The 71,035-nt window shown below is 42.1% G+C and overlaps 5 protein-coding genes across 8 annotated transcripts in view; 4 read left to right on the top strand and 1 right to left on the bottom strand.

Annotated features, from left to right (window-relative positions):
• The window catches only part of bmt2 (base methyltransferase of 25S rRNA 2 homolog), a 9,199-nt gene extending 1,051 nt beyond the window's left edge, over positions 1-8,148 (top strand). The window contains exons 2-5 of one of the 2 annotated variants that reach the window (XM_060060335.1): positions 2,936-3,077; positions 3,695-3,823; positions 4,524-4,638; positions 5,674-8,148. In XM_060060335.1, the coding sequence (XP_059916318.1) occupies positions 2,936-3,077; positions 3,695-3,823; positions 4,524-4,638; positions 5,674-6,288 (1,001 nt within the window). In that variant the 3' untranslated portion in view covers positions 6,289-8,148. Of the gene's footprint in view, positions 1-2,935; positions 3,078-3,694; positions 3,824-4,523; positions 4,639-5,640 lie in introns of both variants that reach the window. The other variant, XM_060060334.1, reaches the window with a different exon arrangement.
• A 1,411-nt stretch (positions 8,149-9,559) lies between these two features.
• Positions 9,560-16,552, top strand: LOC132464132 (transmembrane protein 168-like). 2 transcript variants are annotated; one of them, XM_060060333.1, is made up of 5 exons: positions 9,560-11,054; positions 11,357-11,499; positions 11,888-12,162; positions 14,483-15,076; positions 15,654-16,552. In XM_060060333.1, the coding sequence occupies exons 1-4, from the start codon at positions 9,924-9,926 to the stop codon at positions 15,046-15,048; spliced, it is 2,115 nt and encodes a 704-aa protein (XP_059916316.1). In that variant the 5' UTR covers positions 9,560-9,923; the 3' UTR covers positions 15,049-15,076; positions 15,654-16,552. The 2 variants fall into 2 exon arrangements, with proteins under 2 accessions (XP_059916316.1, XP_059916315.1); XM_060060332.1 differs by having other exon boundaries at positions 14,483-16,552.
• Positions 16,553-42,867: 26,315 nt separating this feature from the next.
• LOC132464129 (transmembrane protein 168-like) lies at positions 42,868-47,289 on the top strand. Its single transcript, XM_060060328.1, has 4 exons — positions 42,868-44,081; positions 44,385-44,527; positions 45,163-45,437; positions 46,110-47,289. Exons 1-4 carry the CDS (start codon positions 42,987-42,989, stop codon positions 46,649-46,651), a joined length of 2,055 nt encoding a protein of 684 aa, XP_059916311.1. The 5' UTR covers positions 42,868-42,986; the 3' UTR covers positions 46,652-47,289.
• ptdss2 (phosphatidylserine synthase 2) lies at positions 47,097-65,737 on the bottom strand. Of its 2 annotated transcripts, none has more exons than XM_060060329.1 (13): positions 65,508-65,737; positions 64,680-65,030; positions 61,737-61,838; positions 60,493-60,575; positions 58,241-58,308; positions 56,720-56,854; positions 56,195-56,245; positions 55,635-55,748; positions 54,371-54,489; positions 53,946-54,060; positions 53,152-53,297; positions 51,816-52,001; positions 47,097-50,263 (listed from the first exon to the last, which is right to left on the bottom strand). In XM_060060329.1, the coding sequence occupies exons 2-13, from the start codon at positions 64,919-64,921 to the stop codon at positions 50,125-50,127; spliced, it is 1,500 nt and encodes a 499-aa protein (XP_059916312.1). In that variant the 5' UTR covers positions 64,922-65,030; positions 65,508-65,737; the 3' UTR covers positions 47,097-50,124. The 2 variants fall into 2 exon arrangements, with proteins under 2 accessions (XP_059916312.1, XP_059916313.1); XM_060060330.1 differs by lacking the exon at positions 65,508-65,737 and adding an exon at positions 62,702-62,834 and having other exon boundaries at positions 64,680-64,844.
• A 3,901-nt stretch (positions 65,738-69,638) lies between these two features.
• The window catches only part of LOC132464128 (cyclin-dependent kinase inhibitor 1C-like), a 2,296-nt gene continuing 899 nt past the window's right edge, over positions 69,639-71,035 (top strand). Inside the window, exons 1-2 of the mRNA XM_060060327.1 lie at positions 69,639-70,404; positions 70,547-70,660. Coding sequence (XP_059916310.1) covers positions 69,843-70,404; positions 70,547-70,629 — 645 coding nt within the window. The 5' untranslated portion in view covers positions 69,639-69,842 and the 3' untranslated portion in view covers positions 70,630-70,660. The remainder of the gene's footprint in view (positions 70,405-70,546; positions 70,661-71,035) is intronic.

Here is a 71,035-nt window from a genome sequence, read left to right as displayed (position 1 = left end):
AACAAACGGGGCAGAATAATTTGTTAGCTTTCAGGAAAACAGCCCATGTTATACTCGGAGGGCTGCTTCAAACATTTAATTCATTTAATTGAATGATCTAAAAATTTGCGTATACAGTTGAGCTGGACTGGACCCTATGATGTGTTTTGTTTTGTCCCTATTAGGGCCCGACCGATTTATCGGCCTGCCGATTTAATCGGCCGATTATAGCCTTTTTGAAAAGAATCGGCATCGGCCAAAAAGACGCAGATTACAACCGATTTTTTCTTTTCTTTTTTTTTATAAATGTTATTGCGATTAGTATCCTGCAGATTGCACTCCTACTCGCCTTGCTAACTAACAACTTTAGCTGGAGTAAAGAAGAGGAGATAGAATTTTACCATACAACTTGAAAGCACGCTCGCTCAGGCAGCTGCGCGCTCACCTCACCAATGTACACAAGACGCGTTGTTTGAGCATGTTGTGCCTGTTTTTCTTTAGGTCCCAGGCCATGTTAATTTGTTATACTGTAGACTCTAACGGTGAGACCATACTGCTCAGCACGCACGTGTTAGTCACTGCTCACGAGCGCAGCACATTGGGAGTTAGTTATTTATTTTACATTTTACATTACACTCATTTTTGACTGTAAATGTATTCTAAAACACTCAAAGGTTCTGCATTCAATTCACATATTCGTCAAAAGTGTTTAAAGTATATTTAAGGTATCAAAAACTACGTTTTATATGTGTTTTTTTTTTTTTTTTAATCGGCCGATTAAATCGTAATCGTAATTTTTCTCTGAAAATAATCGGCATCGGCACTCAAAAATCAATATCGGTCGGGCCCTAGTCCCTATGTTAGTGACAACTGTTTACATACATCATGGGAATCTGGGCATTGTAGTTCAATGTTGTAGGATAGGGTACAAGTAGGTAATGTACATAAAAAAAAAGTAGAGGTCTGTCTTTGTCCCTGTGAATGCTTTTTTGAAAAGCTTAGACTACTATGTGTGTACTTTGTATGTGTTTTTTTTTAACCATGACGTTGTTACCAACTGATATTTCTGCGGTGGTGTTTCAGTGTGCTTCCCTGTTGGTAGGCACAGCTGACAGCTTACATTCCTAAACAGATTCAGTGCTCATCCACACGGACGCATTAAGCTTCTGTTAATTGCACACAGACATAATTTCTACAGGGAATGCTCGTTCCTTCCGACTTGGCAGATCAGTGTAGCAGGTTTGAATCACTATTATCTCCTTCACGACGGGGAAAAAGCTAAGGAATGAGGAAAAATACCAAACATCCTTCGCTGATCTTAAGATGGCCATTTTTCGCTGACCTTATTCATTTGAGGGTTTACTTTGTGCTTTGGTAACTGATGAAGTGTGTTATTCATGTCACTATGAAGACAGAATGTCTACCATTGTGCTTACCAACAACACACAATACTTTATTAATCCTTTGGAGGGAAACAAGATTCCACCACATACACTCATATGATGTAACAATCAAGAAAAAACAACCACCACAGCTTTTTTGCACTGCTGCCATGTTTACAGTGCCATTTGCACAGCAGTCTATCACAAATAACTTGAATACAACCCGGCCTTGTCAAAGCTGCAGCCCTCCTTTCGTTTAAATATCATGTGGCTGCCTATGGTGTTAATGGCGATAAAGGTGAATTGAATTGACAGTTGTGAAACAAAAAGCCCCTCAGCATTCAGAGCAGATATTAGAAGAGGCTGAGCTAAAGGGCTTTGGTCTGGCCAGTTGTAAAGAATCTTTGTCCCTCCACTAATCTCATTTTGGTTGTTTACGACCTCGTACAGGGCTGCATACTCAGAGAATAATTTGGTTGTAAGTAAAGGCACTGCCAAGGGGTGAAACGGGGCAAGAGCCGCTTCACCGCACTCTCATTTTTAGATAAAAAGTACGCTCAGCGTCAGGTCGAGGAATGCAGAGAAGATAAAAAGGCCTGTATGTTTTGGACTTGACCCTTATTGCGACTCAAAATACAATTCACGTTTGTTATCCTTCAAACATCCAAGAAGCCAGCAGTGTTGAGCAGAGAGCTAGGTGACTGTACCAGGCAGTTCCTCCTACTCTTGAGGACTGTAACGGCATCTGCTTTGTGGGCCACTATTTTCACGGGCCTTTATTTGTCCCTACCCCTAACCCTAGCCTACACATCCTACTTTTTCACTGAAATGGTCGCGCTACAACAACAAGTCCATGCAGTTTCCTCCCCAGTCAGCCTTAACATCGTGCAGCCCAAGCCTCGGCAGGAGACCTCATGATAGGCTAATGGGTAAAGCGTGATCCAGTAGGCCCATGACCAGATACAGACCTAGTGGTCAGGCTGTAAGGACACTGCCGCCATTGCGCTTCTCGTTGTCCTTTCATTTCTGCAAATCGGCTTGTAATTTCTACGGTCATGAGATGTCGGCCGTCCGTTGCTCAACGCGTTAGGAGCCACTGCCCGACGGGATTCGGTTCACCTTGTTTTTGTTTTTTCTTTATTCACACACGCAGCGTGACTCATTTGTGGATTTGTTTTTGCCCCACGGGGAAACGGTTGCACTTCTGTTGCCCTCGGCTGAAGGAGGAGGGAGGAGGGAGCTGTGGGGGGGGGTGGGGGAATGGTTAAGCAACAGCACGCCGCTGCCTTCCCAGCCTCTGCTCTCCTTTTCTCTTCATACTCAAAAGGACTACTTCCATATTTCTGAAACCCAAAGAGGATCGCGGCCGACGCCAAGCTCAGCTGTTCGGACCTTCAGTACGCAACTTTAGTTTGTTGCCGCCGCCGCCGCCGCCGGTCCCATCACTTGATTGTCTTGTTCACCAGTTATTACAGCATTAGCCGTTGTTGTTATGCACTCGGTAGCACCGGTAGCACTTAAGGTTTTCCTGGCAAACTAATGTCTTCCGTCACCGTCTCTCTTTATGTCGGCAGTGGGGGACTTTGAGAAGATTTGGCGGGAGCACTGCGAGGATGAGCGCACCCTCAGCGAGTACGCACTGGCCATGAAGAACCTGGCGGACCACCACTGGGCCAACAAGTGCGAGGGCGAAGGACGCATCGAGTGGTGTCGCAGGTACGGCTCGCGCCCCGTAAGGGGAACCCCTTGGACCAACGCTAAGAGGCAGGATAGTGTAAAGGGCTGATTATGGTTTCAAGGTTGATGCGACGTAAGGGGGTTACAGACGCGTTACGTCCTTGCGTGACCCTCCTTGCGTCCACCGCAAGGGCCGGACGTGCGCCTTCCAAAAAATGTTAACCTTCCGTCGACGCGACGCAGCAGCGAGGGCTGTGATTGGTCCGCTTACTAAAACCCCGACGCAGAACCAATACCGGTTCACGACTGCGTCGAAGCGTCTGCGTGGTCCTTGGTTGGCGTGAACGTTGGACCATAATCAGCCCTTAAGGGTGGGCCACCGGCTGCTCAACTTCCAGCTGCAAGGTCCTCGGTTCGATTGACTCCCTTTTTTGCAATGTATATTCTTATCCCTTACATGCATCTCAATCGCCTGTATCTGCCTTCCCTGTAAGTCGCTTTTGATCACTAAATGAGTAAATGGTTACAGATTGGGACAGCCCTCCTTGTCCTCATTGTGAAGTTGTGAACACACTCACCTACCACCAGGGGTTCGGGTTCTTCTCCATCGTCACAGTGGAGCGAAGGAGTGAGGCTCTGCTCTGGTTGGTTCTCAGGGTTTGCCAGGAGTATTTCCTGGACGGTGGGATGAAGAGAATGCTTGAGAAGGATGAAAAGAACGCCCGACTGGCTGCGGTGCAGGCCGCAGTGTCTCTCAGTGCCCAGCCTAGCGCCCCTTTACCCAGGTGAGTTGATCCAGCCCAGCCTGCTAATCGTTAGCCCTGGCCGTAGTAACGTCGGCAACGTTAGTCTTCAACTTGTCTACCCTAACACAATGTTTATTATAAAGTATTATGCTCTACTCATCTGTGTTTAATCTAATTTGAAGGTTACCGGTGTTGAATCAAGTGTGAATGTCTTCTCTGCTGATCGGTGTCTCGACGACGGTGTTTAATCCAGTGTGAATGTGTTTTCTGCAGTTCGGTGTTTAATCCAGTGTGAATGTGTTTTCTGCAGTTCGGTGTTTAATCCAGTGTGAAATTTATGTGTTTTCTTCAATTCTGTGTTTAATCCAGTGTGAAAAATGTTTTCTGCAGTTCGGTGTTTAATCCAGTGTGAAATGAATGTGTTTTCTTCAGTTCTGTGTTTAATCCAGTGTGAATGTTTTCTCTTCAATTCTGTGTATCACCGGTGTTTAATCCAGTGTGATGGTGTTCTCTTCAATTCTGTGTTTAATCCAGTGGGAATGTGTTAACTGCAGTTCAGTGTTTAATCCAATGTGAATGTGTTATCTGCAGTTCAGTGTTTAATCCAGTGTGAATGTGTTCCCTTCAATTCAGTGTTTAATCCAGTGTGAATGTGTTATCTGCAGTTCGGCGTTTAATCCAGTGTGAATGTGTTATCTGCAGTTCGGCGTTTAATCCAGTGTGATTGTGTTCCCTTCAGTTCTGTGCCTCACAGGGGGAAGATGCGCCTGCTGGACGTGGGAAGCTGCTTCAACCCCTTCCTGGAGTTTGACGAGTTCCTGACGGTCGGTATAGACATCGTGCCTGCAGTCGAGGTACGAATCACCGCCATGCTGGTCGGGGAATTCACGCATGTTATCGTTAGGCTGGGGTGTTCTAGCACTGGGTCTGCGGTCCTGTGGGTTCACCCCCGAATGTCTCCCGAGGTCTCACCTGTAGGCATCCTTGACCCGGGGATTCCACCGGACGCGTTACGGCAACGTTACGGCTGCGGCACGGAACGGCTGCGACTCTGCCCTGCTTGCATTTCCACCGGGCGCGTTACGGCAGCGCAACGTGCGTTGCGAGCCAGCCGTATTCACGCGAGATCACGAGATCACGCGATAATCCTAAACCTAATGTGCTCAACTTCCACTCCCAAAACGACTGCAATAACAGTAAATGCCACGCTTTGACCTTCCGGCCATTACCCTTATAAAAAGGATGATTTGGTACATAAATGACGTTGTGATAGGCTACATGAGCCGAGTGTGTTGTGTTTTATTTTGAAAATTGACCGGATGCTCTATGGCTTTTACTTTTTCACTTCCTGCCCTGCTCTGTTGAAATTGACGCGGTTCAGCAACGACTCGCGGCAAAAATAGAAATGCTACGGAATGATAGCGCTGCGGCACGGCGAGCCGCTCCTGGGACGCTGCTGAGACGTTCCGCAGCCGCGCCCGGTGGAAATGGTCTCATTGATTAGAGTGGAACCCATCTGCTGCGGTGACCGCGGCCAAGACGTGCCGCAGCCGTAACGCTGCCGTAACGCGTCCGGTGGAATCAGGCCTTTAGAGGCCTACCTTCTCTTTAAAGGGGAACCGTCACGCTTGGCTCTTTTCCAAAATATCAGAGTACTGCTTCTTGGTAAAACACACGTTTAACACTGTGTCCGCAAAGAAAAAAAAGGGAAGTGCTCTCTGATATAAGAAAAATATCAGGTCGTGCCAGTTCCCCTTTAACAGTGTGTCTCTGACGTCACTACAGCAGAAGCCTAACGGTATTCATTTGCACTTGTCCTCCCCCTGACCCGCCCGCTTCTCCCGGCCACGCCCCAGAGTGTGTACAAGTGCGACTTCCTCAACCTGCAGCTCCAGCAGCCCCTGGAGCTGGCGGGCGACGCGGTGGAGGCCTTCCTCCGCCTGCTCCGCAGCCCCATCGACGCCCTGCCGGCGCAGCTGTTCCACGTGGTGGTCTTCTCCCTGCTCCTCTCCTACTTCCCCTCGCCCTACCAGCGCTGGATCTGCTGCAAGAAGGCCCACGAGCTGCTGGCGCTGCACGGCCTGCTGCTGATCATCACGCCCGACTCCTCCCACCAGAACCGCCACGCCCTCATGATGCGCAGCTGGCGCGTGGCGGTGGAGTCGCTGGGCTTCCGGCGCTGCAAGTACGTCAAGTTCGCCCACATGCACCTGCTGGCGTTCCGCAAGGTGTCGCTGGCCACCAGCAGCGACCTGGTGTCGCAGAACTACCCGGAGATGCTCTACATCCCGCAGGACTTCAACGCCGCCGACGAGGACGACGGCGGCGGGGAGGCGGAGCCTCCGCCGCCGCCGCCCCGCTCGGAGCTGGAGGACGACCAGCTGGCGTGGGGCTTCGCCGAGCTGCCCGACGCGCCCTGCGACTCGGACTCCTCGGGGGACAGCCAGAGCGGCTCGGTGCCGGGCTTCCACGAGCTGGAAGACCCCATCCTGCTGCAGAGCTAGGCTGGGTTGAGGTGACCACGACCACCTCCTCCTCCTCCACCACAAGGTGTTGTCGGCGTCGGCGTCGGCGTCGGCGTCGGCGTCCCCCCCCCCCCCCCCCCCCCTTGTCTCTGAAGCGTGTCTTCTACTGCTGCGCTGCCAAATGAAAACTGCTGCATTTTATCTTCTCCCATGTCACCCTCCCCCCTGAAACAATGCAGTTTGCACAGAACGAAAGAAAGAAGTTTACAGATTATTTTGTCATATCAAGACATGAACACAAACACACGCACGTATGCAAACACGCACACACACACATATACATTACATATGATGAGATTGATATATTTTAATAAATAGCTAGGTTTTTTAAGAGCGTCGAGATATTGAACTGCCCCACTCCCATTGTAGTTGCCATTTCTAGTCCTATTGCACATGCGCTTGTTTTAGAAAAAAAAAAAAAAAGTTTAACAAGCTTATAGGGCAGACTTCACTAGTGCAAGAGTCCAACAAAAAAAGCTTTCAGTGTGAGATTGTAATGGAGGCTATAGATGAGTGACTGATGATAGAATCTTTATCACAGTGTCATTCCTGCACCTAGATTTTCTTGAAATTCAAAAAATGTCTTGTGTGCATCGAAAAAACAAAAACAAAAACAAAAGTGCTTTGCTAAAAGTATGAGAATCTCAAAGACCCGACGCATTGCGCGTTGTGCAGTATAAAATGGAACACCGTTTTATTTAATGTGGCATTCATTTTATGTCTGAATTTGTATGTTTTACAATAAAGCTGTGTTTGTAGCATTTTTAAAAGTTTCAGAACCATGCGCTAGGATTGTGTTCTAGATGTACTATTGTGAAACTGCAAATGTATTTTACTCTGTGGCGAAGGTACGAGAATCTCAACTAACCTTCCACCTTCTTGCTGTTATTAGAAATGGTAACAATATAAAATAGTTTCCTAGTAGAATTTAATAACTTTTGTGTAGTCAAGTAAAAGAAGCACATTACTTCAAATCAGTATCTATAGATGTAAACGGTATATTCTTAGAAACTATTTCATAACCTAATGTGGAAATTCTTGCTCATGCCTTAGGTTATAACCTTTTGATCAGAACTTTGTAAATTCAAAGTACTTCATAGTAGTGGTGGGATATGTGCCAATTAGCTTGTTTTGTAATATTTCTTCGTCATAAACAAGCCTTAGAGGCAAATTTATGTTAGCAATAGCCAACAAAATCTAATCTTTGATAGAAAAAAAACACTAGCTTGAAATGTCGTGTGAAGGCCTGTACTGTGTTCCCTTTAACAGGCAACGAGTGGCTGAAGTTGTGTGTGTTAAATAAGAGTGATTGTTGAATTTTGAATACATGCTGTCACAGCTTGCTGATAGCGCTTTACTTTTAATATCTACAAGGGTACTTTGAGGCCGATTCATCTCCGTGTCCTAATCATGACCGTGTTCATTATAGAATATCCAATCTTCTGAGGTGCCTTCTCCATGTTTGTGTTGGGAGACTATTCACACCCCCTTGAAAAGTATTTATGAATATATGAACACCCTTTGTGAAATTCTACGTTGTCCAAAGTTGATTGTTAAAATATATTGTTGGTTTACAGGATAGGTTTTCCGCATTTCATAACTACTACTGCATTCCCTCTGGTCTTTCGCCAGCAAATACGAATTTCTCTGCTGATATCACCTGTATTTTCACTGTACTGACGAGAAAAAAAGTGATCTTATTTTGTGATAAGTGGTTGCATTTGTCTTCCAGTGTTGACATTGGTCCGCTTGCATTACAACAATGCTTTACAAAGTATTTTGACATTGCAGAACAAGGTGTGGTTATGGTTCCATTTTTATAAAGTATTGTACATGTCATGTGTCCGTATCTCATTAGTTGTCTCCTCCATCTACAGAATAACCACTATCCAGGGTTAAATTCACATTGTAGATTGAGTGGTCCAGATACCAGATTCCAATTTGAGACCAGGCTATCAGATAAAAAAATAAATAATACATGATGGTAAATTATTTGGATCATTATTGGTTCCTCATTCGACACTTCTGCAACTAATACCCAACCAACACAGTCAAACTTGAGCGGAGCTTGACCCTTGACCCCCACCCCCAACTCATTCATTCAACTTGGTAGCATAGGTTCGACTGCTGCTGCTATGCACCACCGGAGAACCCGTTTGCGTGTCAAGCATCTGGTATGACTGCAGTAAAGAAGTAATAAATCCGCATGTGTGAATGTCATATTGCCCGAGCCATAGCGGAAAACATGTTCTACCTAAACACAACGCAGCGAGCATATGCCATCTGCTTTCTTTTTCTGCTTTCTTTTTCGTCATGATGACCGTTTTTTTTTTAAAAAAACGGTCATCATGTAGTCGGTGCCCACACATAAGCTGTCCTACACCTTTTAGAAAGCCAGCCAATGACTTCATCTATTAAAGGCACCCAGTGCAACTTTCGAGGCTTAAAAATAAACATTCAATTTCTAGTCTTTTTTACACGTAGTAAGTTTCAATAACTCCATACCATTACATACCGACATTTAAGCAGCAAAGATGAGACGTCGTTGTGTGGTGAGAACTGATACAAAATCGATAACAACAACAATGCCGCCATTTTCTTTATTTTTTGTAACCTACAATAAATAAAGCAGGCTTCCAGTCAATGGAAAAATGGCTTCTCCCCACCGGCGATTGTTGTTGTTTACGATTTTCTATCAGTTCTCACCACACAACGACGTCTCATCTTTGCTCCTTGAATGTCGATATGTAATGGTATGGAGTTATTGAAACTTACTACGTGTAAAAAAGACCAGAAATTGAATGTTTATTTTTAAGCCTCGAAAGTTGCACTGGGTGCCTTTAACAGTATAGGAAAAAAAATAATTAAATTATTTTCCACAACCCTCCATGTGTTCAACAGGTCCATACCTCTGTGCTGATAGAAGTGTTTTCATTCCAGCATTTTGTAATAATAAGCTGTTAAAAGTGCCTTATGCCTCTTTTTTCACCACTCATAATCGACAAGTGTGACCACCGACCAAATATCAACGATCTCTTGGTGTTGCAATGGAAAGGCCAGGGGAGAGCTGTCTCCGTGGGAAGACACTTTCGATAGACGTCAAGGTTCACTTCTGACAACATCATACACGGCCGTCTCGTGAGCGCATCTGAGAAAGTTTGTCGTTATAAATGTAGAGCAGGGTTTGTGTCCAATGAAACCCAATGTGTGCGTTATTACGTTTTGAGCCGAACTAAACTTGACTCTACGCTCTTGCCGTAGTAACTCTGACGGATGTCATCTGACCAAAACTTTCGGCGCACTTAACTTACTTCAGGAAGCGACATTACTTTACGAATGACACTTTGCTAAAATTGATGAAACTGCTTTGGGGCATTACCCATCATGCACGAATATGAAACGGCCACTCGCGTCACACCAGATGGCTCCGTCCTCCGTCAAATACCCAACATTAAAAGTTAGGTTAGCTACTCATGCTAACCGATGACCTGTCAGATCTAACTCCATAAAGGCTGGCCATGGCTCACCTAACAGACGGAGAATCAAGACAATTACTTTAAAATGACACGGTGAGCCGGCGTTTTCTTCGAGGTCGTGTGCTACACGGAGAGGGCATGTGCCGCTTTATGCGCTACGGCGTCACCCACTGCATGCGCGCAGCCATGGCCCGGCTGCAGGAGCTCCGTGGAGAGGCGACCATCCGCTCCTCCATGCGGGCCCTGGACTATCTGTCCCGCATCAGTCTGCTGGTGGCGATCTGCCTCGGGATATATGCACGATGGGAAATCAGCCAAGAGGCCAACATGCTCATCATCTTCGTTTTGGCCCTCGTTGTCCTTGGATTAGCGATGGCACTTCACTGTTACTTCCACATGGAGAAAGTCAGCCAAAGTCTGATCCACCTGTGGCGGGGGTCTCTGTTGGGTCTCCTGTGCTTCGTGGGTAGTCCTGCCCTCGACCACGGCGTGAAGGAGCAGACAACCAACTACTTGCTCTTGACTAGTATGGTTCTCAGAACTCTCTGGGCTCTGCTGGAGCGGATATGCGGATGCGCAAAGTACCGTCCTGCTTTCCTCACCACGGCGGAGCGGATGGAACTGGTCGGCTTTGGCATCGTGTCATTCGTGGTCAGCAGCTCTCCGAGTGTGGCGGTGTTTGTCGGTGCGTTGGCGGTACTGATGGTCGTTCTTCGGGTGAAAGCTGTCCTCACAATTCCCAACCTAGTCGGCTTCGCCTTCTTCGGCGAATTCCTGTTCATCAAGGGCCTGGACGTGTCCACCAACAAGTTTGCCTTGGCGTGTTTCTTGAGCCAACTCATGTGCGACCCTCTACTCGACTACTACTTCAGCGGCTCGTCTGTGACCGAGCGCTGGCAGCCGTTCCTGGCGGCTGGAGGCTGGCGACGGCTGTCCCTCCTTCCCCTACTGCTGGTGGTTGAGGTGACGTTCCTCGTTCTGGCCGCGTCTAAGCTGTCGGACGGGGGCCAGTTGTACCTGATGATTCCAGCCTTCGTGGTCTGCATGCTCTTCTGGGGCATCATCCACCTGGTGTTCTTAATCACCTTATGGGGCTTCCACACCAAAATCAGCGCCTGCCAGAGAGTGTGCTTGGCCCAGGGGTCAGGGTTCAACAGTCTAGACAAGGTCATGGCATCCAAAGGCGTGCGACACTTCTGCCTCATCTCACAACGCCTCGTTCTATTGACGCTGCTGTCCACCCTCATTTTGGCAGCTCTGGCATGGATGGTAGGCTGAATTATTGCATATAATATAATGCATTTTGCCCCCATTTTACAACCAGTTGTGAGGTTAGTCACTGAGTCATTTAAAGCGTCTATGTTTCAAAATGTTGGGGACATCACAAATTGGAGTGTCCAGCGGGATGTGGGATGGGTGGCTCGAATCAACCAGTTGATACAGTCCACAAGGTCCTTAGTCAATACATCTGATATCTCACATTTGGTGGTAAAATAGGGGCCCTTTTTGCACATTTGGTTTCAGCCTGAAGTTGCCCTGACTTGAAAGTGCCTCCCCGTCTTTCTCCCCAGTCGGTCTGCAGCCTCTCCATCAGTGTGTCCCTGCTGGTGCTGCTCTTGGAGTCCCTCTTCCACGGGCTATTCCACGAGTTGGGCAACAGTCTGGGGGGAACCTGCGTGGGCTATGCTGTGGTCATCCCCACTAATTACTGCAGGTAGTCGGTGCCCACACATAAGCTGTCCTACACCTTTTAGAAAGCCAGCCAATGACTTCATCTATGAACGGTATAGGAAAAAGCAGTAAAAAGGTATTTTAGGATTGGTATAATATATAAGATTGGACATTATCTCATTCCTCTAAAAAAACGTAAACACCCCTCTGTAGGCAAACATCTGGAAATTGATTTGCTTAAAATATCTCATCTTAATCACATTTTTTCGAGACTGACACTGAATATTATATACCATTTTGCCGTGCATCATGCGAGAACGCAAGAGCTCAAAACCAAGTGAGCAGCCATGAGTTGAGTAAAGGGATTGCCTCAGCCTCCTCCCTCAGCTCACCGTCTCCCCCCCCCCCCCCGCCCTCCCCCTCCCATCCAGCCTCGACGGCCAGCCCATGCTGCTGCCCCCGGACCAGGTGCAGCAGCTCAACCAGCGTTCCACGGACATGCTGAACAAGGTGCAGCTCTTCTTCGCCCACCACATGATCGAGAACTTCGGCTGCGACTACTCCACCAGCGGGCAGAGCCTGGAGGCCATGCAGGCCAAGCTGCACAGGTTCCTGGAGCAGCGGACGGCCGACGGCCCGCGCCACGACACCTACGTGGTGTACTACAGCGGACACACGCACCGCACCGGGGAGTGGGCTCTGGCAGGTGAGCAGGACTGAAGCCCACACGCATTGGAGGCGCCCTGTGGTGCTGGTGACTCTATAAAGTCTGACATTAATTGCCGAAAGATTATTATTTTTTGGGCGAAATTATTGTAGTGCTGCAACTAGTAACGATTTTTTTTTTGATTGATTACTCGAATGGTTATATTGCACTTAATAATTTTAGACTATAGCAAATGACCTCAAACTTACAGGTCCAAAGTGGTTCATTAAATGTGCTTGCTTTAAGAAAAGGTGAACATTTCCTTTTATAATTATCTATGAAGCAAATATGTAAATTAGTGGTGGGCCGTTATCGGCGTTAACGCAAAACTTTTATCGGGCGATAAAAAAAATATCGCCGTTAATCTATTTTCAAATACTTCCTTGTTCGGACCCATCACGTGACCGAACTAACCAATCAGAAGCTAGAATTTAGACTGAGGTAAACGTGAGGGAATCGGCAGATTCAACCGAATATCCTGACTGTGTTAAATATGTAAACATGTAAATATCTAAGTAATAATTGTGTGACATTAATATGTAAATGATTAACTGACTAAACATTGTAAGTACATTTCTAGCAAATTAACTCCAATATAAATTACATTAATTCATTCTACAACTTTCAAATATTTAACTTCTAAACCTTACATTATTATGGATTATTACACGGCTCTTCTCAATGCTGTAGACTGCTCCATTCACTTGCATGGGCCTTCCCAACGTTCAGCTGTCAACTATTTTTGTTTATGCTCCGTTCACTTGCATGGGCACTTCTATGGAGGTAGATTTGTGTCTTTATTATGCAATCAAAAATAATAGGTTTGAGAGCAAAACTTTCCACACTGCAATCAAAAAATAGATTTGAGAGCAAAACTATCGAGACTGCAATCAAAAAATGTTTTATTGCAAGATAAATTAATGTGATAAAAAAATTATTAATGGGAATCCAAAAGTTTTGTTTGCGAATCCAAAAGTTTTGTTTGAGAATCAAAAAGTTTTGTTTGCGAGTCCTAAAGTTTTGCTTGCGAATCCAAAAGCTTTGCTTGCTGTTGAGCTGAATCTCGTGGGCGGGACCTACACCGAAAGATGTAAGACACGTCTCTATTGGCCAGTCTCGATCGGAGTGACAGCTTGGCAACATCCACAGTTAGTAACGAGCGAGGGAGTTCTATTTCATGTAGGCTACGCCGTCTAGGCTTTGCCTTATGGGCTTGTCCCGTGCGCGCGCTTGCGCGCCCTGAAAATTCCGTAGGCCTCCCTGTCAGCCGACAAGGAGACCATGGCAGAGGAGAGCAGGGCGATGTTGTTGACCGCCGCTGCGGATTGATAGGCACAAACGAACACCCTGTCCGTCAGGCCGACAATCTGCTTCTGGAGGCGGTCGGGGGGCAGCGGCTTTTCGGATGTTGCCAAGCTGTCACTCCGATCGAGACTGGCCAATAGAGACGTGTCTTACATCTTTCGGCGTAGGTCACGCCCACGAGATTCAGCTCAACAGCAAGCAAAACTTTAGGATTCGCAAGCAAAACTTTAGGATTTGCAAACAAAACTTTTGGGTTTGCAAACAAAACTTGGATTCCCATTAATATTTTTTTTATCACATTAATTTATCTTGCAATAAAACATTTTTTGATTGCAGTGTCGATAGTTTTGCTCTCAAATCTATTTTTTGATTGCAGTGTCGATAGTTTTGCTCTCAAACCTATTATTTTTGATTGCATAATAAAGACACAAATCTACCTCCATACACTTCACAACTTACGGCGGTGAATTATATTAGATAATTCACCGTTGCCATATAATTGACCGCTGTCAAGGTAAACAAAAGGATTTTTTGCCGTTTGCCATTTTAATCTAGATTAATTCCAAAATGTATCTCGATTAATCTAGTTAAAAAAAAAAAATCTATGCCCACCACTAATGTAAATCCAACTGCAACATTAACCACCAAATGTTTGATAAATGGCTTAATAGCTTATCAAAATAAATAATTAATTTTCGGTCGATCGACATTGAATCTTACAGTATTCAGCTCTGATAACTTAGTGCTACAGTATCTTAACCTACGAGTAGTATGAGCACTTATTTGTATACGTGCCAGAGCTGAGCTATTCAATTATTTTACATTAGTTTGTAACCCTGACAACCTTTCCTATTTATTTATCAACGATGCACATAATTGATCAATGGCATTTCAAATGACCATGCATGTTATATTCCTTAGCTCTTACACTCACTTGTTGTGTAGTTGTATTTAGGTCGAGGTTCATTAGACCGTAACGGGTCGTCGTCTCCTCCTGTGTCACATGATCCACCAGGCGGTGACACCCTGCAGCTGGACCAGATCGTCAAGTGGTGGCGGGAGAAGAACGCCGGGGCCTGCTCCCGTCTCATCCTGGCTCTTGACGTGGAAAACGCCCTTCCCTGGACCAAGGAGGTGGGCCGCGTCGAGGCGGGCCGCGAGCACTCCGGCCTCTATGTGGCGGTGCAGGGCGCCACGCTCTCGCCCGCCTCCGACCCCGAGGTGCAGGACGCCGGTCAGCTCGGGGACTTCACCCACCGCTGGGTGGAGTTCAACTGCAACCCCGGCGCCGACATTCGCTGGTCGGAGCCAGACCGCCGCGTGTCGGCCGTCTACGGCGTGTCCCACCACTGGGGCGACTACTCGCTGCACCTGCCCACTGAGGGCGACGTCAACAGACACTGGCAGACCTACTTCCCCAGAGTCACCTACCCCGTGGTCCGGCTGGCGCTGTGGGCCTGCGGCCTGGACGTGTTTTGGGGCTGCGGCGTCTTCCAAAGGTACCTGCGGAGGCTCAAGCTGAACTGGTTCCCGCCCGCTATCCTAGACACGGGCCAGGGCTTCAAGCTGGTCAGGTCCTAGCCCCCTGCACTCGGTTAAAGGCATGGATCTTAAGGCTGCACTCACACTAGGCCATCTGGCTGTGGCTGTTGGCCGTTTTCACACCTAACCGTGCTCAAATGGCCCCATTGTTCTCTGGCCTGCACTCACACTAGGACATCTGGCCTTGGCCGTTGGCCGTCGCAACTGTGGCCTGGCCACAGTAGGCTCTTCTTGTACATGCGTCATCACGTCGTAACACGTCATCATCAAGCGTCCGCTGCATGGACCATAATAAAGTCTGCCGCCAGTCAGAGTTTTAACAACAATGGACAACAACCCAGAGAACACACCAACAGTTGAACCGCTTGACGCGATGTTTACCGTTTAATGGGAAAGAAGGCTCGTCGCCTTTATTATGTCCGTGGTCGTCGCATTGACTATACGTCATCCAGCTCAGGTTGCGTAGCTGTGCGTGTGCGCGTGTCGGCTCATTAGCATCTGTACCGTAGCGGCCCGTACCGTAGCAGCAAACCTCTCCCAAGTGGCCAAATTGGCCTGGCCAGACTGGCCACACTCACACTGGCAGATTTTAGCACGATTAGGTGTGAAAACGGCCACGGCCAGATGGCCTAGTGTGAGTGCACCCTAAGAGTCAGGGAGAATAGAGTGTTTGTAAAGAAAACCCAAACAGAATGGATGAGTGTGTTTTATTACTTATAGAGTACAGACCGGTTAAGTCGTTAATTTACAAAGTTACTGATTGGGGTTTTAGTGTGTTCACTTATTTCATTGTTTTGGTTTTATGTTTGCGCACATGCCAGTTAAACGTCATTGTTTGGGATCTTGATGTCGCCACCGACTAAAGAAGAGCATACACATGTTGGTTATAATATGGGCTCTTCAATTGAATTGCAATGTTGTATTCGACATGATCGGTTATCTCCTGGAATTCACTTAGACCAGTGCCTTCTTTTGTACTGTAGTATCACCAAAGAACTAGTAACAAACTTGCTTTGACTAAAGCCAGTCATTCAACGGCCTTATGACGCCATGCTCCTTGCAAACACACTGTTCTGTAACAGTCTATAGCTTCTCCAAAGGCACACCTGCACAGCTTATGCTTATTTAATATGTGTATAATATGTGTATAGATTCCTCTTGGGAATCCAACAAACGATTCTTCTATTTGGAACAAACTTTAAAGTGAATGTATTTTGTAAAGAGTCCAAGAATCCCTGTTACCAGTATATAATAAGTGCAATGGGTTAATGAAAATACACCCAATCTATTTTCTCCAATTAAATACTTCATAAATATATTTTATGCTTTTGGGGATAGCTTTTATAACTATTCCAACTTCAGGGAATTCCAGGAAAACCTTTAATAATTGCACTAGACGTAGTTGTTGTAAGGCTTATATTCACATGAGTCATGAGTGTCGTTTTTTTTTACAAAGGGGTGTTATTTGTAATTGACTTGCATGCTATTCAAAATGACATTTGCTAAATTGAGACCGCTATGCAATAAAGAACCGATTTGAAAACCTGTGCAATTATTTATCCAATCGGCCCCTAATATAGTGGGATACACTGCCACCATGTGGCATAAAAGCGGTAAATACTTATTTTTTCAGTCCAGGCACCACAATTTATCCTAGTTTTTGTTTATTTTATTGAAAACATTATAAAATAAGGTACAGCAGCATTTCATATTTGTATTTCCATCTAGGACAGTCACTTGTAACAAGTCCAAAAAAAAAAAGCTTAAGCTTGTCTGATCATCAAGGAGATGGGACCAGGGATTTTGTTTTGTGTACACGATTGCCATTTCTATATAGTTAGTTGCATTACACGATGTGCAGACAATTGCTGTTTCAAAGTCACTAACAATGCAGAGACAATCAGAGTCAATATTGAGTGCAATTTGGAATATTCCTCAATATTTAATCCCCAGTCCCAAGTCTACTCATTAGAACATTGTCAATTCTCAATTGGACAGAATTACACAGCACAGTAGAACGACCACAGACTGACACTTCAGATATTTAGAAACTGTAGTTATTTAGTTACACATTATTAAAAGAAAAAGGGGGCCAAATATGTAATGAATAAATGGCTATGCAATATATACAGTACAGCTTTTTCTTTGGCCAGTGTAAACTTAAAAAAAAATGCTTAAAAAAATATCCTTCCTCTCAGAATACCTCATGTCAGACTAAAAAGAAAATGGATTCCTTTACCTCGTCCTAAAACGTATTGACGACAAACTCGATAAGCAGAGAAAGACGAGAAAGACTACTTTGATCACAATGGGCCAATTGCTCTGTCAGTTTGCATTGCTGCGCTTTAAAACCGTACTCCTTAAAACAACATAAGGGGTAACACTGTTGTCTTTGTCAAATAAAATATAAGTCGTTTTTTATTGGTCGTCATGAAAAAAAAACATAAGGGGTAACAATGTTGTTTTTTATTGGTCGTCATGAAAAAAAACATAAGGGGTAACACTGTCATTTTTTATTGGTCGTAATGAAAAAAAAAATGAAAAAAAAAATCACTTTTTTATTGGTCGTCATGAAAAAAACCATAAGGGGCAACACTGTTTTTTTATTGGTCGTCATGAAAAAAAACATAAGGGGGTAACACTATTGTTTTCCTGTGGTCGTCATGAAAAAAACCACAAGGGGTAACACTGTCGTTTTTTATTGGTCGTCATGAAAAAAAACATAAGGGGTAACTGTCGTTTTTTATCGGCCGTCATGAAATAAACATAAGGGGTAACACTGTTTTTTTTTTATGTTCGTCATGAAAAAAAACATAATGGGTAACACTGTTGTTACCCATAATGGGTAACACTGTCGATATTTATCAAATAAAACATAGGGGGTAACAATGTTGTTTTTTATTGGTCGTCATGAAAAAAAACATAAGGGGTAACACTGTTGTTTTTTATTGATCGTCATGAAAAAAGCATAGGGGGTAACACTGTTTTTTTTTTATGTTCGTCATGAAAAAAAACATAATGGGTAACTCTGTCGTTTTTTATTGGTCGTCATGAAAAAAAACATAAGGGGTAACACTGTTGTTTTTTTATTGGTCGTCATGAAAAAGAACATAAGGGGTAACACTGTTGTTTTTCTTTGGTCGTCAGGAAAAAAAACATAAGGGGTAACACTGTTGTTTTTGTCAAATAAAATACAAGTCGTTTTTTATGGGTCGTCATGAAAAAGAACATAAGGGGTAACACTGTTGTTTTTCTTTGGTCGTCAGGAAAAAAAACATCAGGGGTAACACTGTTGTTTTTTATTGGTCGTCATGAAAAAAAACATAAGGGGTAACTCTGTTGTTTTTTATTGGTCGTCATGAAAAAAAACATAAGGGGTAAGGTAACACTGTTGTTTTTTATTGGTTGTCATGAAAAAGAACAGAAGGGGGTAACACTATTGTTTTCCTGTGGTCGTCATGAAAAAAACCACAAGGGGTAACACTGTCGTTTTTTATTGGTCGTCATGAAAAAAAACATAAGGGGTAACAATGTTGTTTTTTATTGGTCGTCATGAAAAAAAACATAAGGGGTAACACTGTCATTTTTTATTGGTCGTAATGAAAAAAATAATGAAAAAAAAAATCACTTTTTTATTGGTCGTCATGAAAAAAACCATAAGGGGCAACACTGTTTTTTTATTGGTCGTCATGAAAAAAAACATAAGGGGGTAACACTATTGTTTTCCTGTGGTCGTCATGAAAAAAACCACAAGGGGTAACACTGTCGTTTTTTATTGGTCGTCATGAAAAAAAACATAAGGGGTAACTGTCGTTTTTTATCGGCCGTCATGAAATAAACAAAAGGGGTAACACTGTTTTTTTTTTATGTTCGTCATGAAAAAAAACATAATGGGTAACACTGTTGTTACCCATAATGGGTAACACTGTCGATATTTATCAAATAAAACATAGGGGGTAACAATGTTGTTTTTTATTGGTCGTCATGAAAAAAAACATAAGGGGTAACACTGTTGTTTTTTATTGATCGTCATGAAAAAAGCATAGGGGGTAACACTGTTTTTTTTTTATGTTCGTCATGAAAAAAAACATAATGGGTAACTCTGTCGTTTTTTATTGGTCGTCATGAAAAAAAACATAAGGGGTAACACTGTTGTTTTTTTATTGGTCGTCATGAAAAAGAACATAAGGGGTAACACTGTTGTTTTTCTTTGGTCGTCAGGAAAAAAAACATAAGGGGTAACACTGTTGTTTTTGTCAAATAAAATACAAGTCGTTTTTTATGGGTCGTCATGAAAAAGAACATAAGGGGTAACACTGTTGTTTTTCTTTGGTCGTCAGGAAAAAAAACATCAGGGGTAACACTGTTGTTTTTTATTGGTCGTCATGAAAAAAAACATAAGGGGTAACTCTGTTGTTTTTTATTGGTCGTCATGAAAAAAAACATAAGGGGTAAGGTAACACTGTTGTTTTTTATTGGTTGTCATGAAAAAGAACAGAAGGGGTAACACTTTTATTTTTTTTATTGGTCGTCATGAAAAAGAACATAAGGGGTAACACTGTTTTTTTTTATGTTCGTCATGAAAAAAAACATAAGGGGTAACACTGTTGTTTTTTATTGGTCGTCATGAAAAAAAACATAAGGGGTAACACTGTTGTTTTTTATTGGTCGTCATGAAAAAAAACATAATGGGTAACACTGTTGTTTTTTTATTGGTCGTCATGAATAAAAACATAAGGGGTGTCTCTGTCGTTTTTTATTGATCGTCATGAAAAAAACATAGGGGGTAACACTGTTGTTTTTCTTTGGTCGTCAGGAAAAAAAACATAAGGGGTAACACTGTTGTTTTTTATTGGTCGTCATGAAAAAAAACATGAGGGGTAACACTTGTTTTTTTATTGGTCGTCATGAAAAAGAACATAAGGGGTAACACTGTTGTTTTTTTATGTTCGTCATGAAAAAAAACATAAGGGGTAACACTGTTGTTTTTTATTGGTCGTCATGAAAAAAAACATAATGGGTAACACTGTTGTTTTTCTTTGGTCGTCAGGAAAAAAAACATAGGGTTAACACTGTTGTTTTTTATTGGTCGTCATGAAAAAAACATAGGGGGTAACACTGTTGTTTTTCTTTGGTCGTCAGGAAAAAAAACATAAGGGGTAACACTGTTGTTTTTTATTGGTCGTCATGAAAAAAAACATAAGGGGTAACACTGTTGTTTTTTTATTGGTCGTCATGAAAAAGAACATAAGGGGTAACACTGTTGTTTTTTATTGGTCGTCATGAAATAAACATAAGGGGTAACACTGTCGATATTTATCAAATAAAACATAGGGGGTAACACTTGTTTTTTATTGGTCGTCATGAAAAAAAACATAAGGGGTAACACTGTTGTTTTTTATTGATCGTCATGAAAAAAGCATAGGGGGTAACACTGTTGTTTTTCTTTGGTCGTCAGGAAAAAAAACATCAGGGGTAACACTGTTGTTTTTTATTGGTCGTCATGAAAAAAAACATAAGGGGTAACTCTGTTGTTTTTTATTGGTCGTCATGAAAAAAAACATAAGGGGTAAGGTAACACTGTTGTTTTTTATTGGTTGTCATGAAAAAGAACAGAAGGGGTAACACTTTTTTTTTTTTATTGGTCGTCATGAAAAAGAACATAAGGGGTAACACTGTTTTTTTTTTATGTTCGTCATGAAAAAAAACATAAGGGGTAACACTGTTGTTTTTTATTGGTCGTCATGAAAAAAAACATAAGGGGTAACACTGTTGTTTTTTATTGGTCGTCATGAAAAAAAACATAATGGGTAACACTGTTGTTTTTTTATTGGTCGTCATGAATAAAAACATAAGGGGTAACTCTGTCGTTTTTTATTGGTCGTCATGAAAAAAAACATAAGGGGTAACACTGTTGTTTTTTTATTGGTCGTCATGAAAAAGAACATAAGGGGTAACACTGTTGTTTTTCTTTGGTCGTCAGGAAAAAAAACATAAGGGGTAACACTGTTGTTTTTTATTGGTCGTCATGAAAAAAAACATAAGGGGTAACACTGTTGTTTTTTTATTGGTCGTCATGAAAAAGAACATAATGGTAACACTGTTGTTTTTTTATTGGTCGTCATGAATAAAAACATAAGGGGTAACTCTGTCGTTTTTTATTGATCGTCATGAAAAAAACATAGGGGGTAACACTGTTGTTTTTCTTTGGTCGTCAGGAAAAAAAACATAAGGGGTAACACTGTTGTTTTTTATTGGTTGTCATGAAAAAAACCATAAGGGGTAACTGTTGTTTTTTATTGGTCGTCATGAAAAAAAACATCAGGGGTAACACTGTTGTTTTTTTATTGGTCGTCATGAAGAAAAAACATAAGGGGTAACACTGTTGTTTTTTTATGTTCGTCATGAAAAAAAACATAAGGGGTAACACTGTTGTTTTTTATTGGTCGTCATGAAAAAAAACATAAGGGGTAACACTGTTGTTTTTTATTGGTCGTCATGAAAAAAAACATAATGGGTAACACTGTTGTTTTTTTATTGGTCGTCATGAATAAAAACATAAGGGGTGTCTCTGTCGTTTTTTATTGATCGTCATGAAAAAAACATAGGGGGTAACACTGTTGTTTTTCTTTGGTCGTCAGGAAAAAAAACATAAGGGGTAACACTGTTGTTTTTTATTGGTCGTCATGAAAAAAAACATGAGGGGTAACACTTGTTTTTTTATTGGTCGTCATGAAAAAGAACATAAGGGGTAACACTGTTGTTTTTTTATGTTCGTCATGAAAAAAAACATAAGGGGTAACACTGTTGTTTTTTATTGGTCGTCATGAAAAAAAACATAATGGGTAACACTGTTGTTTTTCTTTGGTCGTCAGGAAAAAAAACATAGGGTTAACACTGTTGTTTTTTATTGGTCGTCATGAAAAAAACATAGGGGGTAACACTGTTGTTTTTCTTTGGTCGTCAGGAAAAAAAACAAAAGGGGTAACACTGTTGTTTTTTATTGGTCGTCATGAAAAAAAACATAAGGGGTAACACTGTTGTTTTTTTATTGGTCGTCATGAAAAAGAACATAAGGGGTAACACTGTTGTTTTTTATTGGTCGTCATGAAATAAACATAAGGGGTAACACTGTCGATATTTATCAAATAAAACATAGGGGGTAACACTTGTTTTTTATTGGTCGTCATGAAAAAAAACATAAGGGGTAACACTGTTGTTTTTTATTGATCGTCATGAAAAAAGCATAGGGGGTAACACTGTTGTTTTTCTTTGGTCGTCAGGAAAAAAAACATCAGGGGTAACACTGTTGTTTTTTATTGGTCGTCATGAAAAAAAACATAAGGGGTAACTCTGTTGTTTTTTATTGGTCGTCATGAAAAAAAACATAAGGGGTAAGGTAACACTGTTGTTTTTTATTGGTTGTCATGAAAAAGAACAGAAGGGGTAACACTTTTTTTTTTTTATTGGTCGTCATGAAAAAGAACATAAGGGGTAACACTGTTTTTTTTTTATGTTCGTCATGAAAAAAAACATAAGGGGTAACACTGTTGTTTTTTATTGGTCGTCATGAAAAAAAACATAATGGGTAACACTGTTTTTTTTTTATGTTCGTCATGAAAAAAAACATAATGGGTAACTCTGTCGTTTTTTATTGGTCGTCATGAAAAAAAACATAAGGGGTAACACTGTTGTTTTTTTATTGGTCGTCATGAAAAAGAACATAAGGGGTAACACTGTTGTTTTTCTTTGGTCGTCAGGAAAAAAAACATAAGGGGTAACACTGTTGTTTTTGTCAAATAAAATACAAGTCGTTTTTTATGGGTCGTCATGAAAAAGAACATAAGGGGTAACACTGTTGTTTTTCTTTGGTCGTCAGGAAAAAAAACATCAGGGGTAACACTGTTGTTTTTTATTGGTCGTCATGAAAAAAAACATAAGGGGTAACTCTGTTGTTTTTTATTGGTCGTCATGAAAAAAAACATAAGGGGTAAGGTAACACTGTTGTTTTTTATTGGTTGTCATGAAAAAGAACAGAAGGGGTAACACTTTTATTTTTTTTATTGGTCGTCATGAAAAAGAACATAAGGGGTAACACTGTTTTTTTTTATGTTCGTCATGAAAAAAAACATAAGGGGTAACACTGTTGTTTTTTATTGGTCGTCATGAAAAAAAACATAAGGGGTAACACTGTTGTTTTTTATTGGTCGTCATGAAAAAAAACATAATGGGTAACACTGTTGTTTTTTTATTGGTCGTCATGAATAAAAACATAAGGGGTGTCTCTGTCGTTTTTTATTGATCGTCATGAAAAAAACATAGGGGGTAACACTGTTGTTTTTCTTTGGTCGTCAGGAAAAAAAACATAAGGGGTAACACTGTTGTTTTTTATTGGTCGTCATGAAAAAAAACATGAGGGGTAACACTTGTTTTTTTATTGGTCGTCATGAAAAAGAACATAAGGGGTAACACTGTTGTTTTTTTATGTTCGTCATGAAAAAAAACATAAGGGGTAACACTGTTGTTTTTTATTGGTCGTCATGAAAAAAAACATAATGGGTAACACTGTTGTTTTTCTTTGGTCGTCAGGAAAAAAAACATAGGGTTAACACTGTTGTTTTTTATTGGTCGTCATGAAAAAAACATAGGGGGTAACACTGTTGTTTTTCTTTGGTCGTCAGGAAAAAAAACATAAGGGGTAACACTGTTGTTTTTTATTGGTCGTCATGAAATAAACATAAGGGGTAACACTGTCGATATTTATCAAATAAAACATAGGGGGTAACACTTGTTTTTTATTGGTCGTCATGAAAAAAAACATAAGGGGTAACACTGTTGTTTTTTATTGATCGTCATGAAAAAAGCATAGGGGGTAACACTGTTGTTTTTCTTTGGTCGTCAGGAAAAAAAACATCAGGGGTAACACTGTTGTTTTTTATTGGTCGTCATGAAAAAAAACATAAGGGGTAACTCTGTTGTTTTTTATTGGTCGTCATGAAAAAAAACATAAGGGGTAAGGTAACACTGTTGTTTTTTATTGGTTGTCATGAAAAAGAACAGAAGGGGTAACACTTTTTTTTTTTTATTGGTCGTCATGAAAAAGAACATAAGGGGTAACACTGTTTTTTTTTTATGTTCGTCATGAAAAAAAACATAAGGGGTAACACTGTTGTTTTTTATTGGTCGTCATGAAAAAAAACATAAGGGGTAACACTGTTGTTTTTTATTGGTCGTCATGAAAAAAAACATAATGGGTAACACTGTTGTTTTTTTATTGGTCGTCATGAATAAAAACATAAGGGGTAACTCTGTCGTTTTTTATTGGTCGTCATGAAAAAAAACATAAGGGGTAACACTGTTGTTTTTTTATTGGTCGTCATGAAAAAGAACATAAGGGGTAACACTGTTGTTTTTCTTTGGTCGTCAGGAAAAAAAACATAAGGGGTAACACTGTTGTTTTTTATTGGTCGTCATGAAAAAAAACATAAGGGGTAACACTGTTGTTTTTTTATTGGTCGTCATGAAAAAGAACATAATGGTAACACTGTTGTTTTTTTATTGGTCGTCATGAATAAAAACATAAGGGGTAACTCTGTCGTTTTTTATTGATCGTCATGAAAAAAACATAGGGGGTAACACTGTTGTTTTTCTTTGGTCGTCAGGAAAAAAAACATAAGGGGTAACACTGTTGTTTTTTATTGGTTGTCATGAAAAAAACCATAAGGGGTAACTGTTGTTTTTTATTGGTCGTCATGAAAAAAAACATCAGGGGTAACACTGTTGTTTTTTTATTGGTCGTCATGAAGAAAAAACATAAGGGGTAACACTGTTGTTTTTTTATGTTCGTCATGAAAAAAAACATAAGGGGTAACACTGTTGTTTTTTATTGGTCGTCATGAAAAAAAACATAAGGGGTAACACTGTTGTTTTTTATTGGTCGCCATGAAAAAAAACATAATGGGTAACACTGTTGTTTTTTTATTGGTCGTCATGAATAAAAACATAAGGGGTGTCTCTGTCGTTTTTTATTGATCGTCATGAAAAAAACATAGGGGGTAACACTGTTGTTTTTCTTTGGTCGTCAGGAAAAAAAACATAAGGGGTAACACTGTTGTTTTTTATTGGTCGTCATGAAAAAAAACATGAGGGGTAACACTTGTTTTTTTATTGGTCGTCATGAAAAAGAACATAAGGGGTAACACTGTTGTTTTTTTATGTTCGTCATGAAAAAAAACATAAGGGGTAACACTGTTGTTTTTTATTGGTCGTCATGAAAAAAAACATAATGGGTAACACTGTTGTTTTTCTTTGGTCGTCAGGAAAAAAAACATAGGGTTAACACTGTTGTTTTTTATTGGTCGTCATGAAAAAAACATAGGGGGTAACACTGTTGTTTTTCTTTGGTCGTCAGGAAAAAAAACATAAGGGGTAACACTGTTGTTTTTTATTGGTCGTCATGAAAAAAAACATAAGGGGTAACACTGTTGTTTTTTTATTGGTCGTCATGAAAAAGAACATAAGGGGTAACACTGTTGTTTTTTATTGGTCGTCATGAAATAAACATAAGGGGTAACACTGTCGATATTTATCAAATAAAACATAGGGGGTAACACTTGTTTTTTATTGGTCGTCATGAAAAAAAACATAAGGGGTAACACTGTTGTTTTTTATTGATCGTCATGAAAAAAGCATAGGGGGTAACACTGTTGTTTTTCTTTGGTCGTCAGGAAAAAAAACATCAGGGGTAACACTGTTGTTTTTTATTGGTCGTCATGAAAAAAAACATAAGGGGTAACTCTGTTGTTTTTTATTGGTCGTCATGAAAAAAAACATAAGGGGTAAGGTAACACTGTTGTTTTTTATTGGTTGTCATGAAAAAGAACAGAAGGGGTAACACTTTTTTTTTTTTATTGGTCGTCATGAAAAAGAACATAAGGGGTAACACTGTTTTTTTTTTATGTTCGTCATGAAAAAAAACATAAGGGGTAACACTGTTGTTTTTTATTGGTCGTCATGAAAAAAAACATAATGGGTAACACTGTTGTTTTTTTATTGGTCGTCATGAATAAAAACATAAGGGGTAACTCTGTCGTTTTTTATTGGTCGTCATGAAAAAAAACATAAGGGGTAACACTGTTGTTTTTTTATTGGTCGTCATGAAAAAGAACATAAGGGGTAACACTGTTGTTTTTCTTTGGTCGTCAGGAAAAAAAACATAAGGGGTAACACTGTTGTTTTTTATTGGTCGTCATGAAAAAAAACATAAGGGGTAACACTGTTGTTTTTTTATTGGTCGTCATGAAAAAGAACATAATGGTAACACTGTTGTTTTTTTATTGGTCGTCATGAATAAAAACATAAGGGGTAACTCTGTCGTTTTTTATTGATCGTCATGAAAAAAACATAGGGGGTAACACTGTTGTTTTTCTTTGGTCGTCAGGAAAAAAAACATAAGGGGTAACACTGTTGTTTTTTATTGGTTGTCATGAAAAAAACCATAAGGGGTAACTGTTGTTTTTTATTGGTCGTCATGAAAAAAAACATCAGGGGTAACACTGTTGTTTTTTTATTGGTCGTCATGAAGAAAAAACATAAGGGGTAACACTGTTGTTTTTTTATGTTCGTCATGAAAAAAAACATAAGGGGTAACACTGTTGTTTTTTATTGGTCGTCATGAAAAAAAACATAAGGGGTAACACTGTTGTTTTTTATTGGTCGTCATGAAAAAAAACATAATGGGTAACACTGTTGTTTTTTTATTGGTCGTCATGAATAAAAACATAAGGGGTAACTCTGTCGTTTTTTATTGGTCGTCATGAAAAAAAACATAAGGGGTAACACTGTTGTTTTTTTATTGGTCGTCATGAAAAAGAACATAAGGGGTAACACTGTTGTTTTTCTTTGGTCGTCAGGAAAAAAAACATAAGGGGTAACACTGTTGTTTTTTATTGGTCGTCATGAAAAAAAACATAAGGGGTAACACTGTTGTTTTTTTATTGGTCGTCATGAAAAAGAACATAATGGTAACACTGTTGTTTTTTTATTGGTCGTCATGAATAAAAACATAAGGGGTAACTCTGTCGTTTTTTATTGATCGTCATGAAAAAAACATAGGGGGTAACACTGTTGTTTTTCTTTGGTCGTCAGGAAAAAAAACATAAGGGGTAACACTGTTGTTTTTTATTGGTTGTCATGAAAAAAACCATAAGGGGTAACTGTTGTTTTTTATTGGTCGTCATGAAAAAAAACATCAGGGGTAACACTGTTGTTTTTTTATTGGTCGTCATGAAGAAAAAACATAAGGGGTAACACTGTTGTTTTTTATTGGTCGTCATGAAAAAGAACATAATGGTAACACTGTTGTTTTTTTATTGGTCGTCATGAATAAAAACATAAGGGGTAACTCTGTCGTTTTTTATTGATCGTCATGAAAAAAACATAGGGGGTAACACTGTTGTTTTTCTTTGGTCGTCAGGAAAAAAAACATAAGGGGTAACACTGTTGTTTTTTATTGGTCGTCATGAAAAAAACCATAAGGGGTAACTGTTGTTTTTTATTGGTCGTCATGAAAAAAAACATAAGGGGCAACACTGTCGTTTTTTATTGGTCGTCATGAAAAAAAACATAAGGGGTAACTGTCGTTTTTTATCGCCCGTCATGAAATAAACATAAGGGGTAACACTGTCGATATTTATCAAATAAAACATAGGGGGTAACACTGTTGTTTTTTATTGGTCGTCATGAAAAAATAAATAAGGGGTAACACTGTTGTTTTTTATTGATCGTCATGAAAAAAAAAGCATAGGGGGTAACACTGTTCTTTTTCTTTGGTCGTCAGGAAAAAAAACATAAGGGGTAACTCTGTTGTTTTTTATTGGTCGTCATGAAAAAAAACATAAGGGGTAAGGTAACACTGTTGTTTTTTTATTGGTCGTCATGAAAAAGAACATAAGGGGTAACACTTTTTTTTTTTTATTGGTCGTCATGAAAAAGAACATAAGGGGTAACACTGTTTTTTTTTTATGTTCGTCATGAAAAAAAACATAAGGGGTAACACTGTTGTTTTTTATTGGTCGTCAGGAAAAAAAACATAAGGGGTAACACTGTTGTTTTTTATTGGTCGTCATGAAAAATAACATAATGGGTAACACTGTTGTTTTTTTATTGGTCGTCATGAATAAAAACATAAGGGGTAACTCTGTCGTTTTTTATTGGTCGTCATGAAAAAAAAAAACATGAGGGGTAACACTGTTGTTTTTTTATTGGTCGTCATGAAAAAGAACATAAGGGGTAACACTGTTGTTTTTTTATGTTCGTCATGAAAAAAAACATAAGGGGTAACACTGTTGTTTTTTATTGGTCGTCATGAAAAAAAACATAAGGGGTAACTCTGTCGTTTTTTATTGATCGTCATGAAAAAAACATGGGGGGTAACACTGTTGTTTTTCTTTGGTCGTCAGGAAAAAAAACATAAGGGTTAACACTGTTGTTTTTTATTGGTCGTCATGAAAAAAACATAGGGGGTAACACTGTTGTTTTTCTTTGGTCGTCAGGAAAAAAAACATAAGTGGTAACACTGTTATTTTTTATTGGTCTTCATGAAAAACAACATAAGGGGTAACACTGTTGTTTTTCTTTGGTCGTCATGAAAAAAACCACAAGGGGTAACACTGTCGTTTTTTATTGGTCGTCATGAAAAAAAACATAAGGGGTAACTGTCGTTTTTTATCGGCCGTCATGAAAAAAAACATAAGGGGTAACACTGTCGATGTTTATCAATTAAAACATAGGAGGTAACACTGTCGTTTTTATCCAATGAAATATGAGGGGTGACACTGTCGTTTTTCTTTGGTCGTCATGAAAAAAACCATAAGGGGTAAGACTGTTGTTTTTTATGTTCATCATGAAAAAAAACATAAGGGGTAACACTGTTGTTTTTTCTTGGTCGTCATGAAAAAAAACATAATGGGTAACACTGTTGTTCTTTTATTGGTCGGCATGAATAAAAACATAAGGGGTAACAGTGATGTTTTTTATTGGTCGTCATGAAAAAAAACATAAGGGTTAACACTGTTGTCTTTGTCGAAGAAAATATAAGGGGAAACACTGTCATATTTTATTGGTTGTCATGAAAAAAAACATATTTGAAAATAAAAAAAAATTGTCCTTGTCAAATAAAATATAAGGGGTTACACTGTTGTTTTTTATTGGTCGTCATGAAAAAAACCATAAGGGGTAACTGTTGTTTTTTATTGGTCGTCATGAAAAAAAACATCAGGGGTAACACTGTTGTTTTTTTATTGGTCGTCATGAAGAAAAAACATAAGGGGTAACACTGTTGTTTTTTATTGGTCTTCATGAAAAACAACATAAGGGGCAACACTGTCGTTTTTTATTGGTCGTCATGAAAAGAAACATAAGGGGTAACTGTCGTTTTTTATCGCCCGTCATGAAATAAACATAAGGGGTAACACTGTCGATATTTATCAAATAAAACATAGGGGGTAACACTGTTGTTTTTTATTGGTCGTCATGAAAAAATAAATAAGGGGTAACACTGCTGTTTTTTTATTGGTCGTCATGAAAAAGAACATAAGGGGTAACACTGTTGTTTTTCTTTGGTCGTCAGGAAAAAAAACATAAGGGGTAACACTGTTGTTTTTTATTGGTCGTCATGAAAAAAACCATAAGGGGTAACACTGTTGTTTTTTTATTGGTCGTCATGAAAAAGAACATAATGGTAACACTGTTGTTTTTTTATTGGTCGTCATGAATAAAAACATAAGGGGTAACTCTGTCGTTTTTTATTGATCGTCATGAAAAAAACATAGGGGGTAACACTGTTGTTTTTCTTTGGTCGTCAGGAAAAAAAACATAAGGGGTAACACTGTTGTTTTTTTATTGGTCGTCATGAAGAAAAAACATAAGGGGTAACACTGTTGTTTTTTATTGGTCTTCATGAAAAACAACATAAGGGGCAACACTGTCGTTTTTTATTGGTCGTCATGAAAAGAAACATAAGGGGTAACTGTCGTTTTTTATCGCCCGTCATGAAATAAACATAAGGGGTAACACTGTCGATATTTATCAAATAAAACATAGGGGGTAACACTGTTGTTTTTTATTGGTCGTCATGAAAAAATAAATAAGGGGTAACACTGCTGTTTTTTTATTGGTCGTCATGAAAAAGAACATAAGGGGTAACACTGTTGTTTTTCTTTGGTCGTCAGGAAAAAAAACATAAGGGGTAACACTGTTGTTTTTTATTGGTCGTCATGAAAAAAAACATAAGGGGTAACACTGTTGTTTTTTTATTGGTCGTCATGAAAAAGAACATAATGGTAACACTGTTGTTTTTTTATTGGTCGTCATGAATAAAAACATAAGGGGTAACTCTGTCGTTTTTTATTGATCGTCATGAAAAAAACATAGGGGGTAACACTGTTGTTTTTCTTTGGTCGTCAGGAAAAAAAACATAAGGGGTAACACTGTTGTTTTTTATTGGTCGTCATGAAAAAAACCATAAGGGGTAACTGTTGTTTTTTATTGGTCGTCATGAAAAAAAACATAAGGGGCAACACTGTCGTTTTTTATTGGTCGTCATGAAAAAAAACATAAGGGGTAACTGTCGTTTTTTATCGCCCGTCATGAAATAAACATAAGGGGTAACACTGTCGAAATGTATCGAATAAAACATAGGGGGTAACACAGTCGTTTTTATGAAATGAAACATGAGGGGTGACACTGTCGTTTTTTATTGGTCGTCATAAAAAAAAACATAAGGGGTAACACTGTTGTTTTTTATTGGTCGTCATGAAAAAAAACATAATGGGTAACACTGTTGTTTTTTTATTGGTCGTCATGAATAAAAACCATATTTGAAAAAAAAAAAAAATTGTCCTTGTCAAATGAAATATAAGGGGTTACACTGTTGTTTTTCATCAGTCATCATGACAAAAAAACATAAGGGGTAACACTGTCGTTTTTATCAAATAAAACATAAACGGTAACACTGTCGTTTTTTATCTGTCGTCATGAAAAACCCATGAGGGGTAACACTGTCGAAATGTATTGAATAAAACATAGGGGGTAACACTGTCATTTTTATCAAATGAAACATGAGGGGTAACACTGTTGTTTTTTTATTGGTCGTCATGAAAAAAAACATAAGGGGTAACACTATCGTTTTTTTATTGGTCGTCATGAAAAAAAACATAAAGGGTAACACTGTTGTTTTTTATTGGTCGTCATGAAAAAAAACATAATGGGTAACACTGTTGTTTTTTTATTGGTCGTCATGAATAAAAAACATATTTGAAAATAAAAAAAAATTGTCCATGTCAAATAAAATATAAGGGGTAACACTGTCGTTTTTTATTGGTCGTCATGAAAAAAAACATAAAGGGTAACACTGTTGTTTTTTATTGGTTGTCATGAAAAAAAACATAATGGGTAACACTGTTGTTTTTTTATTGGTCGCATGAATAAAAAACATATTTGAAAAAAAAAAAAAAATTCCTCGTCAAATAAAATATAAGGGGTTACACTGTTGTTTTTCATCAGTCATCATGACAAAAAAACATAAGGGGTAACACTGTCGTTTTTATCAAATAAAACATAAACGGTAACACTGTCGTTTTTTATCTGTCGTCATGAAAAACCCATGAGGGGTAACACTGTCGAAATGTATTGAATAAAACATAGGGGGTAACACTGTCATTTTTATCAAATGAAACATGAGGGGTAACACTGTTGTTTTTTTATTGGTCGTCATGAAAAAAAACATAAGGGGTAACACTATCGTTTTTTTATTGGTCGTCATGAAAAAAAACATAAAGGGTAACACTGTTGTTTATTATTGGTCGCATGAATAAAAAACATATTTGAAAAAAAAAAAAAAAATTCTTCGTCAAATAAAATATAAGGGGTTACACTTTTGTTTTTCATCAGTCATCATGGGAAAAAAACATAAAGGGTAGCACTGTGGTTTTTTATTGGTTGTCATGAAAAAAAACATAATGGGTAACACTGTTGTTTTTTTATTGGTCGTCATGAATAAAAACCATATTTGAAAAAAAAAAAAAAATGTCCTTGTCAAATAAAATATAAGGGGTTACACTGTTGTTTTTCATCAGTCATCATGACAAAAAAACATAAGGGGTAACACTGTCGTTTTTATCAAATAAAACGTGAACGGTAACACTCGTTTTTTATCTGTCGTCATGAAAAACCCATAAGGGGTAACACTGTAATTTTCATCAAATGAAACATGAGGGGTGACACTGTTGTTTTTTTATTGGTCGTCATGAAAAAAAACAAGGGGTAACACTGTTGTTTTTTATTGGTCGTCATGAAAAAAAACATAATGGGTAACACTGTTGTTTTTTATTGGTCGCCATGAAAAAAAACACAAGGGGTAACACTGTTGTTTTTTATTGGTCGTCATGAAAAAAACATAAGGGGTAACACTGTTGTTTTTTATTGGTCGTCATGAAAAAAAACATAATGGGTAACACTGTTGTTTTTTATTGGTCGCCATGAAAAAAAACACAAGGGGTAACACTGTTGTTTTTTATTGGTCGTCATGAAAAAAACATAAGGGGTAACACTGTTGTTTTTTATTGGTCGTCATGAATAAAAAACATAATGGGTAACACTGTTGTTTTTTATTGGTCGCCATGAAAAAAAACACAAGGGGTAACACTGTTGTTTTTTATTGGTCGTCATGAAAAAAACATAAGGGGTAACACTGTTGTTTTTTATTGGTCGTCATGAAAAAAAACATAATGGGTAACACTGTTGTTTTTTATTGGTCGCCATGAAAAAAAACACAAGGGGTAACACTGTTGTTTTTTATTGGTCGTCATGAAACAAACATAAGGGGTAACACTGTTGTTTTTTATTGGTCGTCATGAAAAAAAACATAATGGGTAACACTGTTGTTTTTTATTGGTCGCCATGAAAAAAAACACAAGGGGTAACACTGTTGTTTTTTATTGGTCGTCATGAAAAAAACATAAGGGGTAACACTGTTGTTTTTTATTGGTCGTCATGAAAAAAAACACAAGGGGTAACACTGTTGTTTTTTATTGGTAGTCATGAAACAAACATAAGGGGTAACACTGTTGTTTTTTATTGGTCGTCATGAAAAAAAACATAATGGGTAACACTGTTGTTTTTTATTGGTCGCCATGAAAAAAAACACAAGGGGTAACACTGTTGTTTTTTATTGGTCGTCATGAAAAAAACATAAGGGGTAACACTGTTGTTTTTTATTGGTCGTCATGAAAAAAACCACATATATATATATATATATATATATATATATTCATTCATTTTTCATTTTGTCGAGCTAGCTCGGCTAAGCATCGACACTCTCCTCTTCCACTCCGTCTTATCGCTCATTAGGGCGGGGAGTTCTTCGGCGTGGCACCCAATGTCATCTGCCAGTTGTTCAGGGTAGGTTCTCTTGGGGCGGCCTTGTGATCTTCTTCCATGGGAGGGCGACCAGAGCAGCACTTTTCCCGCCAGTTCTTCCTTATTCCGCCAGCAATGTCCGGCGAAGCGAAGTCTCTGTAGTCTGTTGGATTGGCTGATGGGTGGAATGTTGGCATAGAGTTCCTTGTTCGTCGGATGGTCACGCCATGATCTGTTTAGAGCTGCACGGAGCATACGGGTGTAGGCCCCATCTATCTTCTTCTCCAGTTTAGATGTTAGGGTCCAGGTGGTAGAGCCATATGTGAGGACGGATTCCACTGTTGCCCTGAAGAAGTTTCTCTTGAGTTTGTCTGGGAGGTTCGATTTCCAGATTTTATCCATTCCTTTGAGTGCTCCCCATGATTTTCCGAGTCTGATGTCGACATCACGTTTGGTCGAGGCGATGTAACTGCCCAGGTACTTAAAATCGTCCACCCGTTTGATATTTTCACCACTCAGACAGCTCATACCTGCCAATGCATCTTGATTCAGGCATATGAATTCTGTTTTGACGGCATTTACGTAGAGTCCGATTTCTTTAGCTAGCTTTTCAATGCCATGAAGGAGTGATGTTGCATTTCCAAGGTAATCTGTGAGTATTGCAATATCATCGGCATAGTCAGCGTCTGTGATCTTTTGAGCTGGATGTCGCCTACTTCTTCGTTCGGTGAGTGTAAAGCCAAGTTCCAGGTTATCGTCGAGGGCTTTTCTAAGCACATAGTCCAGGCAGATGATGAATAGGAAGGGGGCCAAGGTGTCTCCTTGTAGGACTCCGGTGGTGATGTCAAAGAAATCCGTGTCTCCATCGGGAGAGCGCACCATAGACCTAGTGTTTTTATACAGCATCATGATGGCGTCTACTGTTTCCTTTGGTATTCCATATGCAGTAAGGATCTCCTCCATTTTTCCACGGTGGATGGAGTCAAAGGCTTTCGAGAAGTCGACAAACAGAAGAGTTGCTGGAAGGTTTTTTGCATTTACTCCTTCTAACATCCTACGAATGGTCAGTATCTGTCCCGAGGTAGATCTGTTTGCTCTAAAACCATTTTGATTCTTCCTCAGTATGGGGTCAATCTCTGGGCGTACTCTGTTTAGTAGCATCAGGTTGTAGGTTTTTGCCGCGATTGCTGTTAGCGTAATGCCTCTGTAGTTCGTCGTGATCCCAAGATTACCCTTTTTTGGGAAGGGGAGTAGGCAGCCTTCAGACCACTTCGCAATAGGGTCTTGATTATAGACGCTGTTCGTCATGTCTAGTAGGGTGTGATGGAATTCTTCTAACTTCCATACTTCTGCTGGTATTTCGTTGAGTCCACAGGCTTTACCATTTTGTATGCGGTTGATTGCCAGCTTGAGTTCTTCCATTGTGAAAGGACCTTTTTTATTTTGAGCTCGCCCGTAATTATTGGCGTCACTTGCTCGTTGGAGTTTTGTGGTGGTTTACCGAGTAGGTCTTGGAAGTGTTGTTGCCAAAGCTGTAGCCGCTGTTCCTGGCTTGAGGCCAGGAACAGCGGATAAATGTATATATATATACATATATATATATATATATATATATATATATATACATACATGTATATATATATATACACATTTACACACACACACACACACACACACACACACACACACACACACACACACACACACACACACACACACACACACACACACACACACACACACACACACACACACACACTAGATTGTTTATTAATCAGTCTAGAAACTATTCATTCATTCATTTGAATTGGAATGCAGCCTTAATTGGGCACTTTAAGCAACTCCTGTATTGTAGCCTGTATTGTACTGAAGGCCTATCTGGTGTAATAAGTGTAAATGTATCATACCTATTAATAATAATTCATAAAACTAATTCTGTGTGTGTGTGTCGGTTATGATGGAGCCTTGTTTCATCCTGCAAATAAAACCACGTCAGTTTCGAGATTAGACTAACACGCACAAAATACGCCCTCTAGTGTCTGATGTGAATTTCTCTGAAGACACAGCAATTGAGATCAATTGTAAAACGCAGCTGCGGGTTAAACCACAAGTAGGCCTACATATGACACAGCAATGGAGCTTAAAGAGCCCATGCCATTAAAATCACATTTTTCCTATTGTTTGTTAAATAACATAGGTCTGAATAAGTTTGTGAGCTGTGGTAAGTTTGAAATCTATGCAGTTTGTCTGCTGAATGCAATAGGCAATGAAAGGAAAAATGCAGAAGAAATGAGCCGATCTGGATAAGGTGACACTGTGACGTAGCGTTGTCAAACTATTATTCATGGCCCTGCCCACTTGGTTGGTTCATAACCACCCACAAGAATTCTGAAGGAGTCGTGATTGAGCTAGTGCTAAATGCTAATACGTGTACGGTAGTTGCTTAGTTGTAGTAACAGACTAGTTACAGAATTTTGAATGCAATGGCAGAACGACATCGAAGTAGGCCTACATGAACTGCGACATGCTGCCTGCCGCCGGTTGCCGCGAGGCACCACCGCCGCGAAGCACCACCGCCCGGCAGCGGGCAGCCGGGCGGTGGTGCCTCGCGCCGGCAGCAGGCAGCAGGCAGCGCGCGGTTCTGTCTACTACAGATTGATGTGGAAGTGGAAGAACCAGAGACGTCGGAGAACCCGACGAAGTCCTTTGTGATTCATTATATCGTCTGGACGTGCACACAGCTTTTGGCCGTGATAGTATGTATTATTTGATATAGATATCTATGTATTATATGATATTATTTAGATATAGAGCTCCAGGACTGTAACGCAAGTGTTGTAGGCCTACACTTCCTTGTTATTTGGATAACCGTTCTGCTGTTGGTGTGATGGCGCATAACACGTTGGACTCTCGTCTCTGGTATTTCTACAACGAGACTCGTAGTGGGGGTTATCTCAGCCATGGTTGAGAATGAATTGGGGGAAAGGAACTTTGGCTTTGACTCCCTGAAGTAGGCATGAACCACGACATGGAGGAGAAAGGGATTGTTGACCGCGGTCGTCTCCCGCCGGAGCCTCGCTGCCGATGGACCACCGCCTCGGCTTCAGGAGGCGGTGATTAGCGCTGACCGCTGCCGAGGCGGCGGGAAGCAGGGCTCAAGCGGGATACATTCGCGGCCAACAATCCCCTTCTCCTCCATGTCGTGGTTCATGTACTTCAGGGAGTCAAAGCCAAAGTTCCTTTCCCCCAATTCATTCTCAACCATGGCTGAGATAACCCCCACTACGAGTCTCGTTGTAGAAATACCAGAGACGAGAGTCCGACGTGTTATGCGCCATCACACCAACAGCAGAACGGTTATCCAAATAACAAGGAAGTGTACAACACTTGCGTTACAGTCCTGTGGCTCTACATCTAAATAATATCATATAATACATAGATATCTATATCAAATAATACATATTATCACGGCCAAAAGCTGTGTGCACCTCCAGACGATATAATGAATCACAAAGGACTTCGTCGGGTTCTCCGACGTCTCTGGTTCTTCCACTTCCACATCAATCTGAAGAAGACGCGGTCGTTTGAGATTCATTATAGCCTATCGTCTGGAGGCTCACACAGCTTTTGGCCGTGATAATATATATTATATATTATATGATATAGATATCTATGTATAATATGGGTTTCTAAGAGCCATTGCGATACATCCACCGTAAACAGCGCATGGTATCGTGGCTACAAGCTGCTCAGGGCCAGGTGATAATATATATTATATGATATAGATATCTATGTATAATATGGGTTTCTAAGAGCCATTGTGATACATCCACCATAAACAGCGCATGGTACCGTGGCTACAAGCTGCTCAGGGCCAGGTGATAATATATATTATATATTATATTATATAGATATCTATGTATAATATGGGTTTCTACGAGCCATTGCGATACATCCACCGTAAACAGAGCGCATGGTACTGTGGCTACAAGCTGCTCAGGGCCACACCCCCACCCCCCTCCTTGACCTGCCTTGACACGCCCACCGTAACGAGAGCGCATGGTACTGTGGCTACAAGCTGCTCAGGGCCACACCCCCACCCCCCTCCTTGACCTGCCTTGACACGCCCACCGAAACAGCGCGTTTGGGGGAAGCTCAATGTGCGACTGGTTCGGAGTGGCTGTAACTCTGCACCACGGCTGAATTTCGGGGACGTCTTTGAATACTGTGTTTGTGGCCCACTAATACCTATATTAAAGCATCCATAAAATAGCATGGCATGGGATCTTTAAGACTTCACGTGACTCGAGTTTAAAACCGTGTTAAACTCTAAAAAGCTAGCGACAGAGCAATTGCCCAAATAGTTTTGGATTACATCCTTTTGAAAATAAATGGCATCGATCCAATGACTGGATCTGCAGTTGGGATCATGTTACACACACAAACACACACACACACACACACACACACACACAGCAGGTCTATATATATAGGCCATTTATTACACACAGGTATGAGGTATGTGAAAGATATATCCTCGCCCTACACTCTGTGTGTGTGCGCGTGTGCGTGTGTGTGTGTGTGGCCTGCCAGTGAGCAATTGACATACGACGGTCCTTTATAAGAAAAAAGACTGATTCAGGGGAGAGACTAGGGACAGTCCATGATGACCTCTATCTTATTTTTTTTTTCAGAACAAAAGCTATGTATGAGACGAACCAGATAGCAGTCTTTAGAATCATCCTCAGGACAGAGGCGGAAGACAAAGAGAATGGATGAATATCTTGTTGAGTCAACTTGTGGGGCAGGCAGTGATCTGACCGAATGATCTGTGAACTTGAGAGGCATTTTTCTGGTGTGAATGAGGAGGTACTCAATGGAACTCAGGCATGCAGTCCAACCCCAGGCCACATCTTGTCTGAGCCTCATCTGACAGCACTGGCTCTGCATTACCATATTGAACTTAAGTCAGAGGAAGTGATAGTTGCAAAAAACTTTCTGAAGCGCAAGAGTGAGGCTGGTACAGTTCAGGACCTGCTAGCAGTGTACAAACTCCTAGATTCTGAAATTTTCCCTTCACTGAAAGCTGTTATGCAGGTTGCCTTGACAATACCATTTAGCAGCTGTACATGTGAGCAGTCTTTTAGTGCCCTGCATCGGCTCCCTACATGGCTCAGGAGGACCACAGGCCAAAGCAGACTCCAGCACCTAGCTGTGATGTCCATTGAGAAGGAGGAGTTGTTCGAAAGACTTGAACACCAAAAGGTCATTGACAGGATTGCCACCCTCAAAGTGCAGTGACATAGAATAACTCTCCCAAAGTAGAGTGTGCATACTTGGAAGGGCCAAATGGGGATTCAGGGGAAGTACTATCAAAGATTTCCCTCTCTTTATTTTTTTATATCTATCTTTAATTTCTAAGTATTTTCAAGACCTTTGGACTTTTTGGGTTTACCTCCTTGTTTTATTATTAATTATTGATGACTTATATTGGTTTATAAAAGTTCAGACAGGTGTGCAACCAAGTAGATTAGAGATTGCCATTTGTAAATAATTCACAGAAGATGATTTGCATTTTGTTTTCCAAGTAGCCTACTTGTTACTCAGTTCAATCAGGCGCGTATCAGACGCGGGGGATGAGTAGCCTACGATGCATCCCCCTCACTTCTATTGGAAGGCCATTCCATCCCCTCCACTTTTGTTCGTCAAATCCTCACAAAAATCAGCTTTTCTAATAAAAAATAGTAAACGTTCGCCTGTTGTATGCAATTTAAAATGGTTGCTATGATTGCATCCCTCTGTATCAAATTATCACTCTGTAAATCCCAGCGCTACAATTGACGTTACGTAGACTAAACAGCTTGCGCAGCCTGCAGAAAGCGCTGGCAGCGGTGCTCCCGAGACCCGACTGCCTGAGAGCTCAGCGCGGTGACCGCGGTCATTCAAGCAGTTTCTCACAGATTGCTGTACCTAACTGTTCGTGCTGCATACTGACTTGACGCCTTCAATGAAAAGGTAGAATTGAATCACTGTTTTAGATCAGCATCATTCACTGCCTGTAATGAAGGCAACATTTTCAGGCATATTAAGCGATTAAAGCGATTAAGCGATTAATTATTAATCATTAATAGATGCAAGGTTCATGGCTATCTATTCAAGAGCTATAGGCCTACCTCCTAGCATAAGATCCCATTCATTCTTCCGACTGGAACTAAGCCTACTTTAGTTTTAAAACTTCTCTTTTTTCGTGCAATATAGCCAATGATGCCGAAAACTAAAAGAAAAAGACAGGGGACTATAGACGGCTTTTTCAAGAGAAAACAAGTAAGTTGACTTCTCTCCCTCTGCAGACACTGACGTGCTTGCAAGTTGCAAGCTATTGGCTATCTGTTTCGAGTGCTACCGCGGTTGGGATGCACAGGTTTGACTAGGGCTACAGGTAGCCTTTACATTCATGCAACAGCCTCAAGTGGCTTTACAAATGTGTTTTGTCTCTGCTCATTATGACAAACTAATGGTTCTGCAATCATTTTCCTGTCCAACAGATCCAGCTTGTGCTTTTGAACATAACACACGGTTACACTGTTGAGACATGTTTGTGTCATTGTACTTCGCATCCATGTTTTCAGCCTTCAGAGGCTGCTGAAGCTCCTTTCAGCTTTATCACACAGTGTGTGTGTGTGTGTGTGTGTGTGTGTGTGTGTGTGTGTGTGTGTGTCAAACAAACACACAATGAGTCACACACACACACACACACACACACACACACACACACACACACACACACACACACACACACACACACACACACACACACACACACACACACACACACACACACACACACACACACACACACACACACACACAGTGTATCTGCTCGATTTCTTCCATTCTTCCATTTTGTAGGCCTAGATGTATGTAAAAGTTCATATAATTGATCATCGCTATTTGGAATGATTATTTCTTCGCCTATTAACACCCCCACTTTTGGAAAGCTTGATACGCCCCTGAGTTCAATGACAATAAAATGTAATCTAATCAAATCGAATGACTGTTGAAACAAAAGGAGGCACATGAAGTTAACGGTCAGGAAAACCAGCTGAGTGAAGAAGGTTTGGTGTTAAAGCTGGTTTTCTGGAAAGGGCTCCAAAAAAAAAAGTTAGTTTTCAATAGACATAATTTTTTTTTGTGTGTGAAATAAAGGGTGGGTGGTGCGGCAGTGGGGCTCATTGGGTGCTCAGCACCCCTAAAGCTCTGACCCTAGTATCGCCCCTGCGTGTTTCTAACAAGATGATATCATTAAAGGTTACATAAAGTAACGGTTTAAAACTTTAATAACACAAACGCAGGAAACACGTGAGCTGCTAGTTTAGCGAAAGCAGCGTCCCTAACAACCTGACGTCGTTGAAACATGAGAGCGAGCCGATAAAATCTTCATAATAACTATAAAACTAAAGATCAGACACAATCACTGACTGAAGATTATGCAAGTAAAAAGTGTATTTCTCGCTAGAAACGTTATTAGAAACACGTTTAACGGTGAATCGGTCCTAAAATATTGCATTTCCCATTCAGATGATAAAGATTAATAAAGATCATACACATTCACTGACTGAAGATTATTCAAGGAAAAAGTACATTTCTCGCTAGAAATGTCATTAGAAACACGTTTAATGGTGAATCTGTCCTAAAATATTGCATTTCCCATTCAGTTGATGCTGGGATTTGCGTATCATATGCACGCAAAATGGACGCATCCGCCCTCCACAGTAGCCTAGTTAATGCTGGGTTTTGGTTTTGCGTATCATATGCACGCGAAATGGTCATTTGGCGTATGTAGGCCTAGCCTACTGCACGCATTTTGAAAGTGTCAAACCCTGCGATCTGTACGCATATTGGTGAGACCGGGTTGGGTTTAAGAATGAGCTCCAAGCTTTGGTTGACCGCAGCAGGTGGTGCATGGTTAACAGGATAGGTTTTCCACATTTAATAACTACTACTGCATTCCCTCTGGTCTTTCGCAAGCAAATACGAATTTCTCTGCTGATATCACCTTTATTTTCACTGTAGGCCTACTGACGAGAAAAAAAGTGATCTTATTTGTTTTTTTTTGTGGTTGCATTTGTCTTCCAGTGTTGACACTGGGCCGCTTGCATTACAACAATGCTTTACAAAGTATTTTGACATTGCAGATCAAGGTGTGCTAATGGTTCAATTTTTAGAAAATATTTTACATGTCATGTGTCTCATTAGTTGTCTCCTCCATCTGCATTAGAACCACTATCCAAGGCAATTCACATTGCAGATTGAGCAGGCCCGATTCCGATTTGAGGCATATCAAAGAAAAAAGAAATAGCCTACATGATGGAAAATTATTTAGATCATAGGCTATTTGGTTCTAGATCCGACACTTGTCTGCAACAAAAAAACAACCAACACAAACTTTGGTGGAGCTTGCCTTTGGCTCAGGTCCGGCCCCACCCTAACTAATTAATTCAACTTGGTGGCGCAGGTTTGAATGAGTAGCCTACTATCTAGCTGCAGCACTGGTGAAGCCGTTTGCGTGTCAAGCCTCTGACCTGACTGCAGTAAGAACTAATAAATCCGCATGTGTGAGTAGGCCTACTGCCCGTCTGAACCATACCGGAAAACCGGTTATACCTAAACAACGCAGGGAGCACGCCATCTGCACACGCTTTCTTTTGTTTTCGTTTCTAACAAAGTCCTGACCGGTTTTTGACAAAAACGAAAACGAAGATATACAAGAATCAAAACAAATTGTTTTCTACAAACCTCCCTGTGTTCTTCAACATGTCAATACCTTTTTGGTGATTGAAGTCTTTTTACTGCAGCATTTTCTAATAATTAACTGTAACGGTGCTTTTATGCCTCTTTTTTCACCCCTTATAATCTTGCCACCGACCAAATATCAACGAGCTCTTAGTGTTGCAAATGGAAAGAGGCCAGGGGAGAGCTGTCTCCGTGGGAAGACACTTTCAATAGATGTCAAGAATAACTTATGGTAACACATCATACACGGCCGTCTCGTGAGCGCATCTGAGTCAGTTTTTCGTTATCAATTCTGGAGAGCAGGGCTCGTGTCCTATGAAACCTAATGCGTGTGTGTTATAACGTTTTGGGACAAACATAACTTGACTCCACGTTCTTGCTGTAGCCAACCTGAAGGATGTCGTCTGACCAAAACTTTCGGCACTCCCACTTTAGGACGCGATATTACTTCACAAATTACACGTTGCCAAAGATGATGGAACGGGTTTGGGAACTTCCCGACATGCACGAATGACACGGCGCGTCACATCAGAATCAGATAGCTCCGTCCTCCGACAAAAACCCAACATTCGAGTTATGTTACTCATGCTGAACAATGACCGTCAGACCTGACTCCATAAGGCTGGCATGGTTGCTCAAATAACCTAGTGAGAATCGAGAGAATTACTTTGAAATGCCACGGTGAGCCGGCGTTTTCTCTAGGTCGTGTGCACTGAGAGGGCATCTGCCGCTTTATACGCTACGGGCCTACGGCGCCAGCCACTGCCATGCGCGCAGCCATGGCCCGGCTGCAGGAGGTCCGTGGAGAGGCGACCATCTGCTCCTCCATGCGGGCCCTGGACTATCTGTCCCGCGTCAGTCTGCTGGTGGCGATCTGCCTCGGGATATATTCACGATGGGAAATCAGCCAAGAGGCAAACATGCTCATCATCTTCGTTTTGGCCCTCGTTGTCCTTGGATTAGCGATTACATTACACTGTTACTTCCACATGGAGAAAGTCAGCCAAAGTCTGATCCACCCGTGGCAGGGGTCTCTGTTGGGTCTCCTGTGCTTCGTGGGTAGTCCTGCCCTCGACCACGGCGTGAAGGAGCAGACCACCAACTACTTGCTCTTGACTAGTATTGTTCTCAGAACTCTCTGGGCTCTGCTGGAGCGGATATGCGGATGCGCGAAGTACCGTCCGACTTTCCTCACCACGGCGGAGCGGATGGAACTGGTCGGCTTTGGCATAGTGTCATTCGTGGTCAGCAGCTCTCCGAGTGTGGCGGTGTTTGTCGGTGCGCTGGCGGTACTGATGGTCGTTCTTCGGGTGAAAGCTGTCCTCACAATTCCCAACCTAGTCGGCTTCGTTATCGTCGGCGTATTCCTGGTCATCAAGGGCCTGGACGTGTCCACCAACAAGTTTGCCTTGGCGTGTTTCTTGAGCCAACTCATGTGCGACCCTCTACTCGACTACTGCTTCAGCGGCTCGTCTGTGACCGAGCGCTGGCAGCCGTTCCTGGCGGCTGGAGGCTGGCGACGGCTGTCCCTCCTTCCCCTACTGCTGGTGGTTGAGGTGACGTTCCTCGTTCTGGCCGCGTCTAGGCTGTCGGACGGGGGGCCGTTGTACCTGATGATTCCAGCCTTCGTGGTCTGCATGCTCTTCTGGGGCATCATCCACCTGGTGTTCTTAATCACCTTATGGGGCTTCCACACCAAAATCAGCGCCTGCCAGAGAGTGTGCTTGGCCCAGGGGTCAGGGTTCAACAGTCTAGACAAGGTCATGGCATCCAAGGGCGTGCGACACTTCTGCCTCATCTCACAACTCCTCGTTCAATTGACGCTGCTGTCCACCTTCATGATGGCAGTTCTGGCATGGATGGTAGGCTGAATTATTGCATATAATCTAATGCATTTTGCCCCCATTTTACAACCAGTTGTGAGGTTAGTCACTGAGTCATTTAAAGCGTCTGCATTTTAAAATGTTGGGGACATCAGAAATTGGAGTGTCCAGCCGGATGTGGGATGGGTGGCTCCAATCAACCACTTGATACAGTCCACAAGGTCCTTAGTCAGTACATCTGATATTTCACATTTGGCGGTAAAATAGGGGCCCTTTTTGAACATTTGGTTTCAGCCTGATTCTTGCCCTGACTTGAAAGTGCCTCCCCGTCTTTCTCCCCAGTCGGTCTGCAGCCTCTCCATCAGTGTGTCCCTGCTGGTGCTGCTCTTGGAGTCCCTCTTCCACGAGCTATTCTACGACTTGGGCAACAGTCTGAAGGGAACCTGCGTGGGCTACGCTGTGGTCATCCCCACTTATTACTCCAGGTAGTCGGTGCCCACACATAAGCTGTCCTACACCTTTTAGAAAGCCAGCCAATGACTTCATTTATGAACAGTATAGGAAAAAGCAGTTGAAGGATTGGTTCATAGAAGATTTTACATCATCTCATTCTTCTTTAGCTATTTCCAACATACTGGTGCTATATTGATTTACTTAAATATCTTAACTCAATATGATTATTTTGTGTTCTGGAGATTCACACTATGAATATACATTTTGGGGTGCATCATGCGAGAACGCAAGAGCTCATGGCTGCCCAAAACCAAGTGAGCAGCCATGAGCATTGCTGCAAAACACTCCAATAACCCTACCCCCATCAGATGTATCTATTTATTGCACTAAGCACTTTATGGGGTGTTTATGGGGAGACTGTGGGGTATTTGAGGGGAGTCTATGCTGTATTAATGGGGAGTTATTATGTGTAAATTAATGGGTGATTGATTCATGGAGATTTTAATGATGTATACATGGGTGGACAACTAAAATGTTATGCCTTCAACATTTCAATGCTATCCTGAAACAATGAACTGAACTGAGGAGTTCAACTCAGCCTCAGCCTCCTCCCTCAGCTCACCGTCTCCCCCCCCCCCCCCCCCCCCGCCCTCCCCCTCCCATCCAGCCTCGACGGCCAGCCCATGCTGCTGCCCCCGGACCAGGTGCAGCAGCTCAACCAGCGCTCCACGGACATGTTCAACAAGGTGCAGCTCTTCTTCGCCCACCACATGATCGAGAACTTCGGCTGCGACTACTCCACCAGCGGGCAGAGCCTGGAGGCCATGCAGGCCAAGCTGCACAGGTTCCTGGAGCAGCGGACGGCCGACGGCCCGCGCCACGACACCTACGTGGTGTACTACAGCGGACACACGCACCGCACCGGGGAGTGGGCTCTGGCAGGTGAGCAGGACTGAAGCCCACACGCATTGGAGGCGCCCTGTGGTGCTGGTGACTCTATAAAGTGTATTGTTTGCATATTTGCGTTCCTTAAATTCCAAAGTTAATTGCCGAAAGATTTTTCCAAATCATTGTGGTTTGGTGAAATTGCAGCGCTGTAACTAAAGTTTATTTTCATAGTTGATTACTCAAAAGGGTATTTTTGCATTGAATAATTTTAGACTATAAACTGTCACAATAGCAAATGCCATCAAACTTACGAGTCCAAAGTGGTTCAATGTGATGGCTTTATCTTACTACCGACCAAGAAAAAGTAAACTTTTCCCTTTATGATATGAACCAAATATGATCGTTCAACTGCAACATTAAGCACCAAATGTTTGATAAATGGCTTTGATTATCAATATAAATGTGAAAAAAAAAAATCGGGCCATCGACTTATTCAGCTGATTTTACCAGTTGTATGAGCATTTGTGTAGGCTATGGGCCTACGTGCCAGAGCTCGGCTATTCACAACTATTTTACATTAGTATCAACGATATCCATTATTCATTATCAATGGCGTTTGAAATGACCATACATGTTTTGTTCCTTAACTTGTGTAGTTTTATTTAGGTCGAGGTTCATTAGACCGTAACGTGTCGTCGTCTCCTCCTGTGTCACATGATCCACCAGGCGGTGACACCCTGCAGCTGGACCAGATCGTCAAGTGGTGGCGGGAGAAGAACGCCGGGGCCTGCTCCCGTCTCATCCTGGTTCTTGACGTGGAAAACGCCCTTCCCTGGACCCAGGAGGTGGGCCGCGTCGAGGACTCCGGCCTCTATGTGGCGGTGCAGGGCGCCACGCTCTCGCCCGCCTCCGACCCAGAGGTGCAGGACGCCGGCCAGCTCGGGGACTTCACCCACCGCTGGGTGGAGTTCAACTGCAACCCCGGCGCCGACATTCGCTGGTCGGAGCCGGGCCGCCGCGTGTCGGCTGTCTACGGCCTGTCCCACCACTGGGGCGCCTACTCGCTGCAACTGCCTACTGAGGGTGACGTCCACAGACACTGGCAGACCTACTTCCCCAGATGCACCTGGCCAAGAACCCAAAAGTCAGCTGACGCAGACCTGGGCTGCTGCGGCGTCTTCCAACGGTACCTGCGGAGGCTCAAGCTGAAATGGTTCCCGCCCGCTATCCTAGACACGGGCCAGGGCTTCAAGCTGGTCAGGTCCTAGCCCCCTGCACTCGGTTAAAGGCATGGATCTTCAGAGTCAGGGAGATTAGAGTGTATGTAAAGAAAACCCAAACAGAATGGATGAGTATGCTTTATTACTTTTAGAGTACAGAACGTTTTGGTTAAGTCGTTAATTTACAAAGGGGATTCGCGAAATGAGATTGGCGCTAGACACAGTTTTAAGACTTATATAATAATAATAATAATGGATTGATTGATTTGATTTTATATTAGTGTCGTTTTTTTAAAAAAAAGGGTGTTATTTGTAATTGGCTTGCATGCGTATTCAAAATAACATTTACTAAATTGAGACCGCTATGCAAAAAAAAACTGATTTGAAAAACTTTGCAGTTATTTATCCAATCGGCCCCTAATAAAGTGGGATACACTGCCATCATGTGGCATAAAAGCAGTAAATACTTTTTCAGTCCAGGCACCACAGGCTATTTATCCTAGTTATTGTTTATTTTATTGAAAACATTATAAAATAAGGTACAGCAGCATTTCATATTTGTATTTCCATCTAGGACAGTCACTCGTAACTAACCAAGTGCAAAAAAGAAAAGAAAAAAAAAGCTTAAGCTTGTCTGATCGCCAAGGAGATGGGACCAGGGATTTGTTTTGTGTACACGATTGCCATTTCTATATAGTTAGTTGCATTACACGATGTGCAGACAATTGCTGTTTTAAAGTCACTAACAATGCAGAGACAATCAGAGTCAATATTGAGTGCAATTTGGAATATTCCTCAATATTTAATCCCCAGTCCCAAGTCTACTCATTAGAACATTGTAAATTCTCAATTGGACAGAATTACACAGCACAGTAGAACGACCACAGACTGACACTTCAGATATTTAGAAACTGTAGTTATTTAGTTACACATTGTTAAAAGAAAAAGGGGGCCAAATATGTAATGAATAAATGGCTATGCAATATATACAGTGCAGCTTTTTCTTTGGCCAGTGTAAACTTAAAAAAATGCTTAAAAAAATATCCTTCCTCTCAGAATATATCATGTCAGACTAAAAAGAAAATGGACTCCTTTACCTCGTCCTAAAACGTATTGACTACAAACTCTATAAGCAGAGAAAGACTAGAAAGACTACTTTAAACACAATAGTTTCGGATTACGTCCTTTAGAAAATAATAAATGGCATCGATCCAATGACTGGATCTGCAGTTGCGTTCATGTTACACACACACAAACACACACAGGATACAAGGTATGTACTAGCTCAAAACGGATTACTCAATGGCGAACCGACCTGTAGAACGGCCTGCCTTTTTAAATCTTTGGAAAACAATGTTTTTTGTTTTTATTCTGACAAACTTGCAATTAGAACCACGCATAGTAGACATTGAATCAAAGTTCCAATCAAATGCTATACGTTATATGTTGCTGCATCTTTATTCATATTTGCCTATTTGCTAATTTTCCGATTTATAAACCAGACTGCCCATTTAATGCAACTGTACACATTCAAGCTATGCCTAGTTCCACTCGCGTTTTTAAAGCTATTTAATGCCAGGGCATCCCTTCTTATAGTCTTACATTTTGCTTTGACAAGGATTATGCCAATAGTCCCTGTCCGTTCACCCTAATAATGAGTTTGTTTTAACACAACCGAAGAATCCAAATGAAAAACAGCTCATTGTTAAAAGATGGCTCCTGTATCACGTATGGCTTAAGAATGAGCTCCAAGCTTTGGTTGACCGCAGGTGGTGCATGGCAAAGCTAAAAAGTGTAAGTATAATGGCGACTCCTTCTCCCTTTCCAACAACCCATACTCTCTAATACCGAATGGATCAAACGCACTATGCCTGATTACAAAGTCAGAGTTCAAAACCAGGATTTGCTCAACTACTCCATATAGAAGGGCACAGAAGCAAGCACGTGGCAGACCTCTAGTGAACCACAAAGTGAAGTGCGTATGGTCATCATAACGACACATCCTAACTGGAGAGCCCTAATTTAGCTTAGCGATGAGCATGTGATTGTCCTGGATGTGTTCCTTAAAGCGATGCAGATTTCTCACGACTAACTTTACTAAGACAAGACTTGAGGCCAAACTATATAGCGCCCACTATCGACCTGTCCAAAAAAAGGTAGGCAGCAAAACTAAAAAAAAAAACGCTTACACATATGACGGCCAAAGCCATCACTCCGAAAGCACGTTTACGTACATACCATTAAATAAGACACGGGTTTAATTTATTGTACAAACTATTGCCGTCCTCTTTTCAAGAACAAAAGCCAGAGAAGTTTACGTTGGTTTTTTTAACCATGTTCCACCCGGGAGTCTGAAAGTGATCGGGACCATGGGAAGGGCAGAAAGCCCCGCTTAGTGTGAGTCCACAGCAGAGAACATCAACTCTGTGTAAACCATAACTGCGAATGTAGGACCGAGAAACACTGCTGACAAGGTATTTAAAATGAAAAGAAAATGTTCAAATGACAAATAAACACCGAATTGAGGACCACAAAAACACAACAGAAAATACAAACAATTCTAAATTGTTATTACAGCCAAGCAATTCGTCAGTTGCTGGGCAGCCACTTGGTCATTGCAATTACACAAAACATGATGGAAAATAACAATTAGTTCATTTGTACACTCCCGATCCACATTGTGCCTCCCAGGAAATCAACGACCAGGCAAATATTGGAGATTGCATAGGAGCAATGATTCAGAAAAATCAGATATCCTTGATGGCAAGACTGGGGTCTAACTTCTCTCTGTGGTCTGTCCGAAAAAAATACACAACAGAACTAAAGGGTCCTCCATATTGGTAAAGCAAAAGAGACAGAGAGACAGAGACAGAGAGAGAGAGCTTGGATACTGTACGTCCTGTCTATTTCCTGTAACCAATTGTCCCCTCTGCTCATGTTCACCAACAACAACAATCCTTATAAGAACAACAACCACCATAACCCCACCAGCCCCCGACTTTCAATCACCAAAAATCCAAATCAACATGATAATTACAAAATATAAAATAATTTCCTCCCGTGTACAAGCCCGCATGGTTCCCTACTTACAAAAGAAAATACAATGAGGTAAATCCCTGTCGCATGACGAAAACCATACCCACCCCCCCCCTGCTCTCCAACGACATTTCGGTGCCAACAGCGGCCGAGCCAGCCTTGGAATGACTCCTCGGAAATTCAGGTTCAGGCACAACAACCACAAGCGCATTCGTGTGCCTTCCTTCCGCAGCCTAGTCCACCCTCCCACATCCACCCAGCCCAATAGTGTCACTCACACCATAGTGTCTCTCTCTCTCTCTCTCTCTCTCCCTCCCCCCCCTCCACACACACTCACCCGAGGCCCGATCCACCAACACCACCACTACTAGTATTGCTTCTACCACCACCACCACACTTTATTGACCCAGCGCGATGATCCTTCCTGTGCAGAGCCTTGCCTCCGGTGCGTGTGACTGAGCTTGGGGGGGGGGGGCCGAGGGGCGCTAGGACCTCCGTTGGCGCACCGAGTCCCAGCTGCCGTTCAGCCGGCTGCGGCCGGAGGGGCCGGCGGCGGCGCTGCCGTTGCCCACCGGACGCTCCTGCTGGCGCCGCCGTGTCTCCTTGTAGCGCAGCGTGATGTCACTGTGGAGCGGACGGAGGGAGGGAGGGTATCATGAACACGAGCAGGGCGCACGCACACACACACACACACACACACACACACACACACACACACACACACACACACACACACACACACACACACACACACACACACACACACACACACACACACACACACACACACACACACACACACACACACACACACACACACACGTTTGTATACCCAGGAGAGTGCACAAAAGCGGAAATCAGAGTTGACAGAAGCACACTGAAAACGGCTGAAAGGCACGTTTTCATATACAAACTGCATACTGCAGTTTAATTTGAGCTGATTGACCCCGCATCGCTACTGGCCAGTGATGTTTGGGAGTAATGCAGATAGAAACCACTTCCCCCCCCCCCCCCCCAACCACAAATGGGAGTGGGGAAAAAAAAACGAATTATAGACATCACACAAGAACTAAAAGGAGGGCAGCTGCAGCTGGTGGGAGAGGACAGACCAGGAACCTACCTTCCTGCTCATGGGCACTACAGCTAGAAAACAAGTAGGGGGAGGAGCCAGGGAGTCAGGGCGGGGCGGGGCGGGGGGGCGGGGCAGGGAGTCAGGGGAAGAACACATACAAAATATAAATAAACTTGAAATGTTGCAGACGATAGAGGAATACCTGCTTTTGGCCAGGAGGGGGCAGTATTACACAGAGGCCACACCGGAATGTGAAAAATAAAACCAAACTATTGCAACATTTTTAGAAATAGGGAAAATAAACCTGGATGTGGTCAGAAATGCGAGGAATTTGAGCTCCTGAACCGATGTATTTGCCAAGAAGTTCACCGTGACAATGTCAACGCACCGATGGTGTTCTTCAGTTAGTTTTGGTGCACGTGATCAACCTTTATGCAACATAAAATCACTGAGACCATTGTGACCGACACCAAAACCACACAGGAAAGTATCTCCCCTGGTAAAGGCCTATTGTAGATCAACATGTGACGCTACAATAGAGATATTGTGAATTGCATTTGAAAATATTCAGATATCAGCAGGGACACCAATTTATAAACATAATGAAAATAGCTTTTTTGGTGGTAACACAATTATAAAAACAGCTATATTCTTCTTACTGAAAACATTTCATTGCCATTTCTGTGGTGTGGTCATATTTCTACAGTTACACCATAGACATATGATCTTACATTTCATTCAGAGGTAGCTACAACACATTTCAAACTCCAGTGGGCACTGTACCAACTAGAGGGCTAATCCAATGATTCATCTCACATTTAATGTCCCCGTCTCTGAAGTCGAATGTTAAATCATTTTTTTGTTTATACTTTATACTAAATCTCCAGTTAAATTAATGTTGTGTTCAACTAATTTTGTGTTTTGTATTCAATTTATTTTGGGGTCAATGCACTTTCTGTTTGACACATTTCCTATTCCATACATTTTGTATTTTCCTACATTGTGTTCAATACGTTTCCTGTTGCATACGTTTTGTGCGTCCACATATTGTATTCAATACGTATCCTGCTCCATGCGTTTTGTGTTTCAATACATTACACTCACCGGATGAAGAAGCGCCACAGGGTCCAGGAGAGGATGAGGAAGATGCCTAGGAACCAGCACTGCGTGACGAAGAACGGGATGGGCAGCATGATGGTGTTGGGGTCGTACTTGACCACGATGAGGAACTCTGTCACCGTGATGGCGGCCACCAGCCACGCCTGCTGGCCTAGCTTCTTGTGGAACTTCCTGTTGGGGGTCGAAAGGTCACACAGGGTTAGGTTGGAATAACAAGAGATACCAGCTGAAGAAGGCCTACTTCATGTTTACTGTAGGCCCTCTGGGGAATCAGACCCAGAACCTCTTCTTTTTTTTCTCTCAAATTGTTGTAGTCCATGTCCCGTGTGTTTGTTCTCCGGGTTTTAGTCCATGTGTTGTTTCTCTCTTTCCATCTAAAGGACCAATGGAAACGGAGGCAAGCCTTTGGGCTTTATGGTGTTTTTGACCCTTTTGAACACTTCTGTTAATTGTTGTTCAATAAAGTATTCAATCAATCAATCTTTCATCTTAATAATCCCTCAAAAGAGATCCCTCAAAAATGTGAAGTCATTTCGGAGTGATCTGACAGAGGAAAGCCAAACCAAACATTAGCATTTGCAACAAGCAAATGTTTGTTGTTCTTAGAACTTCAGATAAACAACTGATTATTAGAAGCACGGTCGGTTGACCAAACGATGAATCATGCCAGCACTGCAGTAAACAACAATGTGCAATAGTTTGGTAAGTAGGTTGCACAGATACAAATACAAACAAATACATAGTAACCCTGGTTAGCCCCACAGTTGCCACGGAGACCATTCAATCATGGATAGCCTCATGCCTCATGACCCTACATTGGAGGAGCAATTCCTGATCTGTTGAACTAAAAAGACACAGCGCATCGCACAAATTGAGCCCACATGATCCGGACTTCAGTCCAAAAGCACTAAGCGTGGGACACACTGATTGGCGGACAGAAGGGAACTCTTCACCCCAACCAGGAGGAGTTCATTGACATCCCAATTTCTCACATCCGCTTACGGAGAACGTCCTTGTGATGATGAAGTGGAGTGGCACCAGTGGCAGCCAATTGAAAGGCTTGAAAAAATACATTTTATTTTCACCACAGTCAAGGGTATGGATTTTCTTTAACAAAGAGCCATTAACAAAGGGAAGAAAAGGTTATATCCATTTTTAGAACCCCCCTCCATTAGTATTAGATGGGTTAGAGCTAACAGATCTTTTAGTTATTTTACATTTTTGCAGAAAATAAAGAAGCAGACATGTTGATCCAATGACAACCAGTGAATCCTTCTCAATACAATCCCCCCCCCACAGATACGGTCGCCGGGGGACTTACGGGTCGTCCATGAAGTCATAGATCTCCCGCATGGCCACGCCCCCCACGTTGACGAAGAAGACGAGTCTCAGCAGCACCAGGTAGTGTTCCGGGGGCATCCACAGAACAAACTTCAGGTAGAAGGTGTTGAGCTCGGCCAGCAGGAACTGAGGACCCAGACAAGAACACGCACGTTCTTATATCATTTTGTTTGTTTAGGGTCAAAGCTGTTTCCTAACCCTTAGGCTGCTAATGACTCCTCCGTGCTCCTGATTTGACTTGACGCAGCTCATGTTTACGAGCTGCCGTGCTAAGCTGCTCTGCTGATCGAGAGGACAGTAGCGTGAACAGCATATCATTCTAGCCATGAATCATATTATTCCTCAATAGAATGAACGGCGGAAGACTCGTCTCGTGTTTTGGTCTGCTGGGTTGGATCTCTTATAATCACCGAAGACACATCATGTCATGTACATACCGGTAGTCTTTATCTGTGAGCACGTCCATGGTATGACGTTAAGCTCTTCAAGGACACATACATATTAGACTATGAAAAAAGTGACTAATTGAATTTAAATCAGGGAAGTCATGTCCTCATGTCAAAACAGATAACAGAAAATCTACGTTAACTGAATTGAGGCACCAACTTAATGGCCAAATCATCAAACTGGCATCATTTACTCAGATAGCTTTAAACCATTTTACCATTTTAAATGTATCAGACTCTTTCAACCAAAGCGACAGTGAACTCAGGATCAGTGGATAAACGCTTGCTTGCATCCATGTTTGATCTGACAGAAAGAGGCCGGTCGTACCATGAATATGATGCCCAGCACGGCCAGCCAGCGTCGCAGGTTGGAGGCGGGCTTCCACTCAAAGTTCACCCAGCTGTAAGGTGTGAACTGGAAGGCTATGCGCTTGATCTTCCCCCTTTAGACAGAGAACCGGGTTATATCTACACACCGCCCCACAATGACAACCGTTTTCTATGGCAAAACAATTAAATTAGTAAAATAAATAGATATATCTAAATAGCCTATAATATCTATATCTCGATATAGATCTATAGATGGAGATATAATCACAAAAATAACAGTTTTTTTTTTTAACAATGAATTAAATAGATTAAATATAATCATCCATGAGAAACAGGAGAGATAAAGGGGAACATCAGCTGAAGGAGGAACTAGAAACAACGAAAGTGAGAACAAGTAACATCACATCGAGTCATGCTGCTTACTTGTAGGTGGGAATGCTCCAGAGCCCCTGCCACTGGTAGGGCTTCATGGACAGCCAGCCGAGGGTCTTCATCCCACAGTAGATGCCCAGACTGTTGCACAACAACACATCCATGATCCACTGGAGGGAGAGGGGAGCACAATCAGCCCTATGCCGTCACTACATGCAGTGTCTGCTTACTCAAGTGCTGATGAAGTCATTTCCCCAACAAGCTGAAACTCGTGTTTCTTTTTTTTGTTTCTCTTGATGCGTGTGTTAATATTTTTGGGTTTGAGCTTGGGTTTTTGCATATTGTGTTTTAAATGATTATATCTTTTCAATTGTTATTCAAGATGCTGCTCTGTCATTATTATTATAATTTTATGTTTACGTAAGGAACTCCATTTAATTCCTATTACTGCAGTGACATCCATATTTCATGTCCGGGATTAATAAAGTACATCTTATGCTTCAACAATCTATAAAAGGAACGCAAGACGGAGTCAGTTTCACGATAGTGAGCAGAAAATATGCTTAGTTTAGCCTTCTACAGGCCTTCTGCTTCTTGCTGGTTATTAATACATCCAGGGAACCTTCTGAAGTGGTTACAACCCCGAGCTCGACTGACAGTACGTTCAGTGACCTGCACGTTGTTATCAAAGTCGGCCGCTACAGGCCGTGCTTCATTCCATACAGTGTCGGCATACAAATGTCAGCACAGCCTACCAAGGATTGACTTTATCAGACAGGAGTGGAATGAAAAAGTTCTGTTTCTCCAGGCTTTGGATCAGGGCAAAGTATCTGACATTGTAGTCTGATGGGGTTTGTAGGACATGTCTTCTCCGAACGGGATCTGCTCTAACTATCAGGGATGAAACTGATTATTCTGTTTTTACTTTGTGCCTGTTTTTGGAAATATGAATATTTAAATTAGAATTACCCAAACTACTAATTCCCCTTTTTGGCCAATGCTTATGTTGATGGTATTAGATGATGAGGCTTTGAGAGTTCTTCCAATTTTAATTGCATGCATTGATTATTCACAACCTCACATGTAAGTGACTTTAGGATACTTTAACTATACTTAAAGTATTTCGCCAGATACTTTAAGTATCTGGCGAAATGACTAAACTACATATTGGGAAATATATTTACAAAGTCATGATTCATATTTAAAGATGGGTGATATATTCATCCCCAGTGGGGGGGATTCAGTAATCTAAAACAACACACCAAATAAATAAGAGAACAAGGAAATTAATAACAGGAAGAGTCGGTTGACCTACATGGTCCCACCAGCACTCTGAGAAGTTAGGCAGCTGGTGCTCAAGGCTGTACTCCAGGAACTCAAACATCACACTGATGATCATACACATCCACCAATCACGGATCATCAACGTCTGTGTAGAGAGAGAGCAGATATTAAGGAATGAGATCAAGCTGGAAGAGAAGATAATACAATAGTGATATATGAGAACATGTAACAGATCCTCGTTTTGAAAAAAATCACAAACACACCCTATCACAGCACTCATATTCACTCATCCAATAACAATCAGTTATTGGATTGATTAACACCTCAAGATCTTAAGGTGGTATAATTTATCTGGCACAATTAGACCATTTTTAAAACGGGGCTACTGCTATTCTAAGGGTAGAATATACTACTGGGAAACAATAGCGTAACTGGAGAACTTGGCAGGGCATTTAATCCTGGTTGTATGCGTGTTTAACAGTGGGGAATGTTCTGCTATGTTATGGAGGCCGGGGAGCTGAGCTACGCCAGCACTTTGTTCCACCCCGTGCCGTCTGAATGAATGAGTGTCAATGAGAGGATGAAACATACCTTGATGTACCAGCCCAGGAAGTGAGCGGGAACAAAGCCGTCCATCTTGTCCTGAGGAGACAAATAATATTCTGTTGCCAAAACATTGTTGCAACAACCAATCAATTATTTTCATATTGATTTCATGTAAACTAAAAACTTAAAATCTTAGTCTATTCAAAGCTTGCTTGGCTGATAAAGCTGTCCGTTTCAGTTTCTGGTTCCACGTTACATAATAAATGTGTTGCAGTTCTTATTCAGACTATATTTAGTACGGCGGACTGAAAAACAGGCCAAACACCCCCCTAAACAACACTGCCCTGCTTTCCTTATTTCACAGGCTAGGGAAACACACGGCTGACATCATTATCTAGCAGATTTGGGTCAGCGTCGTCATGGTGAAAATCCAAAGTCTGCCATGTGTCAGACTTGCTGGGGGGGGGGGGGGGGGGGGGGGGTCTCAACCAGAGAACGGGGGGGTGTCTCATCCAGCAGAGGACGGGGGGCGTGGTTTACCCCCCACCAGCTGGAGGTGCTGTGGCTTACCCAGAGGTTGTGGAACGGGTCCGTTTTGTTGCCCGGGTCGTAGACCAGGCAGTTGCCCCCATAGTCTCGCTCCGGGAGGGGCACCCCCAGCTTGGGGTCGATAAACTTCATGAACTGCCGTCCATCATGCACCGTCTGAGGTAACAGGTGAACGAGAAACACATCAGCACAAAGAAATACATGTACGAATACAGATTAATATATATCAATTACACCAGCGACTCCAGTTATGTGTGAAATGAACCCGATGCTTTGGAGGTCATTCTGAGTTTTGTTGGAAATGTATGCAAATATGAGCCTTTCGGAACATCTAAATAGGGAGGGGGGGGGCAGTGGGGACAGAAATAGAACTGCATGGAAAATTACAGAGGCTGACCCAAATTTGTTTTTCTTTGATGAAAGTGTGTGTGTGGAGGGGGAATACTAGTGGTAAAGAGCGGGTTAGGGGGGGGGGGGGTGACGGTCTTTAGAGATAGTATGTCTGCGCCTTTCAAAAATCCCCTAGAAAGCGCATCCGGTGGTTTTGTCCATAGGGCTGCTCTTGGCTTGCCAAGAAACTGAAACTTTGTGGGAAATGGGTCTGGGTCGACCAGACAACGGAAGAACTGCTTGTTTTTCCAGCCAGTGGGGTTCATTTAAGCGTAGACAAATCTAAACATCGAAGAGATATTCCAGAAGTGCCCTCTAGTCCTGTACGGATTCTCAGCAAACACCACTCTGCAATCCCAAACATTGACATTGAGAGAAAGCGCTAATAAAGAATTGGCTTCATATTAAATAATTTAATAACATTAAATTAATTTCAAAATAAGGACAACAGCAACAAGAGGACTGCCTCATATACGTGTTAAAATCATGGTCAGCAAGTATTTTTTCCACAAACGCAGCAGAATAAAAATAAACACTGCAAAGTAGGACAATTGTCATTGGACCAGGATTTACATACTCCCTCTATCTTTAACTAGGAGGAGTATCTGTATGCATGTGCCCTTCGAACAGTTTTTCTGTCCTTATATTTCCCCGACAACGTCCATCTGATCGGCTTCACACTTGGCGGGTGTATTGCTGAAGGCGAAGGGAAGTGCAGCGTCGACTTTCAAGTCGTTTGAGTGAGCGGCAGTCGGGAAAGCAGCGAGAAGCAGTACAGGAGCCCAAGAAATCAGCCTGATCCGACCAGGCACGTTTCTAACAGGCACTAGTTAAAAAATGATGTAAAAGGTCAATTTTCTCTGTTGATTTGAAGTTGATGGTGCGCTCTGCAAGTTTTTCCATATGAAGCAGTATTTTATTAAATTAGAAAGTAGCTCAGCGCGACAGTTTCCCTTTGAGCTAGCCGTCACTGGGTGCAGCGAATCACGGGTCATGTGTCACTGAGGGTGGATGACGTTGGACTATGCTTCATCTGTGCTTTTTACAGATTATTTGAATAATGGAAGCAAAGTAGGGCTGGAATAGCACACACTCATGTGGCTACTTGTGCGTGTGTATGCTTGTGCGTGAGTGCGTGTGTGTACTACTCGCCTGAAACAGGATGAAGATGAGAAAGAGCTCGTAGACCACTGTGACACAGAGCCAGAAGCGCCAGTAAGCTTTATAGGGCGAGAGACACCAAGCCGAGGAAGAGAGAGAAACAAAAAGAGAGAGACACAAATGGAGAGATAGACAGAGGTAGGTAGGTAGGGACAGACAGACGAGAGAGGCCAGGATTACTCTTTGAACATAGGACTATAGTCAACCTCTGAAGAGGTGGAAAACGAGATCCTAGTAATCCGAAATACAGACACACACACCAACAAAAAGTAAGTGATACAGTCAGGAACATTTCCATCCCAACTGGCTCTAGAGAATTCTAATGGTTCCCATAACAACCAGAAACCAATTGGTCAGCAGCTTTTGGTCCCCAGAGGTGAACTCCTCTCTCCGCAAACCTAGAAAGCAGCGCTCAAGGAACACCCATCTCAGCAAAGCAGCAGGAAATATTTAGTCCATTATCCAAAAGGGACTTTTTTTTTAGCTACATGTGCTTAATGAGGGGCTAGACAAGGGGGTCAAGTAAGGGATAAGCATCACACTCAACAAGGCCTACAGGTAGACTGAACTGTGGTTTGTTCTTTTTACATTGCTACTCATAATAGAAACATTTTCCGTATGAGCTACAATTTACTTGACGTTTCTGCTGTGGCACCAAAATCCATCTTATTTAAAAAACATCCTACTGTTGCCAAGGAACCTATGTTTACCATGGTAAGGGTTAGCCTGATATAAAAGGTGAGGGGTATGGCGACACTGACTTCCATTGAGACCAGCTTTCCTCATCAATGAATCTTGATCGCCTGGCTATCTAACCGGTTTGACAAGAATACAAACTGGTCAGACGCTCCCTGATTAATTTTTCCATTTGTTTGATTATGAGCTCATGTTTTACCTGTGACACACCCAGTTATTGCTTGCACAGAAGGTTGGCTGGGCAAAAAAACCTTAGCTTGCTAAACACGTCAGGCAACAAGACTCTCCACAGATGTATAGAGACACTAAAACGAATGCCCGTCAAGACACACAAGACGACACAAAGACGAATGTGATGATTACATACAAACAGGCACATGTGCTGACAACATACAAGGATGCAGTGGCACAAGCAATATATCGCCCAACTAAGGTGAGCGAGGAAACAGCTTTGACGTCAAAAACATTTTGGCTCTCCAAGGGGAGGGAGTCAGTCAGTCACACTCCCTCTTAAACTAGCAATACTATGGAAAATCCTAAGTGTATAAGTAGATGTAAGGGTTTTGGAAGAGAGAATCTGAGTTTGGTATTAGGTGTACAACACTATTCTGACAAAGACAAGGACATACTTTGGACAGGGATTAAACAGCTTAATGAGGTAACAGGGTCGAAGCATGGAGATGTTGCACAGAGAGCCATGATAGTAGAAGAGTACCTAAGCAATGATGCATGTCCAAGCTAAAGAGATTTTGGATGAGATGCCAACGGAGACAGAGGAAAAGCATGAATCACCCACAGAATCAACCCCCCCCCCTCCCCCAAGCTAACACACTGTGGTTTGTGACTTCTGCAGTCAAATTAAATCCTTAAGAAATCACCACATTTCACACCTACATTTTGCCCAGTGCCAATTACCCACTTTAAGTGACAATTTACATTTAAGACACAACCAACGTGGTTGCCTTGCTAAATAAGTATAATATCCATCATCATACCAAATTCAACGCATTTCAGAAGGAAATAGATCTTCTAGAATTAATTCAGATGCTGTCCCAAGGGACAATGTGTAACCCCTATGCCAGGGAAATACAGCCGTCAGTATTTACTCTCCCTCATATGCCTGCAAGTCCAAATTGTGTCTATTGATCAGAATGATGTTGGATCCTCTGTGGTCTCTCAGCATCAACCCATTTCCACAGGAAGAAGAAATGATTGGCAATCAATACTCCATTACAGACCTGGAGTGAACACCTGCACTCCTCCTGAAGAAGAGCAGTGGGCTCTTAAGTTGTTGTCAGTAACAAAAGAGGCGGAGGTGGATTTTCATCCGTGTTCATCTTTGTAAACATTCCCCACAGCCTGGCAACGTTCAATGAAAATCAAACTGCTGATTCAAAGATGGAGATTGCGGTCATCGCTATGTTATGCTACTCTGCTAAGAAGTAGAAGAAGTCAAGTATCATTATCTGTGGTCTTGCCTCAAACCTAGGGTTTGGAAGTAAACTTAAAAAGGGTTTGTTTGTTTGATTGCATGATTTTTGTCTTACCAGGATGTGGTCTTGTAAAGGGGCCATCTTTGGCTTGGGTCACCCCAAAGCAGAGGAAAACCAAGATGCTGGCCACAATTCCTCTAGAAAAACAACAAAAAACATCACCATCAAAAAACTGTGTGCATATGTGTTCGTCAACTGAAAGTGTCCTTAGTTCCCAGCCTCACTCTTAGATCTTTGGATTAAAGTGTCTGCTAAATGACTATTTGGAAAAATAAATGACCTTTTGACATCTACAAACCAAGGCTAGTGGACATTTGACAAAAACAATTGCTCACTTTCCATGGAACCACTTACGCGAATAAATAATGACCATGTTCACAAAATCCCCAGCCGACTAACAACAGCTTAGCGGGATTGGACAAAGGAAGAGGAAAACACAACTTCCTAACTGATCCATGACTATCAGTCTCTCAACAGGGTTTCCAAGGGTTTATACCAGGGGCTTTAGAGAAAGGTACCACCAAATACACCATCATGCATGTGTGCCTATGCCTGTACCCTAGCATGAGAGGGACTTTAAGTTAATATAGTGTGTCAGTGATTATTTGATTAAGAGTGTCTATATGCATCTGTGGGACTCGCAGTGATTATGTGATTAAGTGTGTGCGTGTATGCATGGGAGAGTGCGTGCATGCATGGGAGGCAGCAAATCCTGTTAGAAATAGTCTGACAATCCTTATCCCCTATAGGAACATAGGCCTGCATGTGTCAACTGCGCAACCACCCACCACCACAAGCATGCCTTACACAGCTATTCCTATTCTACCTCTCTCAGATAGACATGCATACATAATTATTACTCCAACACATCCATATTCTTGCAAAGCATATTATAAGCTACAAGCACAAAAAGCCAACACAGTTTAGTTGTGGAAAACTATGGACACCAGGTTATGACTCAATCGCTAACTTTAGATAACAGGTTATAGCTCAATGGCTAACTTTAGTCACTGAGTTATTACTAAATGGCTAGCATGAAATGGGGCCTACCATATTCAAGGAATCCCCCCTCAAATGCTAAACAGCTAACGGATTGCGAATATAAAACCCTAAACATGATATCTTCTACGTGACAGGGTGTCTGCAGTACTGCAGTTTCCACATTACATAATCCAACAGTAAAAGCATCAAGGGAAAAATACATTTCTGAAGCCTTGGTTATCCTGAACCAGTGACTAATTAAACTCCCTGTCACAACTGCAGGCCTAAGGAATGTGCGTAAGGAGTGTCCGGCCAACCTTTTGGTGTTGAAGGTGGTGTCTTGGGGGGTCTCCTCCAGGAGGGTGACATAGACCAGGACACAGGTGAGGATGAACAGCACCGTCACTGTGTGGGCTCGCCTACAGAGAGAGAGAGAGAGAGAGGCCGACATATTGAGCGATTTTTTTGATGGAAAAACAATTGAACCAATAGAAAGACCAGAATAGGAATACAGAGATCTATGATCCCCACATCAAAAATACAAATCTTAAAATGTAACTGCAAACTAAAATTGTACTTGGGCTGCCGTTACATGCTTTAGTGCGCGTTTACACGCCTGCATGTTTACCTATTTCAAGGTATATATATACGTATGTGTGCTATGTCTATGAATATGCAGGTGTGCCTATGTTTGTGTATGCATGTGTACTTATGTTAATGTGTCTGTACAAAAAGAATGAGGAACACAAAGGGAGTTGGGTGAGGGGGAGAGAAACAGGGCGAGAGTCAGAAACAGAGACATACAGCACAGACAGGAGAGAGCGAGACAGACAGGAGTCAGAGGGAGACAGAATCGAAATAGTGTACGAAGTGCACAGAAAGCATAAAACAGAACAAGCTTGAGCGCTGTAGGCATGCAAAGCCCTTGAGCGGGCTTCCGTGGTGCGTTAAATACAAAGGCAGGAGTGCACTTTGGGGCTGTTAAAGTGCACTTTGCTGCAGCCTGACATGTGCTGGGCTTGCACAAGTGTAGCCTTATTGTTTCACCAATTAAACAGTGATAAGAAACCGCGCTGACCTAACCTTTACCCTTCGAGGCACCATAACAAGACCAAAAATAGCATTGCAACTAAAATAACCCAGCAAAAACCCAGGAATATCAAATCGATCATATCATCTATGTTGGCAAATAAACAATACAAATTCATGGTAAAAAAATAAAACATAACTAATATTACAGCAATTCAATATAATTTTGTATTAATTACTCTACTCATCTCACCTCCTATATCTGACAATGGCGTCGGAGGCTTGTGCCTTGAAAAGTGTCATCGGGATAAAGTGGATGAACGACACCGTGCTCCAGGGAGAAGGAGGTGTAGTAGTAGGAGGAGGAGGGGTTGTTATAAAAATGTCTGACACAAAAACAGAGGAAAACATAAGATAAGTAAGAGGGTAGAAGGTGAAGGAAAAGAACTAGGAACACATGGAATGTAGAAGAGTGCTTAAACGTGCATGCAAGGAGGGGCGCTCGTAAACTGGGTGGGAGGTGCTAGCCATGGCAAGATATGTCACCATAGCACATTCCTGTAGGGACCCAACTTTAATACTTTGCTATGGAGGGAAGAAAAACTAAATAGCAATGAAAATAATTATTAAAAGAAAATGCAATAATTGAACAAACAGATAAAAAAATAACAGCATATGAAATACATTGTATGCCTTATACTCAAGGGAAGGTAGCCACAGACCCCAGCTCTCAAAATAATACGACCAAGGGATCAAAGACGAAGGCAGCCTTGGCCGGGCCCAATAAGGAGAGTGCTACCTGTCATGGCAAAGGAGCCACTGTCGGCATGCAAATATTGTTTATGCGGAGGCTTAACTAGCTCAGGTGTCAAAAAAGGTCCCGTCTCCTTCCCCACGCCTGGTAACAGACATGTGGGAGGAGGCCTCATCGGCACCGATCTGCATCTCTCAAGTTCTCACATCAAATTACAAAACACATCTATGGTGGTCACTGGTCACATACGATTCGAGAAGTGTGACAGAGGCATACCTTACAAGGACAACAACACATACAGCCAGCGATGAATCTGATCAATGTCAACACGATGGTCTGTTCATACTGAAAGTGTGAGCGGCGGTGATCAAGTCAGAAGGAGGAAAAGTTTCATACTAGTTATGACAAGAAAGCAGGGTTGGCTAGCTGTCAGCACTAAGTACAGGGACATCTTTAAAGAAGACGCCAATTCTCAAAACAGGACTAAATTCAGTAGGCCTATAAGCATTGAGAAGACAACTGAGGTAACAAGACTTACCGTGTTTGACTGTACTTTTTATTAGGTTTTTTCAAATCAAATCTATGTTTCATATGGTTTGGGCTTTGATATAGATTAACAGATCTATCCATTTATCGATAGATAGATCTATCCAAGAGAGAGAGCGCGTGAGACACATACACATGAGCGGAAGAGATGAGAAATACAAATGGGAACAGTATTAATGACTGAATTTTTTTTAACCAACTACTTAGATGTTGGTACTGTTACACGTTCACACTTGGAACGTGTTAACCGTTTATTATTATTAACCATTCAAATAATGGCTCAACTTCATATAAACGTTACTCTCATTGTTAGAATAGTATAATGTATAACGCTGCACAAATAAGAACTACCAAAGACAAGTCAAACATTATATGTCAAACATAAAATGCAGGAATGTGTATGCAAGTGGGTGCCATTCACACGGGAGTTTTCTCAAAAAACTCCCAATATCTTCTTTTTTTTTTCCTACTGTTTCGGCTGTCCCATTTACATTTCACTGATTTAGCATGCAATTCAACACAATTAAAACCTGGTAACTTTTTATTGTATGTTACTGCTTGCTCATGTATGAAGCTGTGGACTGTTGTGACTGTTGCGTGGACTGTGAACTTGTGGCCTGTGCTAGTTTCAGTGACATCTTAATCTCCCCAAGTACAACTTCAGGGCTATATTGAATTGAGTGCTGTGTCTTAATCAGGTAAGAAGTAACTCAGCAAAAGATCCACCAGAATCCGCGGTGTGACTCATAAGACAAGCGGCTGACACACATGCACACAATAGCTCGCCTGTCTTTCAGTTCACCTTGAAAAACCAAGCCCCACCACACAGCCGCCAACACATTTGACATTGTCATCAACATTAGACTCAGACGCATGGGTCACATAACACTTAAACGCAATAACAAATGGAACAGATTTGCAGTGATCTTACCAAAAAAAGGTGTTCGTGCCATCATCGAAAACTTCGCATTCCGTATTTCGCCGAGACAGGAGGTCCCTGGACGTCTGCTTCACCGCCCTGGTTTTGGTCGGCGTGCCTTGCTGCTCTGGACCAGAAAGGTCCGGGTCGAAGGAGCCATGGCTCATCTGCTCGTCGAGCAGCGTGGCGGGACTCTTGCCGCTGGCGGTCATCAGCCCAGCCAGGCCGCCCTTCTTCGCCTCGCTCTTGGTCATGGCTCTACCGCATACGTCGGTATGACTGCTGCTCAGTCAGTACCCCTGGCCTCTGTTCTTGAGCAGTGTGTCATCCGTGTCAACCCCACCCCGAGTGAATGGCAGCATCCTGGGATTGTCAGAAGGGGACACACGTTTAAAAGAGCGATAAATCAAATATCCGGGACTGGTCACATACGCCGGGGACCTGAAATGCCTAGACACACTGCGTTGGACTGACTGTTCAACGACGCCCTACCCACCTGACAGACAAAGCGCAAGAGAACAGTCTATTCCAAAAGGCCCACAGTTACGGAGGAGAGCTGAAACTATACTCTGAATGTGGGGTGCGTGAAGGGAAATTACCGCGCAAAAACACCTTTCTGTGAATGTGAGACAGGTTATGTAACCGTGTAGCTTAGCTCATCGTAGCATACTCTTTCTGCCCATTGACCTTGTAAATGAGCCCGTTAACTGACAGGCGCGTCCACATTAACGTCACTAAGCACACTTTAGACCGCTTTGTTCCGACGACGAGGCAACATATTGCCATACGGGGGGACTGAGTATTCATGTGTTATTGAGTTAGCCAGCGAACGTTACTTACCAATTTATAAGATTAGCGTTACTACTACAGCTCAGACGGATTCACGTGAACAAAGAGCTGTTACATGGGTGACAGCGCGCGTCGCTCTTATGTTGGTTTTGAATCGAGCTCGCGCTGAACACTATTCCACCAGTAACGCTCGTGGAGTTAGCTTTAAGTGGAGGAACAGATTGAATCGCCGCACTCGATGCATCACGTGTCCATGGCGTCTGGGCCATGTCAACAGTGACGATAATGCATCCGGTTTCAGTCGTTTCAAAATAAAGGTATCATACGTTTCCAGAGCTTTTACTTTGAATGTAAGATGACACCTGAACGAAGGTCCAAAAATTACACTTTGAGTGTTGTCTATTTATTGCAATGATGGAGATGATATATTATCTTTTTTTTTTCGATAGGGTTTCACTCATATGACATTATTAAATCCTCGGTCTGAGATATATTGCTAAGTTTACCTAGACTCCCTTTCACATAACAAGAAACTGCGTAATTGTATGTCGAGATTTATGAAACAGTGCCCTCTGGTGATTTGTTTGGTTATGTGCCTAATCCACCAATGTAACAACAATAGCCCGACGAACAAGAGAATTAAAGCGCCCTCCAGTTATTTATTTATAGGTATAGTAGTTAATTTTCCCTCATTCCTGAATATGCTTGTCTTTCTTTATTGTTTGAAGTAGCCATTGAAATGTAAAAATTATGCTATCTTTGGTTACTTAATGTAATTGTACTGTGAGTTTTCCTATGTATCTCTGATGCTGACACAATATTTGGTTCAAATGTCTTATGACAGAGAGGATAACTACCTATGCACCCATTCCTTTCTTAATAAACAATAAATTAGTTTGCTTCATATGATGATGAGGTATTTAAATCAATACCAAAATAGACCTCTCACGTTACTAATGTTGTAGATGTATGTTTCCCTTGAGTTATGTACACTATATTATTAGTGAACCACTAAACTGTACTATACTTAGTAATTCTGCTATTAAACCTAATCATTATAAATGAATTTTTTGACAAGTAGACCTTTGAAAGAAAAATAGGTCTACCCCCACCACCTATTCAGGGAAGCAGAATGGCCATTCATCAGGAAATGGCGGCCTAATAAGGGAAGCTTACTATTGGCCATGAGGGCGTATCAAAGGAGCAGGATGTACCTTCCCAGGTAGAAGCCAGAGCACATGGGTAAGTGCCTACATAAGGTGTGTGCGTGTGTGTGTGTGTGTGTGTGTGTGTGTGTGTGTGTGTGTGTGTGTGTGTGTGTGTGTGTCTGTGTGTGTGTGTGTGTGTGTGTGTGTGTGTGTGTGTGTGTGTGTGTGTGTGTGTGTGTGTGTGTGTGTGTGTGTGTGTGTGTGTGTGTGAGTGTGTGTATGGGGGGGGGGGGCACAAACAGAAGCTGCTATTATCACACATCCCCCCTTTCATGTTATTTATTACTTTGTCAGGGTAAACAATACAAATTAGGATTAGGGGAAGGGTTGGGCCAATGATGACATCGTCTTTGTACCTGAGAGAGGGAGGCAGAGCTGGACTTCATCATGCAAAGGAAATAGTGAAATAATTAAGGCAATTTCACTCTCACACACACGCACACACGCGCGCACACACACACACACACACACACACACACACACACACACACACACACACACACACACACACACTCACACTCACACTCACACACACACACACACACACACACACATTCTCACACACAAAAACACACACACACACACACACACACACACACACACACACACACACACACACACACACACACACACACACACACACACACACACACATACTCTCTCTCTCTCTCAGATGCACACTCTAACTCTTAATTACAACATTTGTTTAACCACGTATGAACAGGATTACGATAAAGAAGGTCATTAGGAAAAAGATTAATTAGGAATGGTATTTTGAACCAAACTTCACATTGCTTAGAAAAATGATTGATATAATCATGCACACACATACAAACACGGTTGTTTTTAAGCTATGTTGCTGGTTTTTATTTAATTACATTTGTTTAACTACGTGAACAGGATTATGATGTAGTAGATGATTAGGAAAAGATTAGGAATGGTATTTTGACTAAACTTCACATTGCTTAGAAAAATTATTGATTAAATCAATGATAAAAATACTAGTAATAACTTTGATTGAACTGTCAATGCGTACAGAAAAATCTCAGTTAATTTTCATTTTGATGGAGATTTATTTTCATATTTTTGACGTTTTCTCAGTAGCTCAGTGAAGTGCTAATATTAACGAAAAGGGCCTAAGGTCCAGCCAACTCCTTGAAGGGGACCAGCAAAGAGTTAAGATGGGATGAAATAATCATTTAGGTTCTAAAGAACCTGGATGATTATCATTAATCATTTATCTACACATTGGTTTCCAGGTGTCCCTGATGGGCCTGCATAAAACATTTGATTACAATTGACCAAATGCATTCAGTCGTGCACACATTGGGATTTTAAATGATGTAGCCTAAGCCTATTAAGCTTATACCTCTCTCGCGCACGTTAGTGATCGGTAACAGATCTTTTTTTCAGGTAACTTCCTACTCGATTCTTCGTATGTTTATTAACAAATATGCGTGATATAGTCAGACTGAATACATTTCTCAGACAATACTTGGAAGAAATCGACACCAGAGGGGGCCATTTAGAGGGAATCTTTCTAGAACTATTCGATTAAAAAATAGTTAAATATATGATCTTTATAGTATTGTACCACTACGAGGCACTGTTGCACTTCTTAATGATTGTAGGGGCGTTGCCGGCCTCCCCTGTCTGTCTGCTTCTTGAGTTGACTCCGTTCGTGTCAAACTGGACTAGGCTTCCCGGCATTTTTTTTTTCTTTTACATCGTCAATTGTTTTACCTGCACGTTTGAACAACACAAAAACCTACACTAGCCCTACTAAATGATACCCAGACAATCTCCCCATTATACTCGGCTGCACATAATGACAGTTATTTTTTATTCCCGTTTCGTTCCCGCAAAACAAAGCAAACTAACCTTGGTGCATAACTTCGTTAGGGGGTCGCTTCACGCTGCGCGGTCGAATGACTTGACGTTGGTCGTAAAGTATCTTGCATTCAACAGTGCAATTATTGGTTCAGCCCAGGGGTTGCTCGATGCTACAACGCTGTGGTGTAGCTCTGGAGTAAAAAAAGAATAGAAAACGCAACCACTACACCGTATTATGTGATTGCATAATTAGACTACAATCTGCCCAAACGAATAATACGACGTATCGTATTGAAAAGTTAAATCAGAGAGAAGGAGACATTGAGACTACTTACTGAATAAATAAATCACTGCTGACAGAAATAACATGATATCCCTGTCCACCAATAGGTTATGTTTAATAATAGATGATCGTGATGTTAAACGAATGGGCACTATCTTACGCTTCATGGCAAACAGCATTTAACGGCAAGAGCTTTTTAACAGTAGCCTACATACAATTTGGCAAATCCCTGTTTGCATACTTTCGTATAATAAATAAAGCATCATAACTAAATCGTATATAATGTCGAGTTGATGAACGGATGTAACGGTTTGCCCCCGTTATCTGTTTGCCCTACTGAGGGCCTATGTGCTACTGCTCCGAGGAGATCAGGACATGATCAAACTGAAGAAAAACGCTAGAGCCTGATCATCACTGTATGTGTGTTTGTGTGTGTGTGTGTGTGTGTGTGTGTGTGTGTGTGTGTGTGTGTGTGTGTGTGTGTGTGTGTGTGTGTGTGTGTGTGTGTGTGTGTGTGTGTGTGTGTGTGTGTGTGTGTGACCGTCCGTGTCTGTGCGTGCGAGTGTGTGTGTGGGGGGGGGAGGGGGGGGGGGGGTCGACAGGCAGCGATATGAGTGTCACAGCGAAGAAGACTTGAAACCGCAGCCCCAATTCCCCCCGCCCCCCCCCCCCCCCCCCCCCCCTCCCCCATCAGCAGTCGTGACGGTGATCAGTCAACTTGGCTCAAACTCAGGAGCCAAAGGATAAGGAGAAAAGAGGTGTTTGGGGGGGGTGAAGGGTGGTGAAGGGGCGGGGCCAGAATACAAACCAATGAGCGTCTTGTTGGAGGTGGGTTCCGCGGCTTGAGATCTGTTAGGAGCTTATATACGCTGTGTTGCGCAGCAAAGGTACATTTAAACCGGATTGCGTATAGTGTGGAGCGTGACAGTGAAGAACACGAGCACGTCGTCCATACCCACACACCCATAACGCACCATCCTGGTTAGACACTACGGCAAGCATCTCTTGTTTTGTTTTGCTTCATTCTCGGTTTTGGGTGTTTTTTTCCCCCGGAGACGCGAGATGTCTAACGTTCAGCTGTCGACCGCTGCGCTGGAAAGGATAGTCGCACGGAGGACTTTCCCCCTCCACGCTCGGACCGGCGCCTGCAGGAACCTCTTCGGGCCAATAGACCACGACGAGCTCAACCGGGATATGAAGAGCAAACTGCGGGAAATTTCGGAAAGGGACCAACAGAGGTGGAACTTTAATTTCGAGGCGAACAGCCCGCTTGTTGGGAATTACCAATGGGTGGAGAGCTCCGTGGAGGCGACCCCGGGTTTTTACCAGGACTCCGTGCAGACAGGGAAGACAAGGGTGGCCGCGACGCCCGTCCGAGTTATGAGCCCCTCGGAGGAGTCAGACATCCAGGAGTGCCCCGCTATGGATGTACCGCCGACCTGCGAGGAGCGTCTGGCCGCGTCCGAAATCAGCACCGCCGCCACTACCTGTCCGGCGGAGGTGAACCAGGAGAACCGCAGGAGCAAGCTCAACTCGGGAATCCAGACCCGCAGCAGGCAGTCCTCCTCATGCGTGCGACGCAAGAGGACAGCCGCTCCTGACAACAACAACTCACACATAACAGGTACATATCGGGGATGGTTGCAGCTATTTCTAACGGATATTGTGTACCTTTTTTCGGCCGAGGCCAGTCTATTCTGTGTGATTCTCGCCCTAACGAATGCCCAACCGGTGATCCTAAACCTCATTTCTTCTCCTCCTTCCAGACTTCTTCGTGAAACGCAAGAGGTCCACGGAGAACAAATCGACGGAGAGCCCTGCCTCTCACCCAAAACTCAAATCCCAGTAGAGCAAACTCCACGGAGAAGAATCCGATGAAGGTATGCCACATTTTAAACCATCATCATCAAATGAAATATTTTTTGGATTGTTTGAATTAGTGTCATTCTATGGCTGTGATATATTTGTGACGGGGTTCTATTTTACACCATTCGCATTATTTATTTATTTTTTTCAATTGAGCGTTAGAATCAGGTTTTATTATAGCATTTATGACAGTATTATATACCGTATTGGACACCGGTACCTGACGTTTAATAACGACGTGGCTGCGTTACCAAAACAAGGGTGGCTGGGCTGGGGGTATTTATAGTAGGCCTATAGCCTGGTAGTAGCCGGGGGGGCTGGGGGGGGGGGGGGGGGGGGTTGATAGTAGGGTTGTTGTCGCTGGAGGAGGGGGTGATAGTAGTGAAGTA

Source organism: Gadus macrocephalus, chromosome 9, assembly GCF_031168955.1.
Source record: "Gadus macrocephalus chromosome 9, ASM3116895v1".
In the NCBI taxonomy this organism is placed as follows: domain Eukaryota; kingdom Metazoa; phylum Chordata; class Actinopteri; order Gadiformes; family Gadidae; genus Gadus; species Gadus macrocephalus.
This window is presented reverse-complemented; position numbering and strand designations above follow the sequence as displayed.

Bases quoted from the DNA above. Each gene is read 5' to 3' on its own strand.
- LOC132464132 (XM_060060333.1), top strand. From the start codon at position 9,924: ATGTGCCGCTTTATGCGCTACGGCGTCACCCACTGCATGCGCGCAGCC. The intron at 11,055-11,356 runs GTAGGCTGAATT...CTTTCTCCCCAG, and splicing joins TGGCAGCTCTGGCATGGATG to TCGGTCTGCAGCCTCTCCAT. The intron at 12,163-14,482 runs GTGAGCAGGACT...ATGATCCACCAG, and splicing joins CGGGGAGTGGGCTCTGGCAG to GCGGTGACACCCTGCAGCTG.
- LOC132464129 (XM_060060328.1), top strand. From the start codon at position 42,987: ATGCGCGCAGCCATGGCCCGGCTGCAGGAGGTCCGTGGAGAGGCGACC. The intron at 44,082-44,384 runs GTAGGCTGAATT...CTTTCTCCCCAG, and splicing joins TGGCAGTTCTGGCATGGATG to TCGGTCTGCAGCCTCTCCAT. The intron at 45,438-46,109 runs GTGAGCAGGACT...ATGATCCACCAG, and splicing joins CGGGGAGTGGGCTCTGGCAG to GCGGTGACACCCTGCAGCTG.
- ptdss2 (XM_060060329.1), bottom strand. From the start codon at position 64,921: ATGACCAAGAGCGAGGCGAAGAAGGGCGGCCTGGCTGGGCTGATGACC. The intron at 56,246-56,719 runs GTAAGCCACAGC...TTGTCTCCTCAG, and splicing joins ACCCGTTCCACAACCTCTGG to GACAAGATGGACGGCTTTGT. The intron at 54,061-54,370 runs GTAAGCAGCATG...CTCTGTCTAAAG, and splicing joins TGGAGCATTCCCACCTACAA to GGGGAAGATCAAGCGCATAG.